Raw genomic sequence first — 72,089 nt, 5'->3', positions numbered from 1 at the left:
ATTGGTCTCCATGACTAGCTCTTCTTTCTCCTCCACATTTGACTCCCTTCTTTTCACATGGTGCTGTCCACCTTCAAACCCTACCCCCTTGCTTTCCCACTGCAATTGGTACCTCTATTCCTGTTTTCATTTCTCACTATTAGTGTTATTTATTTATTACTTATTAATCATTACTAATATTATGAATATCAAGGCCCCACTGTGGTTGGTGCTGTACAACCACAGAGGTAAACATCTTTCTCTGCTCTGAAAACTTCAGAGCCTGGCGCTTATTTTCTCTGGCAATGTAAAGGGGCTTTAGAGAGGGTGTCAATACACAGCCAGAGTGGCGTAATGGGGCCTTGGTATGTAAATGAGACTCAAGCCGCTTTGTGCCCCGATGCACCCCTGTATTCACATCCTACACACTGTTGTAAAAATCTTTGTATGAAACATGCCGTGTGAGGTATCATTTGAAAACTCCTAACTCACTGGTCAGTAATAGCATGGTGAAATGTGTGTAGCAACATTATATGTAAAGTTATGAACATAAGCTGAAATTATGATTGAAATATGTTTACCAGACAAGTCTGGGAATGGGGTAAACCTATTCCTCACAGACAAAGGACAAGCTGACGCCTCCAGCCAGGTGTCATCAAAGTTAATTGGTAATCACTGGTCAAGTGGCCATTCTTTGGCAATGGAGGGGAGCAGAAACAGATCGATCTGCATTTTAACAAACAACTACATGGAATTTCTTTCACCACAAGACATCATGTCTAATTCCTCACAGCAGGAACTTTATCTAGGGACAACCCTCAGGAAAATGCATTTGAGAGGGTGACTAGACTATGAAAGTGAAGGGCAAAAACACCCCAGGTATTTCTCTCTCACCCTCACCTAAGAAGACAAAGGAACCAGCCCTTTAGACTTTGACATCCTAACTTGAGAATTTGCTCAGCTATGTTGCTGGGAACATGTGGTAAGGATTTCACTTTGAACCAAGTCTAGATAAGTTTAGCTACTAGAAAGTATTTTCTCTTTATTTCTTTTGTAACCATTTCTGACTTTAATGCTGTACATTTGTACTAATTAAAATCTCTTTCTTTGTTGTTAAATAAACTTCTTGTATTTTTAAATCAAAAACTAATCTAGTGCTGTGGTTAAACAGAACTGTTTGGGTAACTCCAGTTAAAGTAGCGAAATGTTGCATATTGACCCCATACAGGGCTACGGACCTATGATATCTGAACTATCCAGGAGAGGGCTGGACAGTGCAGAATACATGTTTTTGGGGAAAATTCGGGACTGGGAGTGTGCTGCGGCCACCCCGCAGGTAGTAACCTAGGCTGCTGCAAGCCAGAGTGTGGCTGGTGTCTTGCTGACAGGCTGCTGGGTTCAGAGTTGCTGGACCAGGGCTCTGACTATACACAGACACACACGGTATGATCTGCATGCTGGCAGACTGATTGTGAGCGACCCATGTTGGGAGCTACGACAGTAAAGCGTTGTGAGGCACCCCAGATTGCAGAGCAGCTGGTGACGCAGCCCCTCACTAGTCTGGATGACACCCCAGAATGTGTAAAGGGGCTTTTAGGAGGGTGACAGTGTACAACCAGTGTGGTATAAAGGGGCCTTGGCATGTAAATGAGAATCAAGCTCCTTAAGATCTAAAATCACAATGAGCGAATGTAACAAACAATAGGAGGGAGAAGGAGCATGACAGGAAGAGTTTCCTGCTCTTCCATCCACTAATAATGTGCACAACAGAGCGGTGCCCAATCAGGGATATATTTCTTTAAATGATCACTTTAAAAATTCCCCTTTGAACTATTAACATTCTGTGATTTCCCCTCTCCCAACCCTCGCTTATTCTGGGGGCCCAAACTGAGATACCGTGGAGCAGCTTTTCATCGCTGCCAAACACCCCAAACTCCCCTTTGATTTCAGTTCATTACTCAGCCAATCAGGGGCTGAGCTGGGAACTGCAGCTGGGAGTCCCGACTCCCAGGCACTTGCAGTAACTGCTGCAAGATGAGGGTGGGGGTGGGGTGGGGGGTTGTTTTACTTCAGGGGAGGTGCGAGAGCTCAGCTCCTGCTGGGGAAAGTGGTGCGGGAGCTGCTTACGCTGAGCTCGGCACCCTGGTTCCGTGCCTACTACTCCCGCTAGTTCTCGCTGACGCTGAACTCGGTGCGGCTCCTTCGGAGTTCCTGCTGAGGAGCTCACCTCTGACACACTCTGAGCACTGGTTTTAGATGTGGCCACAGACCCTGTTCGTTTATCTAACACAGGAAGAGCTGGAGAAACAACATTTTTATGAGACCAGGCCCAAGCAGCCTGCCCAAGTGCCTCTATTGTGTTTCTCCCAGCAATTTAATGATTTAAGATACATGGTCACTGACCACTTTGTGTGGGGGTGGATGCGAGGGAGGGAGGAAAGATTGTGTTTGTCCCTCTCAAGACAGCTTGCTTAGGAGCTGGGTTTTGAGGCTCTTATAATTCTTCTGCAATCACCAAAAATCCCTCCTTGCCCTGGGGATCGAAGTGGAAACACCACATAAAGCTGGGAGGAGTATGAACTGTTATCCAAAGTACAGCACATATAGGCAGTAAAAGAGGCCCTTTGGTTAGCTATTAACTAATGTGTGTAGCAAACACAGGTATTTTACCAGATCCCATTATCCACACTGCTAATTGTCCTCCCACTCCCAGCCAGCCAGGCAGTGCTTGGGGATTGGCTGAATAATATGCACTGGAGGGAACATAGTTCAAGGCCTTTATAAACTGAAGCAGAGGTGATGAGAATGATGTGGGAATAGGAAGGCAGAGGAATGGGCGCAAAGCTCACTTTGCCTGTAGCTGCTTCTTTGCCTGGTTAATGAGAAGGTACCATTTGTCAGCCAATACCTAGGAACAAGAAGTCACAACCTGAACGGAGGTGTTAATAGGCCTGGCTGTAGTTGGGTAAACTGAGATCACCTTGTCCAATGTGTTTACTTCCCCAATCTTGGTTACTTTGTTTTATAGCCTCAATTTTCTATTAGTGGATTCCTCCTCCCCCTCCACCCCAGCTGCCATTAATAAACGAAGGGAAAAAAACAAACCCTAAAGGAAAAGTGATCACTTCATACCTGGATATGACACTGACAGAGGAACTTCAAAAGGTTCAGGCCATTGAGGTGAATACAGCGATGAGGAGTTGCACCAGCTGAAGACCTGGCCCTCCAAGTTCAGAGTTCCATAAACCTCCAGACGTTTTGGTGCTAATCTGCATCTCACCATCCCAAAGCCTTAAAATTACACACGGCCAGCGGGAGAAGAGTGCTGGGTTTATTTATTTATTTATTTTAACGGGAGCCGATTTTTATTCAGTGTCATTCACCCTGCTGGAAAATTGGGATTTTCAAGCTCCAGGACCATATCTGAACTTCTCACCTTTGTAGCAGTGACCTGGACATCTCAAATGGAGAGGCTTTTCAAACACTTTCATTTCCGATCCCTGGACAGAAATACCATTAGTTCAATTTCTTCTGTGGCATTTTGCCAGCCCTGGTTCTAATCCGAGTCAAAGCCCAGAACTGGGAATAGGAGTGTTCTACATAGCTGAATATTAAGAAAGGTTCAGATCTAGACAGGGTGTAAAGTAAGAGGGAGTTGATGTGGGAGAAGAATAGCTCACCCTGTTTTCCCTAAAAACAGAGGGAGAGTTCATTCTGTTCCCTGGCCTGGATAAGCAGTGCTCCCCATTAGCACCCTCTCCTTCTCCTTGGATGGTGTGGTGAGAGCTCTGCATCCTGTCTCAGTTATCATTTGCACTACAGTAGCTCCTAGATACCTCAGTTGAGATCAGGGACCATTGTACTAGGCACTGTACAAACACATAGCAAGACACACATCCTGCCTCAAAGATAGCACCATCTAAATTGATTAGACAGACAACAGGTAGGAAGGGAAATGGAGGGGAAGTGACGTGCCCCCTTACACAGCAGGTCCATGAAAGAGCTGAGAACAGAACCCAACCCCTGAGTCCCAGCCCAGCTTTCTGGAGACTGGACCATGCTGCCTTCTCCTAGTTTATTTTAACACTGGTTCTAGAAATGGATGAAGGGTAATGTGCATACTGGTTTATTTCCCATGGGGCAATGTGGGATGTAATTGAGGATTGAATTTTCCCTGACCTGTTGCTTTCTTCCCTGATCCGGTCCCATTTTGAGATCTGAACCTTCTGCTTGTTCTGTATGGGACTGGCCCAGCAACTTGGTTGTCTGCAATGCTGGGTCCCACTGATTCCCAAAGGGAACATTTCCTGAGGTGTCCCAGGGCCTGCCACCTGCATTTTTCATAAACTGGACCCTTGCACTTGACTGACTAAGATGAGAACATCAGTGGAACATGTAAGACTCTTCTTTCTCCAGACCACTGGACTGCTACCAAAGCCCATCAAATGTCAAGATCTTCTTTAACAGCTTGAATGACTGAAGCATCCCTGGTGAAATTCTCTGAATAAATCGAGTCAGCTCTGATAAGCCCTGCTAAGTGACAGAGCCAGCCCTGCCTCAAACTGAGCAGCCAACTGAGAGAAAATCCTTAGAGAAAAACTGAGGGTGGAAAGCAGATGTGTAGCTCCATGTCATTCATCCTGCTGGAGAACAATACGGGAACAGCAATGATGGGCTGAATCATATTTCCTGCAGTGAAGCCAGCCATTGGCTGTGATCTCTCTAAGGTATTTGTAGGGTGCTGGTCACTGTGGTGTATAGAGAGCGGTTACGGTAATGAGGAAGAGGTGGACACGGAGCTCCCTCTCACACCCCTAGAAGCAGAGGGGCACTTCTTCCCTCCCATCCTCTGCCTGGTTTGGATAAGCAGCACTCCTTCTTCCTTGGCTGATGTAATGAGAGCATCCCGCTCATGTTCGACGCAGTCTGAGGGTTCTGGTCTTATTCTGTGCCCAAACAGAGTTACCCGGTAATCTGAGAGAGGTGTAATCCCCTATCTGGGGTGGCCACCAAACCCCACTCCTGCTCAGGAGATAGAGTCTATGGCTTGGCGAGGTCTTTTGTGGGGCTATACAGGAAGCGATAGAATTGTCAGCCAGGAGAGGACGGACCATCAGGCTGATCAGCTAGGATGTGGGGAAGACAATCAAAAGGTTTAGCAGACCTCAGGGACTCTGCCCACCACCCCAACACACAGGTATTTTTTTTTTTCATTTGAGGAATGAACCTTCAAGGATCCAGCTCAGTCCCTCTCTCCCCCCATGGCAGATCCCTAAGGCAGCAGAGGGGACACAAGAATCCAGGAGGGTAGCCAGTGAATTTGCTCCATGGATCTTACCTCAGAATGGGCACCGCACCCATCTGTACCAGTCAGCCCAGGGCTATCCACAGCAAGTGAGGAACTATTGCATCCGTGTGCCATGAGTTTAGCCTCACAAGATCCCTCGACAGCACGGAAAGATTATTAATTGGGGTGGGGGCAGGAAAGGGGAGCTAGTGAGGAGCTAGGAGGCTCCATTCCCTTAGGATAAAATGCTGTGAAGGAGTCTAGTGCTCTAAAGGGTCATTCCTAGAGAGAAGTACTGTTATAACATCAACAACCCGGGTGTGTCTACACTGCAGCTGGAAGTCAGCCTCCCTACTTCTCCCAACCAGACATGCACTAGCTCTGCTCAAGCTAGCACGCTAAAAATAGCAGCGTGGACGTGGTGGCCTGGGCTAGCCACCCAAGTACAAGCCCATCCCATGGGTCTGTACTCAGGTGGCTAGCCCGAGCCACCACATCCACACTGCTCTTTTTAGCATGCTAGCTCAAGCAAAGCTAGTGTCAGTGTGTTTACCCCGCCTGCAAGGCTTGCTCTCAGCTGCAGTGTAGACAGACCCTAAGGGACCAAACAGACGATCAATTTAAGAAGGTGACAGTACCATGGCGGTTCCTTGCCGCTGTGGGTTAACATAACAAGCTTGCTTCTCAGACAAAACTCAAACCCAGCAGAGGTGCTTCAAAAGCTCCTCACAGAGCTGGCAATGGAAAGGCAGGGGATCCTCTGCTAGGGAAAGTAAAAAAACTTTAGAGGTGCTTTGATTAGCACCTTGAGAGATAAACTTGGACCTGATGCCTGGATCAGAAAAAAACCCTCAATCAAATGCTGCCAACATTTGGAAAAATGTGAATGCAAAACCAGTGCTAATGAGAGTTTGTACACCGCAGGAAATGTGTGCACTGACAGCATTAAGGCCCCAATCCTGCAAACACTTCCACATGCTTAACTTCACTACTGCATACTGTGTCACTGAAGTTATAAATTAGCCCTGAGATTTGTACTAGCTTCTCCGAAGGCAGGGTAGGGGTATTGTCACACCCTCCCTCCCATGTCCCCTGCCTTGGCCGGATGTGGTATGACAAAAGTTACGCTCCGATTAGAGAAAATTAGACAAAGCTAACATATGCCAGGAATTCAGTTCCCTGGGGTTCTGCTGTCTTTACCGCTTTGAATATACTATGCTAGGGAATGGCCACTGCTCCCTACCGTACATCACCACACTGTTAAATGAGGGGAATCAATAGGTGGGAGAGAATGGGGCGCTCCTGCTGTCTGGGGCTAACTCCACACTGTCACATCTCAGAATGAGTAATGCTCATGGACAGTGTGTGATGGCTGCGTTGCCATTTCAGCCTGCGGACTAGCTGCTACAGCTTGTTTTGCAATGTGTTTCGGCTCAGGCATGTTGTGTCCTTGCTGTGATGATAACTGCTGCTCTAAACTGGTAGGGAAACATATGTCTGATGCAAAATTGCTGCTGGACTTAGGTAAACATTGCCATAGAATGCAATAAACTCAAATGGTTGAGGAATAAAGTGAATGTTTTAAAAAAAAAAAAAAAAAAGCAAACTCAAAGACTTTGACCCAATTAAACTGCCATCTGTATCACAGCAGAAAGAAGAATGCCCAGTGGTCTTGAGAGAAAGCAGCTTTCCCCCCCCTAGAGTTTGGCATATACTGTGATATCTTTCAGCACATTAACACAGGATTAGATTTTCAAAAACCTTTTTGAAGTATCAAAGCCTGGAATTAAGCATCAATTACATCTCCTGTATAAATCCTGCAGAGAATTCTAAATCTGCAGTGTATTCTCAATGCAGTTACCACCGCGGGAAAATAGAGTCATCATGGAAGGCACCAATCCTGCAAGCACTTATGCACGAGTGACTTTATGTGAATGGAGTCCTAGTGAACCCAGTGGGACTATTACGTGAATAAAGTTATTCCCGTGAACATGTGTTTTAAATGTTTGCAGGAGTGAGGCCTCAGAGTGCAAATTAATATTTACACTTACACAACCCATTGCTACATCAGGTGTAGAACTAGTTCTACCGGCAGCTTTTTTATTTGCATTGCACTTTAATTAGAAACCAACCGAAATATTGTTGAGGATTCTGCACACATTCTTTGTGTGCATTTTGGAAGTGCACCTGATGACCTTGAGTGACTATAGGGTCACTCCTAAAAACCCAGACCCATGTTCATTTTCTTACTAGCAACTTTTTCTTTTTTCTTAAGTCTAACCATAAATTTTAATTTCCAAGCTATTTTTTGAGGGGGGGAGGGGAGCGGAAGAGGGGGGAGAAGGGGTTGGTTTTCTGAGAAAACTATAAATCTCTCATAAAGGTTTATTACCTTTAGTAACAAACAGACACTTATAACCTTTTCACTTGGGAACTGTTAATTAGTTAATGGGCTGGATCATCAACCTGTGTAAATCAGCATATCTGTAATTAAGTCAATGGAGTTATGCCAATTTTCACCATCTAAAGAGCTGGGTCACTATTTGTAAAGAATGCTGAAAAGTGTAGGTCACCACAGAAATATTACGGATCCTTCTTTTCCTATGTTGATATCACTCAATGTACCTCTCGCTTGCTTAATAATAAACAGCAGCAGCAGTGTAATTAATTAATTAATTACTATAAGCGTTGGATAATCATCCAGATGGTAGGAAATGAATACAAGTCTTTAGACGTTTGCCCATTGATAACTATAACTTGGATTATATAGACAGGAAACAACGGTGAAGTCATGAGCATTATCAAGCTCGCTCTCTCTGGCTTTATACTATGCTCAATACAGTGGCATCTAAACACATCCATGGCATTGCTAGCTATCTCTGTAGCCATTGTAAGTCTGGTTCCAGCTTATTTTCAGCAAGCGCTCTCAACCATAGCTTTGTCATTCTGCCCACAGCATATTGCTGCAGGAAAAATCAAGCAGGTTAAACCATGGGGCACTGCAAGAGTATGGATAGCTAATCCCCTTAAAAGGAATCCTTACTTCTGATTTTCTCTGTGTTATTTACAGATGGCAGATGAGAACAAAGCTGATGTTTCAGCCCCTCTGGGCCATTCTCAAAGGACTGAGATGTTGAGCTTTTATTCTTGCCTACCATCTGTCAATAAAACAGAGAAAATCACAAGCAAGACTTTCTGAAAGTTACTTCTTTATAAAGGGCATTAGCTCTCCTTACCAAAGCAGTGCTCTGGAGTTTATTCTGTTTGATGCATCTGCAGGTTTTTACATTTAATCTGGGATTTGTCTTAATGGCCTGGGATTTATTGGAGGGAGTGTTAATGGGTTGCTCCGACTGTTGGCTCTTTAAGCTATCGCCTTGATGAAAGGTGGCAGCATAGTGCTCTGAAATGGTCCTTGCCTCTGAAACGCTTGCTTCCCTTACTGTTGCACCAGAGCCTTAAGTTGGCTAGTTCAAGTCTTATCTGTTCACCCAGGCCTTGAACTAGCAGCAGTTTAGGATGGATGTTTATGGTAAGGAAGGGTCAGTATTTCAATTAGACCATCCATATAGATGACTTGATCATTTGTTTGTTCTTAACGTGTGAGGCACCCAGAGACAAGGGTGATGGGTACTAGAGAGATAATGAAATTAATATTTATTTAATCTTCTCCTATAAAACTGTGATTCAGGGTCAGATCCTCAGCTGGTGTAACTGGGCGACGCTCCAGTGAATTCAAGGAAGCAATTATGAAGCATTTATACCAGCTGAGGATCTGGGCCTCAGTCTCAATTGTTCTCTGTAAAATCTGCTAAAATTAGACCCTAACTCTGGCTTATGCATTCATCAAAGGGCTCCTAATGCTACAGTAGGAGGATTGCAGGTCTGGAGTGCACAGAACAACGTGTTATGGATGGAATAAAGGTCTCTTTGCCATGGCCAATGCTAGGAGACAAACTCATTTGGCGTTCCAAACAGGAGGCACACAGCCTTTCCATGGGTTGAAATCTCAGGTGTCTACACAGGCTGTTTTTCCTTTGCTGCTCTGCAAACTGTATTGCATATATGGCCACTGACATGAATTAAATCTGCTGATTTTTTTTTTAAATATCCCTTTTAATATGTGGGCCATGCCTCCTGTCTGCTGGCCTCCTCCCAACATCTCATGGATCTTGCTGTTGTTATTATCTGTTTGCATTACAGTAGCATCCAGCAGATGCAACCGAGATTAGGGCCTCACTGTGCTAGGTGCTGTGTAAACTCATAGTGAGAAACGGTCCTCAACCCAAAGAACTTACAATCTAAACAGCTCAGACAGACAAAGGGTAGGAGAAGGAAAGTACTATTTTACAGGGAGAAAACGGAGACACAGAGTGATTAAGGGCCAGATTTTCAAAGGCATTTGAGTGCCTAAAGAGGCAAATAGGCACCTGTTAGGATTTTCAAAAGGCCTATGCAGGTTAGCCATGTAAGTCCCACTAATGATACTGGGAGTTAGGCCTTTAGCCTGAAAATCCTAGTAGGCATGTATCTGCAGCTGAAGGTGCCTAAATACCTTTGACAATCTGGCACATGGTGACTTGCCCAAGGTCACACAGGAAGTCTCTGACAGAATTAGGGGTGAAATCCAGATTTCATAAGTCCCAGTCTAGCCCCCTGAACACAAACTCATTGTTCCTCTATATGATGGGTTCCCAACTTAGGGGTCACCATTTCTAGGGGTGTGTGAACAGATCCTTTGAGATCACAATCACCCTCCCTTTCTTCATCGTTAGGTAGAAGTGGGGTGCCAACATGTTTTTGCTGTTGAAACATGAGGTCACAGCATGGAAAATGTTGAAAACTGCTGCTCTATATCCTTTGTACAGCACTCAGTATGCATGATGCATAACAGACAGGTGCTGTGTGAAGAAAAGGTCCCTGGCCTGCAGATTTTACAAGCTAGAGATAAGAATTTACAAGTTGGGTAAACCTTATATGCCAAGAAGGCATGACGTGATGAATGGACCTGCTGTAATAAATGACACCTACTAGGCCTACTCCAATTGTGAGCTCATCTGTCAGAAAGTGGGCGAAAGTTCATAAAAGTTACAATCACCAATAACAATGAATGTAGATAGAAAATAGTACAAAAGAGAGACAGGGATTACTCCATATAAAAAGGTCTATTGATACCACGCAAAGACTGTGCTAAGAGCATGACAGGTAAATAAGAGGAGACTGGAACAGGAAATTATTGGACCAAATTGATGTGTTATAAATTAGGCCTAATTGGTGGACAAAATAATGAGGGGATGGGCTCTTTCCACCCACCATTGCTTTTTTTGCATCCTTAAAAAAAGGGACTTTGAGGATTAAAATGGAGTGTATGGAACTAGCTATGTAGGATTCCATGGGGAACAGTTGACAGGCCTCTGCTTTGCACCAGTGTTGATCATTGGGATATCTTGATCAGCAAACAGGTGAGGATGCTTGACCATCACTGCTAGACCAGCAAGGACCCCAGGCTGATACATGTGACACATACTGCTTTGTCTTCTCTTCCCTTGTGTGTTCCTTTCTGCCCGCCATTGTTTTCCTCCTGTCCTCTCTCTCCCTCTCTCTCTTGCTCGCTCAGTCTTGTCTTTTCACCTAGTTCTGAAACCAATTGCATGCAGCACCAGCACAATGAGATCAGAGGGCACTGCCCATCCTTAAGAAGACCAGTAAAGGAGAGGGCCTGATCAGACTAGCTAGATTGCATCTTAGACCAGGAAAGTGAGCCAGGGTCCAGAGCAACAGTTGTGGCCAACCTGGCAGCCAGAACAGCTATCCAGGACTGACCAGCCACCTTGTCTCCCAAGAACCTCCACAAAAGCTGTATTTCCACCACTGTGAGTAACTACTTCCTTCTTGTGTCTGTCTGGTCTGTCTGTCAAAAGCAGGAAAAGTAACCACCATTCACAGCAGTCAATGCAAAATTCAGCAGCAGAACTAACTCTCTCTCCCCTACTGAATTGTTTGACAGAATACGAGACTTTGATATCCTCTCTCTGAAAATGAGACTGTAAGTTTCAATTGGTTTTGCATAATCAATACATTTGAGTTTCAAAATGCCTTATGTTCTGTTTCCCTTTTCTCTTGTACAACCTAATCAATACATTTCCAAACTTTGGCATGAATTTTCTAATTTTTGCCATGGGACTATGAGGGTTGAGTCTCTGTACTCAAACACCTGAATCATGCTTAACTGTTTTGTTCTGTACTGTTTTGTGGTAGGGTCATGTTAACACCTTTGATCATCTGGGCCCAGTTATTCTATCAAAATTAACACATCAGGCCCTCTTGGCATGTATATGGTTAAATGAAGTCTGTGTCTCTCATGAACTTTGAGATCCATTGCTGTTAAGAGCATGAGTAGCCAGAGAGAACTGAATCTTCATGAAACCCACATTAGAAACCGTTCTCTCTGTTTTAGTACTACGTATGTTTGAACTGACTCTGATCTCAGTTACACTGAAGTATATCAAGAGTCAGTCTGTGATGTTACAATGGATTTACACTAGCACCAGTAACAGCAGAATTTGGTCTATTTTCTGTATCCTATTTGTCAAAACCCGGAAAGCACATTTGTGGGAAATTCCAAAATGTTTTCCTTCCAAATCAGAATCATAAGAAGAAATTTTGAAATTTCTTGTGGAACAAAATTCTGAATTGTTTTGAAATTACATATCGCTTTGACCTCGTTGAAACATTTTGTTTTGATAAAATTGAAACATGTTTTGACTTTATTGACTTGACTCTATAATATAATATAATATAATATAATATAATATAATATAATATAATATAATATAAATAAAGGTTTCAGCTATTAATGTCATGTCATTGTTATTCTGATTGGTTTGGTAATTGGAATTTGATCTGCTCAACTGGTATTCTAGTTGGTCATTTGTAAATGCTGTTCTAAGTGGTAACTGGCATTTACTTTGGTAACTGGTTTGATAATGGATACTTTCCTATAGTAATTGGTATAACATGAAATATAAAAATAAAACAGTAAAATAACAACATAAAATAAAAAAATATAAATGACATTAAAATTAAATGAAAATATCACTATAAAATAAAAAAATAAAAACAACATAAAAGTAAGGTAATATAAAATACATTTTAAAAAATAGGAAGCTATGGAGCTGGCCAGCTGGCAAGCCATCAGGTTGGCCTGACCACCTAGTATGCCACCCAGGGAGCTGCCCCTGCCCACTCAGGCAACCAAGGGAGCTGGGAACCCAGCCATCCTGGTTTTGTGTCAGTTTACTGGCAGGCGGGCAGTGAGAAGGAAGGATGGCAGGAAACCAGGCAGGCTGGCCAGATTGTTTGGTTTCCTTCAAAAGTTTCAACAGAATTGTTACGTTCCTGCAGAACATTTCATTTCTGTCAAATCTGCATTTTCAGACAGAAAACTGTTTCATGGGAAATGTTTTCAGCCAGCTCTACTTGTCAGCATAGTATGTGGGTGCCCCACAATCTAGAGGTGTTACTCAACTATGTGATTGCTTCTTCATCGTGCATGTAACAAGCTTTGAAAATAATCATGATAAAAGGTTTAGAAAACCTGACCTATGAAGAAAGGTTAAAAAAAAAACTGGGCATGTTTAGTCTTGAGAAAAGAAGACTGAGGGTGGACCTGATAACAGTTTTCAAATAAGTTAAAAGCTGTTATAAAGAGGATGGTGGTAGGACAAGAAGTAATCAACTTACTCTGCAGTAAGGGAGATTTAGGTTAGATATTAGGAAAATTTTTCTAACTATACGGGTAGTTAAACTCTGGAATAGGCTTCCAAGGGAGATTGTGGAATCACTGGCATTGGAGGGTTTTAAAAAGAGATTAGATAAAAACCTGTCAGGGATGGTTTAGGTTTACTTGGTCCTGCCTCAGGGCAGGGGGCTGGACTATATGACCTCTCAAGGTCCCTTCCATCACTATTTTTCTATGATTCTACCTTTAACTAATGAACATGCAGGCCTGTAGCCCTTTGGGCACCCTAACCAAAATAAGCAAAAATATAATTTACAATAAGTAAGTAATAAGCCCAATTAGATTTCAAAACTGGAACCAAAGCATCTGAGTCTCTTCTCATTTATGTTGGTGTCAATTCAGAGTGACTAAACTGAAGTCAATGGGCCCTGTTCATAGGGAGCAGAATCAGACCCAAAGTCCAAAAAGCTCAGTATAAAATGCAAAACCACACAATGCATAAAGGCAGCAGAAACAAGTAAGCAGCAATCAAAAAGCTGCAGTGCTTTAAAATGTGAATCTATTTGGAAAGAACGTTGTGTGAAAATGACCTGGTGGGATTGATTCCATGTTTATTGTCTCCAAGAACCAATTTGCTCAGTTTACAAATAGAAAGATTTTTTGTAAACCACCAGCCATTCAAACTTAAACTTGAACAGAAAATGACTTGTGGTGTTTGCCCAGAATTACTCTACAGAGGCAAAAAAGGAAGTAGAGTAAAAAGGTACCATTTTTACATGCTCATTTTTCTAGCCATAACAACACTTTAACCGCTATTGTAAGAATAATCTGAAAATAAAGACTGGGTTTTGCATTGCTTCAAGGAGCTATTCTGGAAAACCAGAAGCCAAAATCAGGAAAGGGTGCAAAGGAGACCGACATATCATTCATCACTTTGTCCTGGGCTAGAGAAAGGTGTTGAGGACTGTTTCAGCACTGGTGACATCAAGTGCATGTTCACAAAATAAATAAAAAGGAAACTGAGACTTCAAAACAAAACAGTGTGCCATGCTGTCTTCTTTATTTTGGTCATAATAATACTGTCTTCCTCTATAGCATCTTCCATGAGAAAATCTCACAGCACTTTATAAACATAATGTTAGCTTCACAACAGTTTTTACTATCCATATTTTATAGATAGATCTATTATTTAGGAGTCTATATATGGATTTAGGTGCCTAGTTTTAAACTGCAGCTTTTGAACTAAATTACTAGCCTCAAGGAGACACAGAAGTTAGTGGCAGAATCAGGAACGGAACTCAAGAGCTGCTGACTCCCAGCCTTGCTGTCATTCCAAGCAATCACACTGCTCCTCATGGATTTTGTACCACACAATGTTATTTTTATTACTTGTGTCACAGCAGTACCTGGCTGCCTTGACCAACATTGGAAATGAGGTGTACATTTTTAATGGTGAGAGTAATTGATGATTGGAACAATTTACCAAGGGCCATGGTGGATTCTCCATCACTGGCCATTTTAAAATCAGGATTGGATGTTTTTCTAAAAGCTCAGCTCTAGGAATTGTTTGGGGAGGTTCTATGGCCTATGTTATACAGGAGGTCAGACAAATGGTCACAATGGTCCCTTCTGGCCTTGAAATATAAGACAGATCATGTAGTCTTTCTGCTGTATTTTGGGAGGGTGCATTTGCTTTGTTGTGTACCTAGAAGTGTTCTGATCCCATACCAGTTTATGAACGTGTTGGTAAATGCTATATTATTCCTACCTAGACAGAACAAGTTCTTTCCTGGCAGTTTACCAAGTGGTGTGAGTCACAGTGTTCTCTGGTGTGAGCCAGTCTATTGTCTTAAAAACGTGGAATTTTTTCCACCTCCACACATATATATCCAATTATACATTTTCTAGCTGGGGATGGCCAGGCTTCTGTACCTTAATATTTTCTGATGTAATGATGATTAAAAACCTCCATGTATGTGAGGAGCCTGAAATGAACTTTCACATCCAGAAACAATGTTCAGGTTTTGAATGGCTAAAGGCTAATTTCAGCTTCTGGGGTTGGGAGTCGAAACTAAACCTTGACCATGCCTCTTTCCCCAGCAATACTCCAAAACGGAACACTTCTTATTTTTTTTCATACTACTCTCTTCATGCATGGATGTCCTTTCAATTTTGAAGCCCTGCAAGGTATTCACGGCTGTCATTCTTTTTGAGACCAAATATCTTAATCTAAGATAAAAAGCACCATTATATAATCTAGAAGTGGACTCGTTCTTTAAATCTGGATACTGCCAAAGTTAGAATTCAGGGATTGGATTCTTATCCAACCCCTAACAATGGTGTAGATTTGAATTAGGCTCCAAAACATGAACCAAAATGAGGGAAATCTCTTGAGAACAGCTGTTTCTTTATTCTTCCTTTTTGTTTTCTTTATTCTCCTAATTTCATTCTTTCCTCTTCTCCACTTCATTTTCTGTCTTCGTTTTCTCCTTTTGAATGGCTGTCTCATGGCTGGGCAGTTTGTATAGAAATGGCTAACAGGAAAGATCAGCTACATATGCTGATAATAATACAATGGCTTCTCAACTAAAATTGCATAATCATTCCATGAGTCTCAGTGAAAGCCATATATTGAGGAAAATTAGGTTATCACATGGACCCAGGCATAAATCTCATGGCAGTCAATGTACTTCTAAAGCTAATGTGAGATGGTGGGGCAAAATTTAACTTCATCAGAAATTGAGCATCCGAAGGCTTAATTTAGCATTTAAGATCATTCTGATCTTAGTAACACTAGCATTAAGTGAATGGATTAATTTGAGATGTGCTGATGTAGAATCAGTGTTTATTTTTACCTTAAAAAGGGTGCTTGAACTCTCTTTCTCTCTCTTAGTTTTCAGACCCCTGTGACTGATCATTGTTCTTGCCAACTTATCAGGTCCACAGTCATCTTGTCATCTGCCTGCCTAAATTATTCTGTCAAACGGGTAAATTTGGAAAATCAGCTGTGGGTGGGCACAAATTCCTCCAAGTTGTAGCTCAACTGTAATTTTTCAACACAAGAATGTAGTCATGACTGGTGTAAACTTCATCTATATAGTCTGTGGATGGGATTTTCAAAACTGCCTGTGTAATATAGGCATACAAGTCCCACTGAAAACCAATGGGATTTGTGCTGCTAAATCATTTAGGTGCCTTTAAAAAAAGAACAGGAGTACTTGTGGCACCTTAGAGACTAACAAATTTATTAGAGCATAAGCTTTCGTGGACTACAGCCCACTTCTTTAGGTGCCTTTGAAAATCTCCTCACTACCTAGAAAGATTCTGAACCAGATCCTCATCTGGTATTCATTGGTGTAGATCCATTGACTTCAGTTGAACTAAAGTATAATTCCAGTTATCCTAATTCCCTTTATCCAATAATCCTATTTATATGAATCCACAGTGTGTCCCCCGCATAGTCTGATGTTAATCATCCACTATTAATTTCCCAATCAGTCTCTTCCTGCCTGTTAGCCTTAATCTGTGACTTTGTATTTGTATAGCAGTTTTGACCCGTTACCTTAAATTACTGAGACCTAATACCATTTCAGCTGATTTTTTACTCTTTAATAAAGTACAAAGTGTTAAGCAAACATCAGCACTACTCTCTTTGTTCCCTGTATTTCTATATCAGGGACACTGCAGCTGAAAATAATACTTCCGTGTATCTGAAAGCCCAGTTATCCAAAAGTTTTGAATGTCTCTCAGGCCATTTGGATAAATGGACACGCACTGTATGTTGATTTACTCCAGCTGAGAATCTGGCAGGTATGTCAGCAAGTGATGGGTGAATGAACATTCAAAGGTTTAGAGGTTTTGAGGAGAACCTAGAAGTTTAGAAGCTCATCCGGACATTACCCAAACTGCTTCAGTGTGCAAAAACTGGGCTGCAAATCTCACAAGAGCAGCTTATCTTGTGGTTATTTAAGCATTTCCTCTTTCAATACTGGCCACAAGAAGTGCAGGGGTGCATGAAACTTGGGAGAAAAACCTCAACCTTTATGAATCCTCCCCAAAAATTAAGTTTGAATTTTGGTTGAAGATTCAGGTGATTACTTAATTTATCCAAACACGTTCACTCACCCCTAAAGTCAGCCAAATCACTAAACTTCACTGTATATGAGGAATAGGATTAAAAATTATTTTTCAATTCATTTCAAAATCATTTAATCTCCAACCATTTTGACAATGATTATGCAGTTTGTGTGTTGTGACTGTTGCTCATTATGCTGATCATAATCCCCTGACTATTGCATCCGTCTGTTGCATCCAACTGTTGTCTCTTGTTTTATATTTACTTTGTTCTTTGGGGCAGAGACTGTTTTTTGTTGTTGTATGTTCGTATAGTGCCTAGCACACTGGACCCTGGTTCCTGACTGGGGCCATTATGTACAACTACAATGCAAATAAATAAATACATAATATTTGCTAGCTAAATGTTCTCAGTAATCAGTATGCCTTTTAACAGGGAACACTGGGTTCTATTGTTTGGCCAGTATTTTTTTAATTATTTTTGTTAAGTTCAAACAGGGAAATTGGGAGTTATGTGGGCCAGTTTTCATTGTCTTTCCTTTGTTTAGGTTGGTTATTATTGGCTTTTATTTTCATAAAATGATGGATGGCAAAGTCTGGCACAGTATAGGGAAACTCTTAATTAGAGATCAGTCCAAACTAAGGACTCAAGCCAGCAAGATGCCGAGCACTCTGGTGTCCAGATCTGATCTAGGGTTGCCAACTCTGACTGAAGCTATTCCGGGAAATTATTTTCCCCCACATGATGCAATGTCATTTTCTTAAAATAGCCTATTAAAATCTCCCGGATTGCTTTCAATAGTCACCGGGAGATGGACGCCAATTCCGGGAGGCTCCAGGCCAATCGTGGTGGGTTGGCAACCCTAATCTGATCCAGTCAAGCACTTAAACTTGACTTGAACAGGTCTACTCAGAGGCTTACGTTTTGGCAAGTGTTTAAGAGCTTGTTTGCTGGATCAGGGCCAGGCTGTGCTACACCTTGTAGGGCTGAGTCCTAAATGGAGCCTATAAAACTGCACGGGTTGGCAACCCTGTTATTCTGCTGCCTTAAAACAGGGGCGGGAGCAAACACCAGAAGCCTATAGCCCGGTTTACACCAAGGCTCCATGCTTTGCCATGAGGGGTTGGGCTGAACTGATGGTGAAAGCAGCCTTACAACTGATTTGCTCTGAGTCTTGGATGAAAATCCCCCCTCTGCCCCCTTTTCCTTTGGCTCTTCCCCCTCACCCCTTCCCCTTCCCTAAGCTCCCAGCCTTCTCTGCCCTTCTCCCCTCCCTCTACCACTGAACTACAATCCCCACAACCCCCTGCGCGGCGGGGTCCTGCCCTCAGCTCGCGAGGACCCCTCCCGGCCGGCTGCGGAGTCGCCACCCAGAGCCGGATGTGGGATTGGTGGCCGGGCCAGCGCCGGGCCCCATATCCCCGTGGCAGGGCGGGGCTGTCCCGGGTTTAGGGGCAGTTTGGCCTCCGGCGTTCTCGCTGGCCGCCTGCGCGCGCGCGCGGAGCCGCCCGCCCGGGCCCCGTGTCATTGGCGAAGGAGACGATGTCTCACTGCAGCGGCGCTTCCCGCCTCCTGGGCCGCCTCCTGCTCTGTGAGTATCGGGCCGGGCCGGGGCCGGGCGGCAGCCCCGGACCCCGCGCTGACTGGGAGCCTCGCGGGCGCTAGGGCTGGCTCGGGGGGAGGCCTCGCGGCTCCCCTCCCCCAGCTGGGCAGGGCCCGGGGGGCCTTACGCCGGTCTGGCCTGGGGCTGGGAGACCCCCCCCCGGGGCGTGGCTTGGTGTCTCCGGGCCCCGCGCGGCTGGGCTGTGTCGTCCCCCCCCCCGCCCCGGCTTCGTGCGTCGCGGGGGGGCTCCCAACTGCTCCTGCTTTTGTGGGGACCGTCCGTGGGTAGCTGCCGTCTGGGGGACCAGGAGGGCGCGATTAGCTCCGCTTTGGCGGGCGGAGGCGGTGGCGGCCCGGTTGGAAGTCACGCCTGGCTCTGGCACAGGGCTCTTCAGCCGTGGCTCTCCAAGCGCCGTGCCGGTGAAGCTGGGATCGTTATCTCCCTCTGAGGGGTGCGGGGGGCTTGCACCCAGAGCAGGGAAGTGACTTTCGGTAGGCTGGTGGCACAGCCAGGAAAAGAGTCCAGGTCGTCTGTGTCCCCGTCCAATGCTCTAGTCCAGGTGGCATCCGAAGAAGTGAGGTTTTTACTCACGAAAGCTGATGCCCAAATAAATCCCTTAGTCTTTAAGGTGCCACCAGACTCCTTGTAGTTTTTGTAGATACAGACTAACACGGCTACCTCCTGATACTAGTCCAGGGTAGGCAACCTAGGGCACGTGTGCCGATGTTCAGTGGCACTCACACTGCCCGGGTCCTGCCACTGGTCCAGGGGCTCTGCATTTTAAGAAGCTTTGTTTAAAGTTAAATTAAACATTTAAAAAACCTTATTTACTTTACATACAACAATAATTTAGTTATATATTATAGACTTATAGAAAGAGACCTTCTAACAATGTTAAAATGTATGACTGGCACACGAAACCTTAAATTAAAGTGAATAAATGAAGACTCAGCGCACCACTTCTGAAAGGTTGCTGACTCCTGTAGTCATTAATTTGCTTTTCAATATCCGATTAGAGCTGCACGGTGAGTGAAAACACTATCTTTTATTGGACCAACTTCTGTTGGTGAAAGAGGCAAGCTCTTGAGCTACACAGAGCTCTTTTTCAGACCCGGAAAGGTATTTAAAGTCGTATGTCAGTTCCTTGTCAGGCAATCCTACATGAGTGGCAACCCTCAGTGGGCACTTTAGATGGTACAGGTGAGGTTGTCTTTTAGCAAAACTTTGTAGCTGTTCAAAAAAAGTTGGGTGTGATTGTTCTGCATACTTTTCTTTCTCACACTTAACACCTGTTGCTGACAGCCTGTATTTTTTAAAAAAAAGAGAGAGACAAATCTGTGAGTTATAAAGTTCAGTAAACATGTACTGGAGAAAACATTCTTTTTAGGACATAATTGTTTTATAGTACTGTAAATTGTGAGCAAAGCATGAACATGCAGCCCCAACTGTTGAGGGTGCTGGGTGGAGCTGTGCCAGCCAGCAAAATCAGAGGTGGTCATCTGTTACTCTTTCTTAAAATACCTTTAATTTTCTTTTCCTCTGTTAGCTGAGTGTGCTGTATGTCATAAGGCGAGCACTGAATGAACAGGGGAGTTTCTTGAAAGGATAAGAACAAATGGTATTTCTTTAAAGTCCAAATTCACAGTATATTTGGTCAATTTCACAGTCATAAGATTTTAAAAATCAAAACTATCATGATTTCAGCTATTTCAATCTGAAATTTCATGGTGGTGTAATTGTAGGGGTCCTGACCCAAAAAGGAGTTGAGAGGGGGTCACAAGGTTATTGTAGGGGACGTTGCAGTACTGCTACCCTTACTTCTGCGCTGCTGCAGACGATGGCGCTTCCTTTAGAGCTAGGCAACCGGAGAGCGACTGCTACTGGCCGAGATCCCAGCTTTGAAGGCAGAGGCGCCGCCAGCAGCAGTGCAGAGGTAAGGATGGCATGGTATGGTATTGCCATCCTTATTTCTGCACTGCTGCTGGTGGGGCACTGCCTTCCGAGCTGGGCGCCTGGCCAACTGCCGCTGCTCTCCGGCTGCCCAGCTCTGAAGGCAGCACAGAAGTAAGGATGGCAATACCGGACCCTCTTAAAATAACCTTGCAACACCCCTCCCCCTCTGCACCCTGCAACTCCTTTTTGGGTCAGGACCCCCAATTTGAGAAACACTGATCTCCCCTGTGAAATCTGTATAGTATAGGGTAAAAGCACACAAAAGACCAGATGTCACGGGGAAACCAGATTTCATGGTCCGTGATGTATTTTTCATGGCTGCAAATTTGGTATGGTAGGGTCCTACTAATAACTAAAAAATTATGAAGTTTATTTAAACTTAAAGATCACAATTCTGCTTGAAAACTTTTTGTGGTCATAGGTGTTACTTATAACTATTAAGATCACTGTAACCGAAAGAGATTCGCGAAAACATTCTCTTTGTCTTTACAGTTTGTTTACCTTGCAGTTGGCAGCGCTGTGTGTAGCAAATTTCACTGTATTCCTGTGTAAGAAGTTAGGCAGACACCGATCCCGCAGTGAGTGCTGACTGGACAGATTGAAGTCAGTGGAGATCTGCACAGGGATCTGCTCCTTTGGAGTCCATTGAAGAATCAGTCCCTTAGTTGTCAGGCTTCTATCCTACAACTGACAGACTGGCTAGGCCCCCTGAATTCTTTGGAACTCCATGCAAGCGCAGCAATCTGCCTGTGTGCTTTAAATTACAGAATTGGAGCCTAAGTCAGTTTCCACTCTTGCTGAAACTAACATCCCTTTCTGCTCCCTTTACAAAACTTTGACAGGGCATCAGGAAGAAAGACACTCACATAAGTTTTTTGTTTTTTAAGGGATTTTTGGGAAGATATTTAGTATGTACTGATTAACAGCTACTCTGTTAGGAACAACACTTTTTAAAATAATATTTACAAAAATAAACTGCCAGTTGACAAATTCAATCACCTAAAGTTCCAAATGGGAAGGCTTGGTGAAACTTTTGTCCCGGAGTCCAAGCATCTGTATCTGTCCACCGAACAGCATGTGTTATGTTGGTCGTCATCCAACAACCTACTCCATCATACAACTCCACTTAACACTTATTCTATAACAACATCTTCTGTCATACAATTTCACGTTAATCTTGTCCCTTTTCCACAGGGATTTTGAGGCTGAACATATTTTTTTGTATAAAAACAGTTAATAAAGCTATTCTGCACAGAGATGATTTTGATCATAAGTTGCTGATTTTGATTGTAAAACAGGTACAAACTTATTCTTGTTTGTGCTTGATGATCTTGCAACATGCCCTTGATTGTCTTAATTGTAAAGAATCAGCATTTAAATCATGGTGGTGTGAAATAATTTCTGTAAAAGGCTAATGAATGGCAAACTAACTCAAAGGTTAGAGATTATGCACCACTTATATATGGAATGTTGAGGTGTTAGAGACTGCTCACATATGTATGTAGATAAGCATACACTGTATTGTAAGTCAAGGTATTGCATGATTGAATTGAAATGAGTCAGGATGCTAGTGTGTGCGGGGGGAATCATGGGAATATTCTGTTTTTTTTGTTCGTTTTTTTTTTTTTTTTTTTTAAACACCACCTTTAAAAAAAAAAAAAATGGCTAGACATTCCTGGAATAGCTGGGTGTGGGTGGGAGATTTATAGGAAAATAAGAGAAACTTAACTTTGTAGCTGAAACAGCAACCTTATATCTTGAGTAACATAGTTATCATTTTGATATATAGATAAATATATTGAGGCTTTTGTATCTATAGGACAACTATAACAGTAGTCATTATTGGGTTTCCTTTCTCTTGGCATGAAGGGGAATGATTACACAAGATGGCTATCTGATATAGGGCTGATCAGCGCAGCCTGTCATAGCTAAAGCACCTACTATTGACGTGCTTCACTGCAGTATCCCAGGGTGGCCGTGGTGGTGGTTGTCCACCCCCCCCCCCCCCCCGCCCAAAAAAAAAAAAAAAGAGTTGGAGCAACTTCTCTTTTGGATGCCATAGTTGGTCCATTTCAATGCAACTGAATCAGCTATATGGTTCATCTGTGACCATATGGTTCATCTGCATGTTGCTGATGACCATCTAATGCTGGACTCCTTGATATAGGAGAAGATGGGGAGGTTGATAGGGACTGAGGTTTTGCTAGTCATTAGTGCAGGTGCCCATTAGTATTGGCTTCATTGGTAGAGACCTGCACGGATACAAAATTTTGATCCACATCCATCCACGATCTCCAAACATGGTCTGCGGATGTGCACGGATTATAAAGCAGATTTGCAGGACTCTATTCGTTAGGTGTGGTGAGTATAAGCACTCTCATAACAGTCAAGTTATTCCTTCCATACTGGCCTATCTAAACTCCTCAACTCTTGTCAAGTTTATCACTGGGAATTTCCATGTCTGTAGGATATTTTTAGTTAAAACTTGAGTTATCTTTGGAACCTATTCTTCAAATGAAATTAGAAGTAAATATAGAGTGAAAGCTGTATAAAGCAGCTCCTCAAAGGATTGACAATGAATTGCTTAATTGAAGTGGCCTTGTGAGGAGAGGCAAACACTTAAGACAGGCACCCAGTAAATGCTCCTCTTGGACAGGCAGGTCTTGAAAAATGTACCCAGCAAATACTAGCTTGGGAATTAAGCCCAACTACTAAACAAGATGGAAAAATAGCTGTATTGCTAGGCTCCTCCCTTGTTGCATTCTGCAATTTGAAGGAATGAAAGTTGGGTACTGTCTGGGCAGAGGGGGGTTGCTAGCTGTGGTAGGCAGTCCTCCTAGGAGAAGAGACTTGGGTTTCAAACCAAGAACATCATTTGATCAGCCGGTTTGTAGAAGCTGTGCCAATCACACGTGCCCTTTGGATTTTTGTCTTCAGGTAGTTTATCACTACAATGGTAGGTTGTCCCCTGGAAGCGATGTGCAACCACTTTGCGCGACTGCTGTGGAAAGGGCCCGAGAGTACAAGAGGTAGTAGCCCTGGGATAAAAACCATGCGGGGGAGGAGGGACAGCAGGGGAGGGGCCAGGGGTGAGTCTGCCGCCGGATGTGGCCTACAGGCTGGAGTTTGCCCACCCCTGGACTAGCTGAAGCAATCTCAGAACTGTTAGCAGTTACCTTTGAGAACTCATGGAGGACAAGTGAAGGTCCCCTGAGGATTGGAGAAGGACAACTCTAGCACCTATCCTTAAAAGGAAGAACAAAGAGGGCCTGGGGAATTATAGATGAGTCAGTCTGACTGATACCTGGAAAGATACTGGAACAAATTATTAAATCAGCTTGTAAGAAATTGGAGGATAATAGGACTGTAAAGAATATCCAGCACAGATCTGAACAAATAATGCCAAGCCAACCTAATTTTCTTTTTTTGACAGAGTTACTGGCTTACATCACATCTATAGCTTGCCCCCCTTGTATCTTGATATTAGTAAGGCTTTTAGCACAGCCCCACATAATTCTCATAAGCAAACTAGAGAAATGTGGTCTAGATGAAATTACTATAAGGGGGTGCACAACTAGTTGAAAGTCTGTACTCAGTATCAGTGGTTTCTGTCAAACTGACAGGGCATATCTAGTGGGGTCCCGCAGGGGTCAGTCCTGGGTCCGGTACTAGTTAATAATTTCATGAATGACTTGGATAATGGAGTGGAGAGTGCGTATAAAACTTGCCGATGACACCAAACCTGCAAGGGGCTGCAAATACTATGTTGGCAAATTAGAGAATTAGTCTGAAATCAACAAGATGAAATTCAATGAAGTGCAAAGTGCTTCATTTAGGAAGGCAAAATCAAATGCACAACTACAAAATGGGGAATAACTGGCTAGGCAGTACTACTGCTGAAAAAGATCTTGATTATAGTGGATCACAAATTGAGTGTGAGTCAACAATGTGATGCAGTTGCAAAAAAGGCTAATGTTCTGGGGTGTATTCACAGGAGTGTTGTATGTAAGACGTGGGAGGTAATTATCCCGCTCCATTCAACACTGGTGAGGCCTCAGCTGGAAAACTGTCTGATTCTGGACACCACACATTGGAAAGATGTGGATAAATTGGAGAGAGTCCAGAGGTGAGCAAAAAAAAAAGATAAATGGTTTAGAAAACCTGACCTATAAGGAAAGCTTAAAAAAAACCTAGTTGTGTTAAATCTTGAGAAAACTGAGGGATATCTAATAACATGTGGTGATGTTATAGGAGAGGACTGTGATCAATTGTTTTCTGTGTGCAGTGAAGGTAGGACAAGAAGTGATGGGCTTAGTCTGGAGCAAGGGAGATTTAGGTTAGATATTAGTAAAAAGCTTCAAACTATAAGGATACTTAACCACTGGACAGAAGGACAAATATCTGTCAGGGGATGGTCTGCTTTTACGTGGTCTTGCCTCAGCCAGGGTGGTTGGACTAGATGACCTCTCAAGGTCCTTTCCATCTCTACATTTCTATGATTCTGTGACATGAGGAAGGTTGGTGTCAGCCTGGAAGATGCACTTGACAAGAATGCTTGGAGACGAGGAACAAGAGCTGCTCATCTTGATTGATGAAACAAGGCAAAGGTGAAGAGGAAAAGTGGGGTACCGTATGTGCGTGTAACAACAACTTGCTATTCAATAAACTATTTAAAAAATCTTGCTACAGCCCTCTTGCTTTTATTATACTTTCTTTCCCTTCATATCGTCACTCCATTTTTTTTTTTCACATAAGAGGTCATGGTGTATCTTTTCCAAAGTTGTCTTCTGCATGTTTCCTCTTATCTTACAGTGGTTTGATTTAAATCACAAAGTGGAAAGCCTCAATTTTGAAGTCTCAATTTTAATCTACTTTTCCATTTGTACCTCAGATCTTTTCTAAGGAAAGATGAATTATCATTGGTTGATATAATCCTAGAGCCTCTCTACACTAGATCTGGTACATCTTTTTGCTACCCAGGAGGGTACGCTATAACTATATACATTTATTTTAAGCAATTGCAGAAACTCTCCTTGAAAAGAACAGGGTTGGGCACTCCAGAGGGACGCTCAGAGGACTAGATGGTTGTTGTGTGCCTATCATTAATCTACACAGAGTGAGTCAGGCCTGGAAGGCTCAGCAGCTCTACTCATGTTGCCAGAGGCTGGTGGTTTCACAGCAGGCACATACAAGGCTTCCTCACGCTAAGGGCAGGTCGTGGTGATGAGATGCCTCACAACTCTGAGTACCCCAGGAAAGTGTTACAGGGGCCTCTAGCACTACTGTAATACAAACAAGAAGTAATCAGTTAAGATTAGGATTCTTGGTACTCTTTGCCAGTATAGAGAAGGTCTTAAACAATAAATGTGGGGCCTTATTATGCCACTTTTACAGTCACTTTTTGGACATGGTTAGGATAAGTAGACCTAAGAACATAAGAATGGCCCTACTGGGTCAGACCAAAAGTCCATCTAGCCCACTTGCGTCTGATGAAGTGGGCATTCACCCACGAAAGCTAATGCTGCAATACTTCTGTCAGTCTTAAAGGTGCCACAGGCCTCTCTGTTGCTTTTTACTAAAACCATGTTGACTCTTCCTCAACAAATTATGTTCATTGATATGTCTGACAATATTGTTCTTCATTATAGTTTCAACCAGTTAGCCTGACTTCAGTACCGGGCATACAGGCCTGTAATTGCCAGGATCGCCTCTGGAGCCCTTTTTAAAAATTGGAGTCCCATTAGCTATCCTCCAGTCATCTGGTACAGAAGCTGATTTAAATGATAGGTTACAGACTACAGTTAGTAATTCTGCAATTTCACATCTGAGTTCCTTCAGAACTCTCAGGAGAATACCATCTGGTCCTGGTGACTTATTGCTGTTTAATTTATCAATTTGTTCCAAAACCTCCTCTAATGATACCTCAATCTAGGACAGTTCCTCAGATCTGTCACCTAAAACGAATGGCTCAGGTTTGGGAGTCTCCCTCACATCCTCAGCCATGAAGACAGACGCAAAGAATTCATTTAGTTTCTCTGCAATGGCCTTATCATCCTTGAGTGCTCCTTTAGCACCTCAATCGTCCAGTGGCCTCACTGGTTGTTTAGCAGGCATCCTGCTTCTGATGTACTTTTAAAAAAAAAAAAAAAAAAAAAAATTGCTATTACTTTTTGAGTCTTTGGCTAACTGTTCCTCAAATTCTTTTTTGGCCTTCCTAATTGTATTTTTACACTTTTTTTGCCAGCGTTTATGCTCCTTTCTATTTTCCTCACTAGGATTTAACTTCCACTTTTTAAAGGATGCCTTTTTGCCTCTCACTGCTTCTTTTACGTTGTTTAACCATGGTGGCTCTTTTTTGGTTCTCTTGCAATGTTTTTTTAATTTGGGGTATACATTTCAATTGAGCCTCTATTCTGGTGTCTTTAAAAAGTTCCCATGCAGCTTGCAGAGATTTCACTTTTGGCACTGTACCCTTTATTTTCTGTTTAACTAACCTCATTTTTGTGTAGTTCCCCTTTCTGAAATTAAATGCTACAGTGTTGGGCCGCTGTGGTGTTTTTCCTGCCACAGGGAAATTAAATTTAATTATATTATGGTCACTATTACCAAGCAGTCCAGCTATATTCACCTCTTCGACCAGATCCTGAGCTCCTCTTAGGACAAAATCAAGAATTGCCTCTCCTTCGGTGGGTTCCAGGACTAGCTGCTCCAAGAAGCAGTCATTTACGGTGTCAAGAAACTTTATCTACGCACCCCATCCTTAGGTGACATGTACCCAGCCAATATGGGGATAAGTGAAATCCCCATTATTATTATTATTGAATTAACTTTAATACCCTCTCTAATCTCCCTGAGCATTTCATAGTCACTATCACTATCCTGGTCAGATGGTCGGTAATATATCCCTCCTGCTATATTCTTTATGAGGAATGGAATTTCTATCCATAGAGATTCTATGGTACAGTTTGATTCATTAACGATTTTTACTTAATTTGATTCTATGCTTTCTTTCACATATAATGCCACTCCCCCACCAGCATGACCTCTTCTGTCCTTCGATATATTTTGTACCCTGATATTATTGTATCCCATTGATTATCCTCATTCCACAAAGTTTCTGTGATGCCTATTGTATCATTATCCTCATTTAATACCAGGCACTCTAGTTCACCCATTTTATTATTTAGACTTCTAGCATTGCCCATGTATTGACCTTGCCCATTTGCTGTTCGGATACAGTGCACTCACTAGACCAGTGTTTCTCAAATGTGGCCACATGCCGCATGCAATCACCAGGACAGCCTCCTGAGTGGTGGAGGGCAAAGCAGCAGCTACTCCCCTCCCTGTTGCTACTGTATACAACTGCCTTGGTGTTTGCTAATGCCGCCAGCAGGGGGTGGTGCTCTGCACTGCATCTGGAGACATGTAGGCATGCTGGCGGAACCTTGGACTCCAGATGGCCAGTGAGTTCCTGACCCACCTTCGTGGGGGTGGTGGGGCTTCAGGCTTCAAATCTGGGACCCCAGGCCCCCCCTTCCCCCAGAGCTTGCTGTATTGGGGCTTTCCCAGACTGAGTAAGCTTGCTGTGAAAGGTGATATTTGTATGTTTCGTTAATATCACTTTTTACATCAAACTTACTAATGCAGACTTCACAGCAGGCTTGCTAGCTAGGTTGGGGCTGTGAAAAGTGCTATATTAACAAACATAAAAAATTCATTTTTCACAGCCTCCTGGCCAGCTATCAAGTCTGCTGTGAAAAGTGATACTAGCTGGGAGGCAGCGAGAAGTGATATTCTGTTTAGTTCCAGTAAAGAATAGAGACAACTGTGCATTGTTTTTATTATTGAATCTGCCCCCCCCCCAAAAAAAAACAACCCTACATGAATAAATTAAAGATTTGGGTGTGTATACGTGCATATTTATTTTTCTAAAGTTAATTAAGTATTTTAGGAAGAAGTGTCAGAATGCACACTCGCAAGAGTTGGTGACCACATGATGAGGCCACCCAAAAAATTATGAGAACCCTTGCACTAGACAGTATACAGCTGAGGATAACAATCTGCTCATGCCTATATCCTCTCCCCCTCCCCCCCCCCTTCAACTACATTTTTTCCTGAATCAAATTTCTTCTGCCATGTAAAAACCATGTAACATGCTTCAGGACAAATCCATGGAAAGCTTGGCGTTTAAGCTGGTTTTGAGTTATCAGAGTGCATAAAAATTAACATTTTAAACATTGGAAGATGCATCTCTTTTCACACTTGGCCGGCTTGTGAAAGGCTCAGCAAGTGTGCGCGCTCTTTTTTTTTTTTAATTATTATTTAATTCTCCATAGGACTGAATCTGACACATCTCAGCCTCCAAAATTTTTTAATAAGCCCCCGAAAATAGATATGGAATAGTCAGTTGAACCTTAACAATGGAACTGGTGGTATGATGTTATAATATAAATTTAGTCCATCGCAGTTTTTTTAATAATGTACAGATTTAATCACTGAAAACACTTAAAATAGACTTTGTGCTGCATTATAAATATGTTCACTGAGAACATCTTTCTACTGTCTAGCTTAGAGTCCTTCTCAATATTGAAATGTTAATTGACATGGAACCTTGACCGTGGATAATTCAGCTATTCCTGTTCACCCTAGAAGGGTCAGCGTAGTAAGCCTTTTAAAAGGATCTTTTTTTATAAATGTACTTTAACTAGCCAGTGTGTAGGAGTGATTCTTTATATACAAATATATGGGAAGTCAAATTTCAAGAGTCTTTTTTTGGCTCTGGACTTGCTGTCAATGTCCGGGCACACACAGGTTCCAACATACATGGACCTGGTCTAACCACATAGTTACACTGGTTCAACAAGCTACGTTTATGTTTTGTGTGTGGGTGGTTTTTTTTTTTTTTTTTTTTAACCATTGTCCATTTTTGTGGATGCTTACCTCCATTTAAACCTCACAGCAGTTTAGTTTGCCCTTGTAATTGATGTAACCAGGTTTAAATTGAGGTAAGTGTGTTCACACTTAGCTGCACTAGTTTAAAATAACACATTTTTCCCTGACTGAAACTTCGGTCTGCTAAAGATTACCTTAAAATCACATTCAATATGTTTATTAGAGCTTCAGACCTGGACCTACTTGATCTATTGGCTTAATGGTTTCTCTTAAAACTTAAAGAAATGTATGTAACATTGTTTATTTCGAATAATATTTATTTGTTTATTGCTTCCAGCAATATTGATCAAGCAGACAAAAGCAAGTGATTAGATTGAACTATTGCAAAGGCTTTTCTGACTTCTTAACAGACTGATGACATGCATATCTAGAAGTTCTGTTATATGCTGTGAGCCTCCCTATCCATTTTCCCTTTAAACTCTAATTTTATTGACTGTTCAAAATGTTTGGTGCTATGTAGAGTCTCGTGTAACATTCTTTTCCCAATGGTTCTTCAAGAAAACAAGACTGATTACCTGATAGGTTGGAATCAGACATAGAATCACAGAATCATAGAACTGGACGGGACCTCGAGACATGATCTAGTCCAGTCCCCTGCACTCAAGGCAGGACTAAGTAATATCTAGACCATCCCTGGCAGGTGTTTGTCACTGACTTGAACGAGGCTCTGTGTGGGAGTAAGGATCTGCCCATGAAGTCTTATTTGATGTACGGCTTTTCTTAATGCTTTAAGTAGAACAGTTAGAGTTAAATTTGTTTGACAGGCATGTGCTATTATAATTCTTCACATTTTTTGGCATGACTGAAAAGTAGGGAAAAGACTACAGCGCTTGCTGGAGAAATCAGACTTGACTTAATAATGTATAAACTTCTTTTGATGTTGGTTTAGCCTTGCTTCTCATTTAGGTTGAATGGAGGTACACACACACACACAGGCTTTATCTTTAAAAAGTTCTTTGCAAAGAGAGATCTCAGTAGGATTACTGCCCCTTTAGCCTCTCCGTGGGGAAAAAAAAACTTGCAACTGCTTAGGTTTTAAATATTGTGTAAATGAAGCCTCGACTAATAAGCCTTCTATAATTGCAATTTCTATCTGGTGCCTTTATTTTAACATGTCAGTAACATGTAGTGGTAAGTAGACAAGTACGTGTATCTGGTCATAAGAGCTTGTGTTGAAGCAGAGTTGGGAGGGATAGTTCAGTGGTTTGAGCATTGGCCTCCTAAACCCAGGGTTATGAGTTCAATCCTCAAGGGGGGCATTTAGGGATCTGGGGCAAAAATCTGTCAGGGACAGTACTTGGTCCTGCTGTGAAGGCAGGGGACTGGAGTCAATGACCTCTCAAGGTCCCTTCCATTTCTATGAGATAGGTATATCTCCATATAATACGTTGTTTGTAAAATACTTGGAGAGTTATTTTTCTTTTATGTTTTTTCCAGCCAGTGAACTCTACATACTGTGGTCTTGTTTTTTAAATGATGTGGCTCCCCAGAGGCACACTTGAGCATGTGCCTGTTCAAACCGAAGACAGTCCAGATAGGATATCTTTATTTTAGCTTCCCCTTACTTTCCACTTCCTCCCTTTTTCTTAAAGTTCATCTCTTAACGTTTTTTCCTCTTAAGACTTTAGGTACCTGAACAGCACCACATCTCTTGTAACGTATACTAATATTGACTGTGCTGTGTGCTAGGAATGTACAATTTCCTGCTTAGAATAAGTGTCATAAAATACAGCCCGGTTAGGGAGGATTTCTAAACTATCCAAGGCCCATTATAGGGTTGAAATTCTCTGCTACAGCTGACCTTTTTGCAAAAGGATTTGTGAAGAATCTGTCCCTCTTTTCCGTAGCCATCTCTTATCTTACATTTCACACAAGTAAATTAAACTGTGCTTTGCCATCGAGCGGATGATGCAACAATAGAATGCCTTAACTGTTCAATGGGAAGGCAATTAGTTCCCTTTTCTGTACTCATTGGTTTTCTTTAGCTGCATATCTTTACGGCGTTAGAAGCAGTGAGAAGAGGCACATGCAAGCATCCTCTTGCTGAATTAGATGGAAAGTGGTGCTGGTGGTGTTGATGGAGGGTCTTCCTTTTCCCCATGAGTCCAAGCATGATTTTAAGCTTGTGGTTTCTAAGCCCTAGCAGCTAGGAAAGTATTGGAAAAAGCTTCTCTCACTGAATCTTCACCCTGGAGTGATCCTTCTGAGGATCACTCAACATGCTAGATTTTTCAGATTGGCTAAGAGGTAGGGTAGGGTGTGTGTGTGTGTGTGTGTATGTATACGTATATGTATGAGGTTGTGTGGCTATTGGGACCGAGGAGCTGGCTCCATTCTCAGTTCTGACAATGCCTCACTCTGTGGCCGTGGTTAAGTCTTAGGCCATGTTTTTAAAAGTGTCCTCTGTTGTTGGATGTATTTTTTTATTTGTTTTTTAAACAGTTAGTTAGGGCCTGATTCTTCATATGCTGAGCACCCACACTTAGGGTTGCCATCTGTCTAACTGCACAAACCCAAACACCCTGCCCTGCCCCTTCCCTTCCCTGAGGCCTTATCCCTGCCCCACCCCTTCTCCAAAACCCCCCTCCCTCCAGCCTCTCCCCCACCCTCACTCACTTTCACCAGACTGGGGCAAGGGGTTGGGGTGCAGGAGGGGTGTGTGTGCTCTGGGCTGGAGGGTAGGGCCGAGGGGTTCAGAGTGTGGGAGAGGGCTCCAGGCTGAGCCTGCAACAGGGGGTTGGGGTGCAGGCTCTGGGAGGGGGCTCAGGGCTGGAGGGGGCTCAGGGCTGGAGGGGGCTCAGGGCTGGAGGGGGTTGGGGTACGGGAGGGGATGAGGGGTGCAGGCTTTGGCTGGATGGTGCTTACCTCGGGCAGCCCCCTGAAGTGACTGGCATATCAGCTCCAAGGTTCAGGGGTGGCCAGGTGGTTCTGCGTGCTGCCCCTGCATGCAGGCACCAGCCCCACAGCTCCCATTGGCTGTGATTCCTGGCCAATGGACACTGCAGAGTTGGCACTCAGCATGGGGGGGCAGCACGCTGAAACCCTCTGCACCCAGGAGCCAGAGGGACATGCCAGTCACTTCCAGGAGTTGCACAGAGCCAGCGCAGGTATGCTTACCTTAGACCTGCTGCACCACCAACCGGACTTTTAGCAGTCTATTAAAATCTCCCGGACTGGTTTCAGTAGCCACTGGGAGATAGATTCTGGGAGACTCCCGGCCAGTCTGGGAGAGTTGGCAACCCTACCCACGCTCCAGACAAAGTCAATGGGAGCTACAGGTGCTCAGCACCCCTGGGAATCAGGCCTGAGGTATCTAAGGTAGGGCACCCAAAATTAAAGCTTTCTGAAAATCTGAGTCTGTCCTTCCCTTATGTAACTGTAGAATGAAGTCGTGTCTGATTCATGGGGTGTTGAAAGGCTTAGTTCAGTAACATTTGTAAGGCCATATAGAAGGGTAAAAGTAAGATTCTAGAAACACAAGCGATTATTAACCTTTTTATTTTATTATTTTTAGTGCAGCAGAATGGAGTACGTCACTGTTCCTATTCAGCCACACGGAAAAATCTTTATATCAATAAAAATACAAAGGTTATCTGTCAGGGTTTTACTGGCAAACAGGTGCGTATCTTTGGTATAGATGAAATGCTTAGTATAACCTTCTTTAAATGGAAAAAACTGAGTAGCCAAGAGATTTAACAGGTGTTCCATATTTTTGGTTTTATTTGTTGTGCATATATATGTCCTTCTAGCAAATGCAGACGTTTTAAAAGCTGGGTTATCTTATTATATCACTGTTTGCTTTATTTAGCCTTGTCGCCACATCCAATATAAGGTATTTCTTCAAAAGGTTCTGTGAGGAAAATATTTATTCTTTGTAGAAACAGCTTTCCTGTTTTCCGCTTTGAATTTTTTCTGCTGAATTATCTTCTGGATAAAGGGAAATGTTCTTCATTGATGAAGCAGTTTGCTTCAAGCATTGTGTGTTGCTACGCTGCAAAACCATATCCTGTATATAATTCTGTTACTGTTTGACACCACTGACTTTCATCCTTATTTTGTTTAGAACCAATCCTCCATGATATGTGTTAATTGAAGCTTTGTGTCCTCTGAATAAGAGGTTGCCTTGTGTAGTCACTTTATTCTTTGTATTTTCAATTTCCGACAGCAACCTGGAATCCCACTGTTTCCAATCCAGTTCATGCTCAAATTCAGCAACTGCGCTCTTTAACTTCTCTGGTTAGTGATTGTTCATTCAAATGTTATCATTGAGACAATGCCTTTTGTTTTAAATTAAGAGTTTATTTTCCACAGAGAATCAGTTTAATTCTTTGTCATCTTAATTCATTTAATCCTTCTTTCACATTCTCTCATTGTTACACATTTGAATGATGAAAAGACTGCATTAGATAGCAGAAGTGCATTGATATGAATTAGCAGCAGCTGCCAATATTGTTTTTTTGCACTTGATTATCATGTTTGTGATCTCTTAAAGCTGATTTGGAATATTAAAATGTGGGCCTCTGCTATGCTGTCTGAAAATGTATTGGCAGGGGAGAACTAACTAACTGAACTATTACCTTGTGATTTGGAGCCTAACTGCTCTGATCTAAAAGAAAAAAAGGCATGCTGTATTCTGAAGGTCATTTAAAACTTTAATGTGCACTGTAAAATAGCTATTCATTATGTCCAGATGTCCCATTATATTACTCCTGTGGGAATTCTGTGCCATTGCACGCGTGCAGAATTTGTGTCCCCCTGCAGATTTCTTTGTTTCCCTGTCATTTTCTGAGAGGAAGCAAAGGGAAGCTGTGGTGGTGGGGAGGGAACAGAACAGGGATGCTCATGCGTGTAATTTTGTGGGGGGCACAAGCAGGCAAGGTATGTAGGGACACATGGGGTCATGTGCCACTGCCACCCCATTTCTACGAGTGCAGAGCTTCCCAGTTCAAGGAGGGTACCACTTAGATGCTGCCTCCTGGGTACTAGTGCCGGTCATGTTCTTCTTCTGTGTGCTGGGAACTATCCTGTTTCTGCACAACAGTGAGTGCCAACGGGGGAAATAGGGGAGTGGGGGGCAGATGGGGCAGGAGGAGGGGGATGTAAGAGTTAGGGAAGGGGGATGGGGCAGGGGATAGTGAAGAGAGAAAGGGGGGGGATGGGGGAATCATGGGAAGGGGCAGGAGCCCAGCATGTGGTGTCCCCTGGGCAGCAGCAGCTGGGGCTCCCCCCGTTTTAAGCAGGCGTATCAAATCCCCACCTCAACAAGCCCCACCCCCTTCACCTGGACCACTCTGACAAGCCCTCCACACCCAGACCCCTATCCAATGGAGCCCCAACCACCTGCACCTGGACCCCCACCCCAGCAAGCTCTGCTCCCCCAGCACCCAGATTCCCCCTGCCAAGCCCCAACCTCCCCCCCCCACACACACACACACACTGCTCTTGCTGAGCCTCAACCACCTTCCCCTGGACCCCCCTGCATCTGGAAACACCCCCTTTCCCCCTCAATGAGCCCCTGTGCATTCAGATCCCCCCCACTGAGCCACTTGTACCCAGATTGCCCCACAGAGAACCCTCTTACCCCACACTTGGATCCCCCCACCCTAAGCCCCTCTACACTTGGATCCTGCTGGGCTAAACCTGCCTGCCCACACCTGATGTGCCTGGTGCAGAGGGGCAGGACCCTGGGGTGTTTCTGGGGGAGGCCTAGCCCTTGTGCTGGGTTAGGGTTGGGTGCAGCCTCGTGGCCAATTCCATGTTGGGGGTAGGGAGGGGCTGCAGGGTGATCTCCCACCTCCATAGATTCATATTCATAGATTCATAGATTATAGGACTGGAAGGGACCTCGAGAGGTCATCGAGTCCAGTCCCCTGCCCGCATGGCAGGACCAAATACTGTCTAGACCATCCCTGATAGACATTTATCTAACCTACTCTTAAATATCTCCAGAGACGGAGATTCCACAACCTCCCTAGGCAATTTGTTCCAGTGTTTAACCACCCTGACAGTTAGGAACTTTTTCCTAATGTCCAACCTAGACCTCCCTTGCTGCAGTTTAAACCCATTGTTTCTGGTTCTATCCTTAGAGGCTAAGGTGAACAAGTTCTCTCCCTCCTCCTTATGACACCCTTTTAGATACCTGAAAACTGCTATCATGTCCCCTCTCAGTCTTCTCTTTTCCAAACTAAACAAACCCAATTCTTTCAGCCTTCCTTCATAGGTCATGTTCTCAAGACCTTTAATCATTCTTGTTGCTCTTCTTTGGACCCTTTCCAATTTCTCCACATCTTTTTTAAAATGCGGCGCCCAGAACTGGACACAATACTCCAGCTGAGGCCTAACCAGAGCAGAGTAGAGCGGAAGAATGACTTCTCGTGTCTTGCTCACAACACACCTGTTAATGCATCCCAGAATCATGTTTGCTTTTTTTGCAACAGCATCACACTGTTGACTCATATTTAGCTTGTGGTCCACTATAACCCCTAGATCCCTTTCTGCCGTACTCCTTCCTAGACAGTCTTTTCCCATTCTGTATGTGTGAAACTGATTTTTCCTTCCTAAGTGGAGCACTTTGCATTTGTCTTTGTTAAACTTCATCCTGTTTAACTCGGACCATTTTTCCAATTTGTCCAGATCACTTTGAATTATGACCCTGTCCTCCAAAGTAGTTGCAATCCCTCCCGGTTTGGTATCATCCGCAAACTTAATAAGCGTACTTTCTATGCCAATATCTAAGTCGTTGATGAAGATATTGAACAGAGCCGGTCCCAAAACAGACCCCTGCGGAACCCCACTCGTTACGCCTTTCCAGCAGGATTGGGAACCATTAATAACAACTCTCTGAGTACGGTTATCCAGCCAGTTATGCACCCACCTTATAGTAGCCCCATCTAATTTGTATTTGCCTAGTTTATCGATAAGAATATCATGCGAGACTGTATCAAATGCCTTACTAAAGTCTAGGTATACCACATCCACCGCTTCACCCTTATCCACAAGGCTCGTTATCCTATCAAAGAAAGCTATCAGATTGGTTTGACATGATTTGTTCTTCACAAATCCATGCTGGCTATTCCCTATCACCTTACCACCTTCCAAGTGTTTGCAGATGATTTCCTTAATTACTTGCTCCATTATCTTCCCTGGCACAGAAGTTAAACTAACTGGTCTGTAGTTACCTGGGTTGTTTTTATTTCCCTTTTTATAGATGGGCACTATATTTGCCCTTTTCCAGTCTTCTGGAATCTCTCCCGTCTCCCATGACTTTCCAAAGATAATAGCTAGAGGCTCAGATACCTCCTCTATTAGCTCCTTGAGTATTCTAGGATGCATTTCATCAGGCCCGGGTGACTTGCAGGCATCTAACTTTTCTAAGTGATTTTTAACTTGTTCTTTTTTTATTTTATCCGCTAAACCTACCCCCTTCCCATTAGCATTCACTATGTTAGGCATTCCTTCAGACTTCTCGGTGAAGACCGAAACAAAGAAGTCATTAAGCATCTCTGCCATTTCCAAGTTTCCTGTTACTGTTTCTCCCTCTTCACTAAGCAGTGGGCCTACCCTGTCTTTGGTCTTCCTCTTGCTTCTAATGTATTGATAAAAAGTCTTCTTGTTTCCTTTTATTCCCGTAGCTAGTTTGAGCTCATTTTGTGCCTTTGCCTTTCTAATCTTGCCCCTGCATTCCTGTGTTGTTTGCCTATATTCATCCTTTGTAATCTGTCCTAGTTTCCATTTTTTATATGACTCCTTTTTATTTTTTAGATCGTGCAAGATCTCGTGGTTAAGCCAAGGTGGTCTTTTGCCACATTTTCTATCTTACCTAACCAGCGGAATAGCTTGCTTTTGGGCCCTTAGTAGTGTCCCTTTGAAAAACTGCCAACTCTCCTCAGTTGTTTTTCCCCTCCGTCTTGATTCCCATGGGACCTTACCTATCAGCTCTCTGAGCTTCCCAAAATCTGCCTTCCTGAAATCCATTGTCTCTATTTTGCTGTTCTCCCTTCTACCCTTCCTTAGAATTGTAAACTCTATGATTTCATGATCACTTTCACCCAGGCTGCCTTCTACTTTCACATTCTCAACGAGTTCCTCCCTATTTGTTAAAATCAAGTCTAGAACAGCTTCCCCCCTAGTAGCTTTTTCAACCTTCTGAAATAAAAAGTTGTCTCCAATGCAGTCCAAGAATTTGTTGGATAGTCTGTTCCCCGCTGTGTTATTTTCCCAACATATATCCGGATAGTTGAAGTCCCCCATCACCACCAAATCTTGGGCTTTGGATGATTTTGTTAGTTGCTTGAAAAAAGCCTCATCCACCTCTTCCACCTGGTTAGGTGGCCTGTAGTAGACTCCTAGCATGACATCTCCCTTGTTTTTTGCCCCTTTAAGCCTAACCCAGAGACTCTCAACACTTCCGTCTCCTATGTCCATCTCTACCTCAGTCCAAGTGTGTACATTTTTAATATATAAGGCAACACCTCCTCCCTTTTTCCCCTGTCTATCCTTCCTGAGCAAGCTGTACCCATCCACACCAACATTCCAATCATGTGTATTATCCCACCAAGTTTCAGTGATGCCAACAATGTCATAGTTGTATTTATTTATTAGCACTTCCAGTTCTTCCTGCTTATTCCCCATACTTCTCGCATTTGTATATAGGCATCTAAGATACTGGTTTGATCTTTCCTCCCAGTTTTGTCCTGACTCTCCTTTCTCTCTGCCAATATAGCCCACACTCCCTCTCGTTTCCGACCCATCTCCCCGGTCTCCATGTTCCCCACTTACCTGTGGGCTTTGCTCACCTGTCCCCGTCGAACCTAGTTTAAAGCCCTCCTCACTAGGTTAGCCAGTCTGTGTCCGAATAGGGTCTTTCCTCTCCTCGAAAGGTGAACGCCATCTCTGCCTAGCAGTCCTTCCTCGAATAGCATCCCGTGGTCTAGGAAGCCAAAGCCCTCCTGGCGACACCATCTTCGCAGCCAGGCATTCACCTCCATGATGCATCTGTCTCTGCCCGGGCCCCTACCTTTGACAGGAAGAATTGAGGAGAATACCACCTGCGCTCCAAACTCCTTCACCCGTACTCCCAGAGCCCTGTAGTCACTCTTGATCCGCTCAGTGTCACACCGCGCAGTATCATTTGTGCCCACATGGATGAGTAGCATGGGGTAGTAGTCAGAGGGCTGGATAATCCTCGACAATGCCTCCGTAACGTCTCGGATACGGGCCCCCGGCAGGCAGCATACCTGCTGAGATGAAATGTCAGGGCGACAGATGGGCGCCTCCGTCCCCCTCAGCAGAGAGTCTCCGACCACCACTACCCTACGTTTCCTATTCGCAGTGGTGGCAGCAGACTCTCCAGCCTTAGGGGTACGAGGCTTCTCCTCCTTTACTGTAGGGAGTGATTCCTTCTTTCCAGTGTCAAGAAGAGCATAACGGTTACCTATAACCACGGCAGGAGGGTTCGGAGCAAGGGTGGAGCACTGCCTGCTGCCAGAAGTAACCAGCTGCCAGTGTCCACCCTGAGCCATCTCCTCCTCCACCAGTGGTGTATCAGCAGTCCTGTGTACTGGGACAGCTACCTCAGCTGTCTCCACATGGACACTGTCGAGGAATTGCTCATGGATACGGATGCTCCTCAACCTAGCCACCTCCTCCTGTAGCTCTCCCACCTGCTGCCTGAGAGATTCCACCAGCAGGCACCTCTCACATTGGATGGTCCCCCCAGCCTGGATATCAGTAAGTGGAAATTGCAAGTTACAGTCTTTGCAAAACCACACCAGGATCTGGGTAGAGGCATCCATGCTTAGGCACTCTGTCTGGCTACAGGCACAGGTGGAGGAGACAGTAGCAGTGCTGGCACAGGTGTTGCGGGTCTTTCTAACCATCGTAAGCCTCCCTCTGTCAAACTCCCGTCTGCAGCCCCCTGTCAGCTGAAAGGGTTGTTTAAGCGAAAAGTTATGAATGTAGTTGCTTTATAGGTATTAAGGGGAATCAAGAGAAAACAGATGGAACTGGCAAGGGACCCTCGCCCCCTTCCTGCTCCCCTTCCAAACTCCCTTGCGAAACTCCCTGTTAGCAGCCCCTGGTCGCAAAGCTCCCTGTAGCTCCATATAGCCAGTGGCCTGGGCTCCCCACTGCCATGCTGTAGCCTCCACATTTATTTATTGACAAATAAAATTTGCAGAATTTCACTTTTTTTGGCACAGAATTTCCTCAGCAGGAACTATATATTGTGTATCTATAGTGCAAATGACCTCTAATTATAGCCTTCATTTCCATGTGAATACCCAGAATTCTTTTTTCTGTTCATAACGTAATGCATTTTGTTTGAATTCTCAGCGGAAAGGTTTGTATGCACCGTGCTTGTGCATCAGACTTTTTGTCTTCATACATTTTCGATAGAAATTTATTCCCTGAGTTGGGCCCTTACTCTCAAACCCTTTTTGTGTTAATTAAATTGATCCCTCTTTTTATTTAGATTGTCTGTGTTACAGTTAATTGTGTAACTCCTTTGTAATGAATCCCTTTATTTTAACAATACTAAACTCCAATGGGTACAGAATGCTGTGGGCAGATTACTACCTTTCTCCAGAAAGTGAGATCATATCTCCCTCATTCGCCACAGCTTTTCCACATACAACAATTTCCCTCTTGACTTTTTCAGATCTCTCCAAGAATTTACTCCACTCTTCCCCTACGTCACCCTCCTTTCCATGGACATCCTCCTCTGTCCTCATTTATTCACTTGTGCTGCCTCATTTATCTAGAAAACTTGCATCTCTTTATTTCCCTTCAAGATCGAGATCACTCCCTCTCTTCTAAATCCCATTCCAAAACTTTTCTTTTCACCTCCGTTTAGAACCGTAAAGTTGCTTTGATTCTACATAGATTATATAAACACAGGAACATGTTAAGAGTACCAACAGTTTTAATAGGAATAATTGGGTTTCCTTTTTTAAACAATATTTTGATTTAGAATATTACACTTCTTTAGAATGTTTGACAAACATGCTGCAATTTCACAAACATTGAAATGAGCCTTTTAGATGGCATACACACAACTTGTAGTTTATATTTTACTCTGAGTTTGACATGCTTCTAATTTACTTTCTCTTGTTGGCATATATTTGATCTTAATTACAGTTCCATAATATGCCTTCAGTTTTTAAATGTTTTATTTGAATGGGTATAAAAGTGTTCTTTCTGGCTTGCATCTTCTGAAGTTTCCTGTGTATCTCTTATAGGGCACCTTTCATAGCCAACAGGCATTGGAATATGGCACCAAACTAGTAGGTGGAATTTCCCCAGGGAAGGGGGGCAAAACTCATCTGGGCCTGCCAGTCTTTAACACCGTGAAAGAGGTAATCGTATAGTTATTGAATGGACCACTAGACCGTAAAGATGGGGGTGGGAAGGTTGTCAAAGTTGAACATGCTAGAACTTTCTAGCATCCAGAGTTGCAGAGGGACAGAATCTGAGAGTGGAGTCATGGTTACAGTTCTGGTTTTAAAGTATGTGAGAAATAAAACCAAGATGGTCTGTGGTCAGTGTCTGTATGATAGTGGACACAACCAATGTATCGAGTTGGAGTTCAGTTTCCATTTTAAAAGTCACTTTTTCATTTGTGCATATAAATAAAATAAGGGCCTAGAAGTCATTTGGTGTCAACTTACCTTTATTTTATATGGAGAGTGTTCGATATCCCTCATGACTTTAGCTCTTGATAAATTGATCATAAAAACTGAATGAATAAATGGACTGAAGAGTACACTTTGCTGATTGTGGTGTAAACTCCCTGGAAGGTGAACCTATTTTAGGAATCAGTTCTGCAGCTATTCCATTTATATCTCCTGTTAATCTGAATTAAATTGCTATGCACAGAACTGCTGTGACCATAGACTTTGAAACTTCTGATTTATTTTTTGTCATATCTATTTAAATAGATACATTTAAAGTGTTAGTTGCCCAATGTACTCTTAAGGTTTACTGAATGTTTCATATGCTTTTTGTTAATGCATATTTAGGCTAAAGAACAAACAGGTGCCACTGCCTCCGTTATATATGTGCCTCCTCCATTTGCTGCTGCTGCAATTAACGAAGCTGTTGATGCAGAAATCCCCTTAGTTGTGTGCATTACAGAAGGTATTCCACAGCAGGATATGGTTCGGGTTAAACATAAACTGATCCGTCAGGATAAGACTCGACTAGTGGGCCCAAATTGCCCTGGAGTCATCAATGTAAGTGTTTGAAAAACATTTCTTTTAATGTTTTGGAGACTAATCCATCTTTGGTGAATTTTCAAAATTATTTTCATCGTGATTTTTTTTTTAAGTATTTGTTATTTCTACTCTTTTAGCCTGGAGAATGCAAAATTGGTATCATGCCAGGCCACATTCACAAGAAAGGAAGAATTGGTAAGTCTTGCATATTCATGCTGAAGCTGAAATATGTTGGTTTATCATTTCATGTCATGACGTATAACTAAGCAATAGGTATACAGTGTAACAAGTTGTTAGTGAATTTAGCAATGGTCAGTGGAGCCAGATTGACAATTCTGGAGACTGAAGCCCCTTATTTTGCCACAGGCATTGCTTGAGCAGAAGTAATGCAAGCAAGGGGTTAGAAAGGATTCTTGAGGCAATGTGAGACGCTTTGTTTTCTTAAAAGGAGCTCTAAAAAACATTATCTGAGGATTTTAAAGAACCAAATTCCTAAACACTTGTCTTCTCAGCACTCGGAGGGTTTTAGGAGGGAAGGGAACTTATAAGAAAGAGGAAAATAGGCTTCTCACTGAATGTTGATTTGTCTGCACCTATATGCCATGGTGGTGAGTATGTGATAAATACCTGAATAGGGTACATATTTCAGATAGTGGGCAGGGAGGACAGACGATAGCATCACACATTGAGTCAATAACAAAACTAGGAATGGATGTCTGGAGTCTTGATTCCCACTCCCCTTCTTAAAACACTAGAAACTTTTTTTTGTTAAAGATACAATGTACGATATGCCATGTAAATTAGGCACTATTACACATAGAGCTTTTGGGCTTCTATTGTAGACAGGGTGCACTTGGTTTGACTTCAGAATTGTGCACCATCTGGTATCACTCTTCACAAGTTTTTTACATGTGAGATAATGCTTCTTGACTGCCAGTTGGGACATGCTGAGTTAGGGTTACCATATTTCAACAAGCAAAAAAGAAGAGGATGGGAGGAGACCCGACCTAGCCCCGCCCCTGTCCTGCCCTAGCCCTGCCCCCTCAGAACCCCCAACCCTCCCCCCGCTCCTTGTCCCCTGACTGCCCCCTCCTGGGACCCCTGCCCCTAACTGCCTCCCAGGACTCCACCCCCTACCTAAGCCTCCCTGCCTCTTGTCCTCTGACTGCCCCCTCCCCCCCCCATCCTAACTGGCTCCCGAGGACCCTACCCCCTACCTGTACCCTGACTGCCCCAACCCTTATCCACACCCCCACCGCCAGACAGACCCCTGGGACTCCCACGCCCCATCCAACCACGCCCCACCCCCGACAGCCCCCCCCCAGAACTCCCGACCCATCTACACCCCTCTGCTCCCTGCCCCCTGACAACCCCGCCCCCAGAACTCCCAACCCCCCCTCTGCTCCTTGTCCCCTGACTGCCCCCTCCTGGGACCCCTGCTTCTAACTGCCCTCTAGAACCCCACTCTCTACCTAAGCCTCCTTGTCCCTTGTCCACTAACTGCCCCCTCCTAAACTCCCCCCCCGACCCCCAGGACCCTACCCCCTACCTGTACCCTGACTGCCCAAAACCTTATCCACCCCCCAGAACTCCCAACCCCCCCCCCCCCGTCTCTTGACTGCCCCCTCCAGAGCCTCCCTGGCCCCCTTACCCTGCCGTTCATCCCAGCACACTGGGCAGCAGGGGAGGAGCTCCATACTGCCGGAGGCGATCTGCGAATGCAGGGAGGGAGGGAGGGAGTGATCTCAGCTGCAGGGGAGAGGAGGAGGGGCTCTCTCTGGCTGTCGGAGCCCCATGTAAGTGGCACCATCCGGCCGGTTGCCCTGTTAGCCGCGCATGCTCTACATGGGGGGGGGGGAGTCCGGACATTTACAAATTCCCCCCCGGACGCTATTTTTAGCTCAAAAAGCCGGACATGTCCGGGGGAATCCGGACGAATGGTAACCCTATGCTGAGCCAAAACTAGAAGGAGAGGAGTGTGCTAGCTAAGCTTCAAAACTCTTGCGTTTAGTGTCACTGCAGTGCAGATTCGAAGGTGAAAGCAGAAGCTGGATGCAGTAGTATTAGCATTCGGGTCACGCCTCTGGTTTCAAAAGTAGCCATAAACCTGAAATTGAAAAATCAAAGATGAATGCAGTTATACCCTTTGTAGATACATTCTTTTAATAGTCATAAAGCATTGGTTTAATGGTATCATCTCAAGTGGTCTTGTATTCCCTTCTGAATCAAATCTCTTCTAAATGTCTGCAAGAGATGTCAGATACTCATAAAATGTTTGAAAGAGAGAGAATCCAGGGCAAAGGCCCATGAAGTACTTAATCTTTTTGCATCTGCATTGTCCACCCCCAGTGGAAGCACAGCCAGCAGTGTTCTAAGAATCCCTTGAGTGCAAATGTGAGCTTTATGGCACCTTTGCACCCTTCTCCCTGACTCCTTTTGTGCTATGTGCTTCTTGGGTCTCTTTCATCCCATTTCTCCCTCCTCCTCCCCATTTCTGAAGGATTTTTGGACCCTTCATAGTAATATATTTTAGTAATACTCTAAAGAAATATAGACTACAATTAAAAAAAGTAGCCTGTTTTCTGCTGTTTAATCTCCAGCTGTTTAAAGGATATTTGATCTCAATTTAAAAAAAAATTACCTTATTCTCATGGACTGAGCGAAACTCTTCACCATCCAACAACAGAATTAGGCTTGAAAGAACTAGATTTAAATTAGTACATAGAATCATAGGACTGGAAGGGACCTCAAGAGGTCATCTAGGCCAGTCCCCTGCACTTATGGCAGGACTAAGTATTATCTAGACCATCCCTGACAGATGTTTGTCTAACCTGCCCTTAAAAAATCTGATGGAGATTCCACAACCTCCCTAGGCAACTTATTCCAGTACTTAACCACCCTGACAGTTTCAAAGTTTTTTTTTCCTAATGTCCAACCTAAACTGTCCTTGCTGCAATTTAAGCCCATTGCTTCTTGATCTGTCCTCAGAGGTTCAGAGAACACTATTTCTTCAAGCGCTTGCTCATGTCCATTCCGTATTAGGTGTGTGTGCTCCCCACGTGCATCGCTGTCAGACATTTTTCCCTCAGTGGTATCCGGGTATCCGTAGGGGACTAGCTCTGGCACCCTCTGGAGCGGCGCACATATGGCACGGTATAAGGGGCGCTGCCGGCTCCCCCCACCCTCAATTCCTTATTTCTACCAGACGCTGGAGCGTCTGCTGCTTCGGGTAGCCTTTTCACTTTGTTTAGTGTTACGAACTTTTTCTTGTAAAATAGTTGTACATAGTTAAATTATCCCTTAGTGTCTTAGTGTTAGTGTGTTTGACTTGGTTAGTCCTGAACAGGACTCGGCCTAGGGACGGGTCATGCTTTAATCCCTGCAACCACTGCAAAAAACCTATGCCCATCAGCGATCCACATAACTGTTGTTGAAGGTGTGTAGGCGAGTCGCATAAAAGCAACAAGTGCTGTAACTGCAAGTCCTTCAAGCCTTGGACCAAGAAGGAGTGAGACATTCATGTCAAAGCTCTCCTTATGGAGTCAGCTCTGGAGTAGTTGAGGTCCGACTCCGACGTTGCAGTGCTCGGGGCGATGCGGAGCGCCCCACGGGTGCCGTCGACTGACTGTCACCAATCCCCTTCCCCGGCACCGGCCAAGCGACAAAAGAAGTCCAGGAGAGGAAGATCTACATCCCGCAAGGGGAAGGAGAGGGGAGGAGGGCAGCTCGGCACCTCCCAAGTGGGAGTTGGGCCCCAGCTCTGGTCGAGCGGTCTAGCCCATCCCGATCCATGTCTGCCACGCTGGACAGTGACGCGGACCTTCGTCAGTTACAGGTCCCGTCAATGCCTGAGGCAGTGCAGGATATCCTGGCACTACCGGTGCTGCCCACACCAGCTACGGCGGTACCACAGTCTAAGGGTAAACCCGCCTCGGGTTCTTTTTATAGGTTCCCGTCTCAGCAGCACCACTCCCTATCTCTGGGGACGTCTCGCCTGCGTGGAGCCACCAGGCCTCGAAGGCAGAGAGGCAGGCTCGGTAAAGCTTTGGCCATTCTCTGGCCTCAGGGCACTGCCCGCAGGGCTTGAGACACTCCTCATCGATGACCTGGCAAAGGCCTGTAGAGGTACGCCCTTCCTGGCATCAACAGCACCAAGACCAGACCAGCGCTTCACCCATTGCTCGGCACCGGTCGCGGGCCCGAGACAGTCGATCCCAGGAGCAGAGTCACCCGTCGTCAGCTCGCCAGTACGTATCCCCGTGACATGGATCTCCTTGGTTGGGAGGAAGGTCTTCGGGGTGGCTGACCCGCTTCAGCTCCCAGTCTTGCTCTAGATCCTAGTACTGATTGAACAGCGTAAGGCGTAGATCGCCGGAACGCCATTGCCGATCTGCCAAATGCTGCCGGTCTCAGAGGACCTGCAGAAGGGACTAATCCTGAGCGGAGAGCTCCCCATCGAGGCTCAGCGATAGGCACCGCAGCGAACGGGGTCGCCAGTCCACTCGCTCGGGGTCGCCTGAGAGCAACCACTCAGGTTCGGTTTCCAGCACCGGGCAGGAGTCTTTGCTGGCGGGCCAAAACCCAGCACCGGTGGTTCCCTCGATGTCGGCGGTACCGTCAACTACTCCATGGCCCTAGGGCCAGTGGCCGGCTGCCTGGTACCTGTGGAACCCATGGGGCTTTACCCAGCCTTCACAAGGGCTCAGGTCTGTGGCGGGGGCCTCGGACAACCATCGGCTTCAGTATCCCGACCTCCCCCCAAGCCAGCTGTTCCTGAAGAGAGAACTCCTCAGGCTCATGTGGATCCCAGGGATCAGCCAGTTGGACCACCAATGGACGCGTCAGACCCAATGGCACCGGATTCTTCCTCCTCGTCTTCGCCTGGTGAGGCGATTGCGGGCCCTTCTCACCCAGTTCTTCAGGATGATACTAAGGCTCATCAGGAACTGTTGAAAAGAGTTGCCTCTAACCTGGCGCTCCAGGCTGAGAAGCTAGAGGAACCATCAGATTCCCTATTTGATATCTGCTGCTCAACGGCACCAGCCAGGGTGGCTCTCCAGATTGTCCATCTTTCCTGAAATGTTGCACCCAGAACTGGACACAGTACTCCATTTGAGGCTTATTCAGACCCAGGTACCCTATAGCCGACGGCCACGTGCTGCTGCTCCTCCAACTCCCGCCGCCTATTTCCCTGGGCCACTTTCCCACAGTCATAGAATCATAGAATATCAAGGTTGGAAGGGACCTCAGGAGGTCATCTAGCCCAACCCCCTGCTCAAAGCAGGACCAATCCCCAACTAAATCATCCCAGCCAGGGCTTTGTCAAGCCGGGCCTTAAAAACCTCCAAGGAAGGAGACTCCACCACCTCCCTAGGTAACGCATTCCAGTGTTTCACCACCCTCCTAGTGAAATAGTGTTTCCTAATATCCAACCTGGACCTCCCCCACTGCAACTTGAGACCATTGCTCCTTGTTCTGTCATCTGCCACCACTGAGAACAGCCGAGCTCCATCCTCTTTGGAACCCCCCCTTCAGGTAGTTGAAGGCTGCTATCAAATCCCCCCTCATTCTTCTCTTCTGGAGACTAAACAATCCCAGTTCCCTCAGCCTCTCCTCATAAGTCATGTGCTCCAGACCCCTAATCATTTTTGTTGCCCTCCGCTAAACTCTTTCCAATTTTTCCACATCCTTCTTGTAGACTGGGGCCCGAAACTGGACACAGTATTCCAGATGAGGCCTCACCAATGTCGAATAAAGGGGAACGATCACGTTCCTCGATCTGCTGGCAATGCCCCTACTTATACAGCCCAAAATGCCGTTAGCCTCCTTGGCAACAAGAGCGCACTGTTGACTCATATCCAGCTTCTCGTCCACTGTGACCCCTAGGTCCTTTTCTGCAGAACTGCTACCTAGCCATTCGGTCCCTAGTCTGTAGCAGTGCATGGGATTCTTCTAAGTGCAGGACTCTGCACTTGTCCTTGTTGAACCTCATCAGGTGTTTTTTTTTTTTTTGTTTTGTTTTTTGTTTTTGTTTTTTGCCCAATCCTCTAATTTGTCTAGGTCCCTCTGTATCCGATCCCTACCCTCTAGTGTATCTACCACGCCTCCTAGTTTAGTGTCATCTGCAAACTTGCTGAGAGTGCAGTCCACGCCATCCTCCAGATCATTAATAAAGATATTAAACAAAACCGGCCCCAGGACCGACCCTTGGGGCACTCCGCTTGAAACCGGCTGCCAACTAGACATGGAGCCATTGATCACTACCCGTTGAGCCCGACGATCTAGCCACCTTAGAGTCCATTCATCCAGCCCATACTTCTTTAACTTGGCGGCAAGAATACTGTGGGAGACCGTATCAAAAGCTTTGCTAAAGTCAAGGAATAACACATCCACTACTTTCCACTCATCCACAGAGCCAGTTATCTCATCATAGAAGGCAATTAGGTTAGTCAGGCACGACTTCCCCTTGGTGAATCCAGTCCTAGCACCTTCCCAGCCCTTTGTGTCAGAGGCCTCAGGCTGGAGCTCCTTATTGCTCCTCTGACCCTGCCCAGCACTGCTCTATCTAATACTCCTCTAAGGCAGCCATTCGTTCTCCTTTGCACTCCAGGGAGAGACTGCCTCTGCTCTGTTGAGCAGCCCTTCTTATATGGCCGTCCTGGCCCTGATTGGCTGCTCCAACAAACCTTCCCCTGACTGGGGAGGAGGGCTTGTAAAGAGCCAATCTCCTGAGGGCTGCTTTAACCCTCCATCTACCTGTGTGGGGCAGCTGCCCCACCACAGACACGTTTTGACAACTCAGTTTTGGGTCATGTAGTGTGGGAAGCCCTGGGAGGTTAGGTCTTGAAGTTGGGGGTTCGTGTCCTGACTCCAGGAGTAGGCTGCAGCCCACTCCACGCTCACCTCAAAGCAGCTGCTCCTGTGGCTTCAGTCCTGTGAGACTAGCCGGGATTGGCTTGGCTTCCCACCGTGATCGCAGCGGTGCTCAGGTTTGGCCCAGCTGCCCCTCTGTCATAATGACTGGATGGGACCAGCCACACGAAGTTTGAGTGACTGGCACTGCAACCTCATGCACCAAGGCGCAATACCACTCCACAAATTTGGTCCAGCTGTCCCTCCATCAAGGGGCCTGGGCCAAACTTGAATGACACTATTGCCCCAATGGTTGCAATCCCCAGAGCAGGGAACCAAGCCGAGCCAGTCTTGCTGGGCAGGAGTTGTAGGAGCTGCCACTGTGGTGTACACAATGTACTTATGTAGTACTTATTTTGTTACCCACAATATAGAATATACCAATTAAGAAACATTTAGTAAGCCAGATTTTTTGTATTAAAACTTATTTACTGGGTCATGACAGGCCATCAAAATTTACAAATGGGTCCTGAGCCTAAAAAGGTTGAGAACCACTGTCAGTTTGCTTTTGTAACTGTCTCCATGTGTAAAACTCTTCTGTGAGGAGTGCTGTTTTGGCCAATGCTACTGGTTTGTTGGACAACTTTAGATAACTCCCAACTGAGTGGCAGGAAAGCCAATCAGAAAGCAAGAGGGGAGGACAAATCTAATCTTAAATACACATGAAGATTCATACTATATAGTATTTAAGTATATCTGGGAAGTATTGAATATTCCCTGTAATCTTCTAAAGTTATATCCCTGAACATGTGTACTTATGCATATCCGGAAACCAGCTATTACGTACAATACTATCAACCTTGTCTTCTTCCTTTTAAGGTATTGTGTCAAGGTCTGGCACCCTGACGTATGAAGCTGTACATCAGACGACGCAAGTTGGATTAGGACAGTCCTTCTGTGTTGGTGGGTTTCTTCCACCAAACCTCTTCTGTTAAAGACAGACAGGCCCAGTCAGTGTGTAAGAACCACAACCCATTAGATTGTAGAAACTATTGAAAAATATTGAATGCCTTTTAATTTTGGTTAGAAATGTTACACCTTTTCAACCAACCTAACTCAGGCACTTTGCATTAATAACGATGCAGCAGAATATAACAAGCCTTTTCTGTTAACTAACTCTTATGTTCGGAGTTCATCAAAAGCCTGGCCAAAGCAGTCTTGCATGGAAAACTGCCAATATGCAGGAACCTACTGTGGTGTTATTTCTATTTTAAGGTACAACATAGAAAATGTTACACTGTTGGAGAATGTGGGCACATATTTGTTGTTTCTCACGTGTTCATGGAATAAAAATCAAGATCTGGCGCTTAGCCATAGAAACTGTTTGGAGAGAGCAGAGTTGCTTTGCGTATTTTGTTTTTAAATGATACAACCCTTAGGGTATGTCTGCCTTTGAACTTCTAGGTGCGATACCCGCACTAGGTCTGCTTGAGCTAATGCCTAAAAATAGCAGTGTGTCCATGGCGGCTCGGGCTAACTAGAATACATACGCAGGGGCTCGGATGGGTTTGTACTTGGGGTGGCTGGCCCAAGGGGCCACAGCAGCCACATTGCTATATTTAGGTGCTAGCTTGAGCAGAGAAAGCGTGGGGATCACACCTGACAGCTCAAATGTAGATATACATTTAGTTAGCCTTTAGATTGAACTATCTTTCAGTGTTTTAAAATTAGTACATTCAACAATTCCTGCCTGCTAGTGGCAGATTATCCTGGTCATCTCTGGCTTGGAAGTACAGTGTAGGAACAAAGGTGGTAAAGACAGGTTTTTTTGGGGCTGGAAATGTCAGATTGACTGCCTGAAATTCTTTGGTCCACGAACTCTGTACAGCACAGACCGGCATCCTCACACTGACAGTTTTGAGCACGTTCTTTAAGCCTGACTACGGGTGAATGTGAGTTGTCACGTCCATTACATTCTTATTTGTTTTGCAAAGACTGGCACACACAGATGCATGTTGACCTACAATTTTAAAAAGCTCTGACTTATGTGTATTGAGCTTCCAGACTTGGTGAGCTCTTCGTTTTAGGCTATGTTTTCACTGCCCCAAAAAGATGTGTTGTTTTTTTTACAGTGAGATTATTAATGCAAGTCAGTTATCTTGCCATACATTTTTTATGTTGCTTGGTGAGTTAACTATGCCCTCCGCCTTAGGCTCATCTCGCCTAGCTGCATTGAGGTAAAAATTACCTGTGCCTTGTCTCCTCTTGGATTGGACAGTGAATTAACTGGCATTAGTCATCCATCGCACTATAAAACATACCTTTCTTGACAGTGAAGACATAGCCTTATTTTAGTGTTTGAAATACTTGCCACTACATGTTTGGTTGTTGGGTTTTTTAAAACTGTACTTTGACTTGCTTGAGATTGAGAGGATCCCAGCTCTACCACAGGCATCTTGTATGACCTTGGGCAAGTCACTTAATCTGCCCATGCCTCAGTTTCCCATCTGTAAAATGGGATTAATAATCTCTTCTCCTCCCTCCCCCCCCCAACTCTGTGCACTATTCAGATTATAAGAACTTGAGGCAGTGATTGTCTTGTACTATGTATACAGTGCTTTGCAGAGAGGGGCCCAGATCTTGATTGGGGGACTCTAGGTGCCAGTGTAATACAAATAATAGACTGAAATAAAATTTGCCTTGGTTGTTCATGTTCACATTTACTCATGTTTGTGTTTTAATTCCTTTCAGGGATTGGAGGAGATCCCTTCAATGGAACTAATTTTATTGACTGTCTTGATGTCTTCCTGAAGGATCCCCAAACAGAGGGGATAATATTGATTGGTGAGATTGGAGGCAATGCTGAAGAAGATGCAGCAGCGTTCTTGAAGGAAAATAATTCCGTAAGTTTAGGAGAATGTGCCATTCATTCCAAAAGACCCCATTAAATGTGCACCTTGTTTTAAGCATTTACTGCTGTAGAGAAACTTGTCTAGTTCTCAATTAATAAAAAGCCATGACTAGAAAGTGTGGAAAATGCAGTTAAAGCCAGTTAAAGACAGGGTTTAAAGACACTCTTGAGAATAACTTTAGATCACAATTCTGCAGTGCTGTCTGCTAGAAGAAGAGCCTTTGGGTAGCTCAAAGCTTATCTCGGTCCAATAAAAGTTGTTACCTCCTACACCTTGTCTCTCGAATATCTTGGGACCAAGTTGGCTACAACAACGCAGCTTATATTTTAATTGTTTTGTGACCCATATATGGCTGCTCTGTAGAAGAACTGTTTTATATTCATGACTGCTGTTTACATACACACTTCTTCTGAGAGAAGCCATTCTAAGTATCCTAGGCCAGTGCTTTCGTATCCCTTACCTGCAGGGTTTTCCTAGTCTAGATGTCTAGTTCTTGCCTTCCCCCCTGCTACCCTCTTGAGCACTTGGCCGGAAACAGTCCATCTCTTTCATGTTAACAGTGTCTCTTCTTTCACCACAGAGTCCAAATGCCAAGCCTGTAGTGTCATTCATAGCTGGTCTGACTGCTCCTCCTGGCAGAAGAATGGGTCATGCTGGGGCAATCATTGCTGGGGGAAAAGGTGGCGCTAAAGAGAAAATTGCTGCTCTTCAAAATGCTGGCGTTGTTGTCAGTATGTCTCCTGCTCAGCTGGGTAGCACTATACACAAGGTTAGTTACATGGATGTCATAAGTGCCTTGAAATGATGGCATTTAGCCAGTGTAACCAGAACAACAGACATTTGAAAACTGCCTTTTGCTTTTATGTCAGTTTTGCTTCTTCCCAGCGAACAGTTATAATACACTGTTTCCTCATTTAAGTCTATTTAAAACTGCATCTCGGCATGTAGTTGCCCTGCTGAAAAAAAAAGCGCCATTAAATAACAGTTGCAGCTGAGTTTTTATTCACACAAGCAGCTTTATGTGTCATGTTCTCCTTTGTCAAAGCCATGTGGCAAAATTCAGAGAATTATATTTGGCTCAGCAACAGACTAACACCACTTTTATTTTATAGCAGCTAAACATCATCTGAACCTAAATTGATTCTAGATCAGAAAACACCCTTTGTTTTTTTACATTACAAATACTAGGTAACTTTGTAACAGTGCATGGACTCTTACCTTTTTCTACAGCTATCTATTGATGTCATTTTAAGAAAATTGTTTTAACTTTAAAAAAAAAAAGGGGGGGGGGCTAATTCATATCCCTGGGCACATGCATGCAATTCATAACAATCATGTACCTAATACAGAAGTTTAACTCCTTCCTGATTTCTCCTGCCTAGATCTACAAAGGGTCTTGGGCATTGCAACACTCAGCAAATTGCAATGCTGAACTTCTAAGCACCTTGTCGTCTGGTGGAATCCACACCCCTGAGTTAGAGCCTAGGTTCTCTGTACATCTCATGGGGAGAGTTAGGAGCCTACAGATGGGATCCACAAAAGCCAACACGCTCAACGTTAGAGCTGCCTAAGCTAGCCAGTTGGAAATGTTGAGAAGAGGGGCAGGGATTTCCCCTAACCACTGGACTATGGGGTATTCTGGTATTGGAGACTCATTCTCACCTGTTGAAGTTGTTCCTTTGGGTATAAATTAAATATTCATTTGTCCAGAGAGAATGAGTGATTCTATTGACTGATGGTTTGGGCACTCACCTGAGATGGGAGCCCCAAGCTGGAATGCCTTCTCCACATCGGGCAGACTGGGCAACGGAACTTAGATCTCCCAGATGAGTACTCTAACCACAAGGCTGAAAGTTACAAGGGAGCGCCCCCCCTGACTGTTTTAGGTATGCTCAGAACGCACCTATTGGTTTGGGCCTTGCAGGTGAGATAGGTGGAGCAATGCCTATTTTGATGTTCCTTCCCCCGGGGGTGTAGGTATGAAACAGGGCTCTAGACTGATGTGTCTGTGTGCATGCTCACTGGCAGAAAAGTAGGATGCCTACGGAACTTGAATGGTGGAAGTTTAGATGCTTAGGGACTTTAGGTGTCTCCAGCATTAGGTGACAGCTGAGCAGGAGTTTAGAGGATCTCTGTGCTGCCCACAGCTGCAGGTAGGCACCTAAGGCCTTTTTGTGGCTCTAGCCCTAATTTTTTCAAAGTATACACAGTCACTTAACATTTATTTTAACTATCTTTGCTTTTCTTTTGGGATAACTGCCACAGCAAGATTTAGAAAATTTGCACTTTTTCTGCAGTATTTCTGCATACTTTAAAATGGAGGTCTTAACTGAAGCTGGGTGAAACTTCTTCAGCAAATAGGAAATGCACCAAAAAATGCATTTTTTCAGGTCAGCAAAACTATTCACAAATTCAAATGGGTTTCAGCTTGGAAAAGTTTTATTTTTTCAAAAAGTTGAAACAGTTCATTTTGACCATTTTGAAATTTAGCTAAAGAGTTCAGTTTTAGTTCCAAAGAGAATTTTTTTTGGATGTTTTTGGTTCAGCCTCCTGGACTGAAAAATCAATTATTAGTCTTAACCATTTCTAGTCAATTCTTTAAAGAGCTGAAATGCAAACTGCTGTTCTTATGCAGCACCATTATAAGAATTCACTGAAAGAATGTTAGACCACAGCTGGGGACAACAGGAGAGCCCTGCAACATCCTATTTAGATGAGGCTGATGAGTTAATGTGTTACAGGTTCCTCACAGCGGAGTTTTTTGTTTGTTTGTTTTTGTTTTGTTTTCCCCTCCCTTCCTGCATCTGCCATGGGCTCTTTTTGGGGTATGAGATGGGGAGAGAGATTTTCCTCCTCCTCTCCTGTGGAATCTACTATCTCCCAATTTTAACTTGGTATTAAGACTTCCCTGTTGGTGCATCAGGCTTCTGATTGAAAATTGAGGCATGTTGTCCATCTCGCTAGCAGGTGGAGGGGAGGGTTGGCTAGGAAATCAGTTTAATGACTGTGAGAAGTGGATATATAGTTTGCTGTTACCATCTTTTCCCAAAATTTGGCAGCAAAATTCTGCCATGTCTTTAATTCCAAAAATCAGCTTCACTTGGGATAAAGGCAGGAGTGGAGATTTGTATATATATAAATAATGGCATGGGCAGATGCATTTAATAATAAAACGAAAATGTAAGACTGTCAATATTTTCACTGTGCTATATCCTGTTTAAGAACATGTCAACAAAAACCAAGTTGTAATGTGAAAATGAAGTTATGAGTGAATCTGTATATGGGAAATTTTAAACAGACCCAAATAAGGGTGATTTGGAATAGCATTTCTTCTAAGTGCTCTCATTCTGGTGTAGTTTGCCTGTGTTTTTAAAAGGATACTGAAACTGACAGCTTTTTGAAAAACTGTCTTGTCACAACTGTAATATGTCTCCTTTTTTTCTTTCTCTCTCTCTCTGAAGGAGTTTGAGAAGAGGAAACTGCTGTAAAACCCCTGGAACATTGTCACAGAAAAGTCAAGACCGCACCTTGCCTCTATATATCTGTCGTCCACTAATCTTCAGCTGCCTGAATGTGACTGATACTTGGTTTCAATTTGACTTTAAAGCCATAAACATTATTTCAATGTCTCCTGCTCAGAAATGGTCGCCTGATTGTACATCATAGCAAATTAATAAATCTACCACTAAATTTGATTTTTGAATTCCTGAAGCTCAGTGATTTTTTTTTTTTTCTCATTGCAAGACAGCATTTTTTACTTTTAGGAGGAGGAAAAAAAAAAAACCAGCACAACCCTATCTGGAAGCATTTGAGCGCATTTTTATAGCTTGAGATTTACATACTCATTGCACTCTGAGTTAACGTAGCTTGTACAAAGATGCATTGAGTGAGGTAAGTTACCCACTTGGCAAGCGCACACATTTTAAAAACCAAGCAGTCTTACTTGCTCATTACTGACTAGTAAATAGTTTATCTGAGCTTTAGGCAAAAGTTGATGCCATCCCCTGAATTACTGCTCTTGGATCCACAGGGTGTGTCCTGCTGATCCTTGCAGCTGGATATGTTGATATACGTCCAATTGTATTGTTCAGAGCTGCTGAACTATACAGAGTGTAGCCCCACATTAGTGAGGGGCTTGTTATTTTGTGTAACTTCTGGGGAAGGCTTCAGAGTGTTTGTCTTCCTTTTAATGACAAGGATTACACTTGTCCAGAGTGGAGCCAGTGCCCCATAAACGCTTTAATTGCTATTTCAGAGTTCTATTTATGTTCACAAGAGTTTAAATCATAGTTTCCCATGAAAATGCATATTCATACTGTGTGTAACTTGGAAATCAAATTCTTTCTGCTTATATTACTTTAACTTTTCGTCTTTTAACCTTAGACAGATGGTCCTTTGCTTTGAATGTTTTGAAATACTGATAATGTTAGGACTTGCTGCAGTAAAAAAAAAAAAATTCTGAAAACAAACTTGCCGGGGTATATTTCTTGTGAACGATTCACCAGTGCTACATGCGAAGGTCCTATCTTACTATAGGAATAGAGCAAATTGAGTGTCTGTAAATGAGTATTACAAGTCATAATCAGAACTGACTGCATTTAGGATGGCTTTCATTATAAACAAATAAAATCAGCTAGGGAAACCAAAATTAGCTTCTTATGTAACATTTCTTGAAGGAAAAATGCTATGTCATAACAATTCTCTTCCAAAACCTCATGTCCTTATTACTTAAAGCGGTAGTTGTGGTTTTCAGCAGCACACTCTGCAGTTTGTCTTGCTGCTCCATGGTCAGTGGTGAACAGGTTTTTTAATGCCACTGTTTCAGGTCTAGGAAACATCAGTCCTGAAGCACTGGAAACATACTCTGCCAATATCGCCCTGGTATTTACAAAGTGGGCTGTTAATTAGGTACAAGTGCAATATCCATCTCAGATTAGTTTACAAAAGTAACTTGTCCTAAGACTGTCACTGGATGGTTGAAGGTGGTATGAGTCGGATAAATAGCACGTTTGCACAAGACTTTCAGAAAGACTTTGAGGTTTCTCAAGGCTCTTAAGCAAAGTAGGCAGTCATGGGATAAGAGGGAAAGTCCTCTTATGGATCAGTCACTGGTTAGAAGACGAAACAAAGGGTAGGAATAAATGGTCAGTTTGCACAGTGGAGAGAGGTAAATAGCTGTGGGACCGGTGCTGTTCAACATATTCATAAATAATCTGGAAAAAAGAGTAAACAGTGAGGTGGCATAGTTTAGACAATACAAAATTACTCAATCGTCAAGTCCAAAGCAGACTGTGAAGAGTTACTGGGTGACTGGGCAGCAAAATGGCAGATGAATTTAAAGATTGATAAATCCAAAGTAATTTACATTGGAATACACAATCCCGACTATCCATATAAAATGATGGGATCTAAATTGACTGACTGTTACCACTCAAAGATCTCAGAGTCATGGTGGATAGTTCTCTGAAACCATGTGTTCCAGGTGCAGCGGCAGACAAAAATTAACAATATTAGTAACCATTAGGAAAGAGAGATAAGACAGACAGTATCATAATGCCACTCTCTAAGTCCATGAAATGACCACACCTTCAATACCACATGCAGTTCTGGTCTCCCCCATCTCAACAACACCAAAAAAAAAAAGGGGGGGGGAGGGAAGAAGTACAGAGAAGGGCAACAAAAATGAGGAGAGATAAAAAGACTGGGTCTGTTCAGCTTAAGAAAGAGATGAGTAAGGCGGATATAATAGAAGTCTATAAAATCTTGAATAGTGTAAAGAAAGTGAATAAGGAAGTGTTATTTACCCCATCATGTAACACAAGAACCAGGGATCACCCAATGAAAATAGCAGGTATAATAACCAATGTAATAAAGTTCTTCTTCACACAACAAACAGTTAACCCGTGGAGCTTGTTGCCATGAGATGTGAAAGTCCAAGGTATAGCTAGGTTTAAAAAAAGAACTGGATAATTTCACAGAGGATCTGTTCATCAATGGCTCTTAGCTAAGATAGTCAGGGACACAACCCCATGCTCTGGGTGTTCCTAAACCTCTGTCTGCCAGCAGCTGGGACTGAACAACAGACAAATTGTCCTGTTCGGTTCATTCCCTCTGACACAGCTGGCACTGGCCACGTCAGAAGACAGGATACTAGGCTAGATGGACAATTGAACTGATCCAGTAGGGCTGTTCTTATGTTAGACTTTAGAATATTAATTTCTTAATTATTCTTGCTAATATGCTGAGTTTGCAACCTATGCATGGTTTAATCTGGAACATTTGCTGAATAGGAGAGAAATTACAGCTATAAAGTTTCATTTGAGAATGTAGGCCTGCCCCTTAACCCATAAGCTGAGATGGCTTTGAGACCACTGTACCAGTGACCCCCTATTAATAGTTGAGTTGCCTTCAGTGGTGTGCTGGTGCTTCCCGAGGGGCAATTCTCAGCAGGCAACTACTGCCCATCTTGCATGAACTTCCACGCCATTAGAAATATGACATGCAACGTCCCAGCCCACCTTCGATGTAATAAGCTGTCTATTGGAGACTGATTCACTAAAGCCTTTTCAGGGGCACAGGCTCCCATAAAACTAATGGCAGTTATCCCGTGACGGAATGCCACCTCTACTTCTGAAAAGTGGTGTTTTGTTTTTAGATTGCATGTGATCCTGCTTTAACCATTACAGCACTTCACCACCTGATACTCACTAGCCAGCCAGGGCCGACTCCAGGCACCAGCTAAAGAAGCAGGTTCTTGGAGCAGCAGTGCATCCACTATTGGGGTGGCACGGCCGGGTCTTCAGCAGGAGTTCGGCAGCGGGGCCCCTAGTCCCTCTCTTCCTCTTTGAGCTGCCGCCGAAGAGGAAGAGAGGGAGTGAAGGACCTGCCGCCGAAGAATGGCGCGGCACCCTTGAGCTGCTGCCGAAGTGCTGCCAATTGGCTTTTTTTATTATTATTATTTTATTTTATTTTTGTCGCTTGGGGTGGATGAAAACCTGGAGCTGGCCCTGCAGCCAGCTAGCTGTTCTCCTAAATAGGACAGCCTCTGCTAGCCCAGAACTCTGCAACACTTACAGACGTGGGTGAAGTGTATCCTTACCTTGATATAGAGCTTAATTTGTGCAACTGCCTCTGAAGTGAGAGTATAACTCTGTTAACAAATGTAAGTTGTCAGCTCCTGCTGCTGTTACATTGCCTATGAAAATGTATTTCTTTTTAAATTGCTTCAAGACCGTGGTGTGTTAATGTTTCATGTGCTTGTGAATAAATACTTTAAAAGGCTGCAATGGGAACATTAGTCCTTCCCTATCCCCCCGCCCCTCCCCACAAAAAAAAAAAAAAAAAAGGCAAATACCTTCTACCATTAAGTCTTATTACAGTTTTGGTTCACTGATCTTCTGTTTCCCTGTAACTTAATTCTTGCTGATGGAAAAAGAAAGAGTGCCTGTGTGTAATGACAAGCTAACTCTCAAGATTGACTAAATGTAATCGTTTTCCAAGAGGCCAATCCTCCTAAATTTTAAGGGCCTGATTTTAGTTGTCTACTGCTTTTGTTCAGGCTGTATAAGAGACTCATGCCTCCTAAGGAGGAGCAATAGCAGATGCTTCATTTAGGTTAATGTAAAAAAGTTTAGCATAGAACAACTTTTGCTATATATTTAAAAAATGGCCATTCTACGTTCCCTTTCACTGATCGCTGGGTCTGCCCTTGGACACTATGAGCCTGTCTTCTCACTAACACAGGTGTATGTCCATTGACTTCAATTGAGTTATTCCTGATTTATACTGTTGTGAGGAGAGTACTGGGCCCAGTGAGTGAATACTATGTATATACAAATCGGTATATTGATTGGCCTGGCAGTCTACAAAATAATTCTAAAAATCCTCTTTTTTAGTGTGTATTCTATGTGATTTCTAAGGGTCAGCCATTTGCTTCCTTATGGAATGTTAGGGATATGACCATTTTTGCCTAGTCTCCCTACCTGGAAACTTAGGCCTGGTCCCCACTAACCCCCCACTTCGGACTAAGGTACGCAAATTCAGCTACATTAATAACGTAGCTGAATTCGAAGTACCTTAGTCCGAACTTACCGCAGGTCCAGACGCGGCAGGGAGGCTCCCCCGTCGATGCTGCGTACTCCTCTCGCCGAGCTGGAGTACCGGCGTCGACGGCGAGCACTTCCGGGATCGATCCCAGAACATCGATTGCCTGCTGCCGGACCCTCCGGTAAGTGTAGACGTACCCTTAGCTTCTGTATTTAAAAGATGTTATGAATTAAAGACTCTATTAAGTCCAATAAAATGAATTTACAGGAATGTGGGCTAATAACCACTAATGCCATCAACCTCCATAAAATGGGTTCATTTGAAAGTGGAATTTAATGACAGAGCATTTAAAACATAAATCTATAGGACTTTTAAAACACATTTTCCACCTGGAATTCAGGTCATATACATTTACTGTACTGGTGTTGAAAAAGCCTTGGTGGATCTTTGACTAAGAAGGTCACTTGCTTCTGCTATAATGTCTGCAAGATATCGGTCCACACCTGATGGCCGCATCAGAAGCGAAAAACCTCAAAACTTCTAAGCAGTTTGGAATCATGAAGTTGTGTGTGTAGCTACTGAATATAACCATGTGCTCTTCTTACTTTTAACCTTGTCCTCCCCTGCCATTCCCGCCTATTGTTCATTAATTGTCATGCCTTGTATTAAACTCAAATGTAAGTTCTTCATGACAGGTCTGTGTCTTCCTATGCTTTTGTACAGCACCTATCACAGTGGGGCCCCAATCCTGACTGGTGACTTTAGATGCTCCTCTCATATCAATAAATAACACAGGCATGATGACTCCTCACACCAGCTAGTTTGCAGTTGCCCAAAGGAACAGTGTGATGATGCTCACAATTCAGTTTAACATCTTACAAAATGAAAAGTCCTGTCACTTTTGGTTTACTCTCTATCTATTTTGGCCACTGCCCTTCCAGCCCGCTTATAAAGATGGGAGCCCAAAGTCATGGCTGCCCAGAGGATTCAGAGGGCCTGGGGCAAAGCAATTTCAGGGGCCCTTTCCATAAAAAAAAGTTGGAATACTATAGAATACTATATTCTCATGGGGCCCCTGTGGGGCCCGGGGCAAATTCCCCCCCCCCCAGGTGACCCTGCCCAAACTGTGTTTTAATGCCCATGCTGCCAAATATCAAACAACATAACCAGACAAATGAACAGATATTTATTTTCTGAATGGCTCATGACATTGCAGCTGGGCTGCAGTCTGTACATTTACTGCAGTTTCACTGTAACGAGATGTTTTAAAAGACCCTTAATTATGTAGCTGCAGAGGACAGAGGTCATCGTGAGAGACTCTGGCAGTTCTCAGCAAGAATGGGTGATACATTTGGTTCAGCAATGCCATAGGGTGTAGGGAGTATTCTTTCCGTCTTGTTAATTTGGATATTTTGGGGGGGGGGGGGGAATTCTATAAACAGGCTTATTTCCTTTGCCCTTTCTAATCACACAACTAGTGCATGAGCACAGGCCAGTGTTTTCAAAAGTGGCTTCTGATTTTGGGTTCTTCGCTTACAACATTTTATAGATTTCAAAGCCAGAAAGGACCATTGTGATAACCTATTCTAATCTGTATAAATCAGCCTAGAGAACTTCTCCAAAATAATTCCTAGAGCAGATTTTTTTTTAGAAAAAACAGCCGATCTTGATTTAAAAATTGCCAGTGATGGAGCATCCACCACTGTTCCTGGGAAATTGTTAATGGTTAATTATTCTCACTGTTAAAAATTTGCACCTTATTCCCAGCTTTATCTTGGGCTGAGTATCCCATTGTTGCTGTTGATTTCATTAGAAGCTACAGGTGCGCAGCACCTCTGAAAGACAGGCCAAAGGTTTTGCAAGTTCCAGACCAAAACTGAGGGCACCCAAAAGCAGAGCACTTTTGAGAATTTTGGTCTGTCTTTCTACCATGAGACCTTCAAGGGTCAGCTTCACAGATGACCTGATTCAACGGGTGCCATGCCACGTATTTCAGTGGGCTTTTGGTCAGGCCTACAAGCCTCCTTGGACTCCGCCTTTACCCTTCCATGAAACCTCAACTTTTGGATGTGTGTTGCCTCCTGTAAATTAGCCATCACTAGAGCTAACTGACAAGTTGCATCAAAACTTTTTAATAGAAAACTGGGTTTTTAACCAAACACATTTTCACAGAAAGTGTCTGTTTTCTGTGGGAAATGTTTGATGGTTGTAAAAAAAACAGGAATGCATGAAATTGAAATATTTCAATCTGAAAAGGCTACTGTAGTGTCTCATGGGACTTGTAGTTTGGTTGCCTCAGAACCTCATTCACCTCTATGGTCCTGTTTCCCCCGTCAAACTACATTTCCATGCCTGCATCACGGCTAGGTACTCCTATGCTGCTCTGCACACGTCATGAGTTGTCTGTTTCTGTCTGACTTCCCGTGTGACGCGCTTCTGAGAGGCATGCCCATGCCTGCTTTACAAGTGACAAGGTGCTCGAACTTGACAGGTACCCAGGATGTTCAGGGAAGTTCGGTGGTGGTGGGCGGGGGGCGTATCTTGTTTTTTATTTTCTACTTCCAAAACAATCCTTGTCAAGTTCACTGCTATAGACGTGTGTGAGGCAGTGAGCCACTGGGTATTAGTAAATGCAGCCTAGTCCTGTCACATGGTATTCATTAGTACTGAAGACAAGGCCACAGTTCATGTATTGCCTAGCACTGGTTGAAAAAAAAAAAAATTTTTTTTTTCAATGTGGAAAATTTCAATGAAAACAACAATTGCAAAAAAAAATATCATCGTCATCATTTTTTCCTGTGGAAAAACTTCAGCTTTTCTGTGAAAATTCAAATACCAAAAATTATCAGCTGAAAATCTACAAACTTGGTCTGAAATCCCAAATATTTTGATGTGGAAATGTAGCTGTGCTGCCTCATGCTGCCAATATCCTCTATCTGTGGCATGAAAATAGCTCCCAGGATGCTGCGCAGTCCACAGAGAGGCATCAGGGCCACGGCTCAGAGAAGCACCTTCCTCACTTTGAAATTGGATGAGTTTTAAATTTAATTTCTATAGGCGCCGAGATCCTCTGATACCTTCTTTGTGTTTGCTCTTCTGTCCACTAACAGAATGGAGCAGGGGTGGCCAACCTGTGGCTCTGAAGCCACATTGGGCTCTTCAGAAGTTAATATGCGGCTCCTTGTATAGGCACCGACTCCGGGGCTGGAGCTACAGGCGCCAACTGTCCAATATGCCAGGGGGGGTGCTCACTGCTCAACCCCTGGCTCTGGCACAGGCCCTGCCCCCACTCCACCCCTTCCTGTCCCTTTCCCACTTGCCAGCACACACACATACAGGAAGACTCACAGGTAAAACACACCCATCTGCAGACAATTGTCCTGGTTAATGGGAGTCATCAAGATTCCAAACCACCATTAATGGCCCACACTTTGCATAATTACAATAGGCCCTCAGAGTTATAGTTCATATTTCTAGTTTCAGATACAAGAGTGATACATTTATACAAATAGGATGATCACACTCAGTAGATAAGCTTTGTAATGATACCTTACAAAAGACCTTTTGCATGAAGCATATTCCAATTACATTATATTCACTCATTAGCATATTTTTTTTAAAAATTATAGAGACTGCAACATCACAATCATATTAAAACAAAAGACTTCTGCAAGATTCCAGCCATTGGTTGCTCCTCTGAGATACGGATGGAGAAAATTAAACTGTGAAGAAAAGATTTGTCTCAATTACTTAGCTATATGAGCATGAGGCATTGTGCCGTAGAGCAGGTGAACCATGACAGCATTGCCACTTAGACATGATTGAGGTGTCGCGGCAAGCAAGCCTAAGGGTGGACATGATGCGCCCTCTCGGGCCTGTTTCTGAAATTGTTCCGCACACTTAACTCCCGTTGACTTCCAGCAACCAACAACCATGCTGCTGGGTGTTCAAATTTTGCACACAGGGCCCTCAATCACTCACAAAGGAGTCCAGGGCTTTGTGCCCTATGAGCAATGTTTGAGACTATCTGTCATATTTGAAGCAAGGCGACAACAACAACAACAACAAAAATTGCTCCTCCAAAGTAGTTTTGTCACATCTAAATTGTGCTGTGCCCCTGGGCCTGGCTTCTGGAGGGTTTGTGCCATAGACACAAGCGCGTGCCTGGCGCAGCAAGCCGCTGGGGGTGCCCTGGCGGTCCCTGTGAGGGTGGCAGTCAGGCTGCCTTCGGCGGCTTGCCTGCAAAAGGTCCGCCGGTCCTGCGGCGGCAATTCGGTGGCAGGGACGCCGAAGTCGCGGGACCAGCGGACCTTCTGCAGGCATGCTGCCGAATTCACGGGACCAGGGACCTCCCGCAGGCAAGCCGCCAAAGGCAGCCTGACTGCCGTGCTTGGGGCGGCAAAAAAGCTAGAGCCACCCCTGGCCATAGACAGGAAATGCAGAAGACTCAGGCATGTACGCCGAACCTCTGTCTACCCCTCATCCCGTTCCTCTTGGACTAGAACAGTCAGGCTATTGGGGATCATGAAACTCTGGGAGGAGAGGTGGGTGGAAGGCACAGCCCTCTTTCCCCAAGGGGGCCTCTAACCATGCTGTGTCCTGGGGTCTCCTGCACCTGCAAGCCTATCAGTGTGCAATGATTGTGATGCTATGGTGCCACTGGCTTGCACCCTCTCTCCCACCATGCCAGTGAATCATGATTAACTTCACCAGGAGTTACACTGCTGTGCGATTAGGATCGGGGCCTGCAAATCAAGGTGCGGATTCAGCAAAGCACTTATGCACTTGGATAGTTCGGGGCGGGGCCCAGATTCAGCCCTGTTAGCTCAATGGAATTGCACCAGAGATGAGTTTTAAACCACTGAGCCAGAATCTCAGCTCGTGTGGCTGTATTGCCTTCCATGGGCCTGTTTACACCAGTTGGGAACCTGACCCCCTCTGTATTTAAGTGTATGTCTATCCTGCAGTCAGAGGTGTGATTGCAGCTCATGTAGGCTTACTCATGCCACCAGCACAAGGGGCTTCGTCAGCAGGCTCCCAGCTTGGATAACTAGCACAGCCCTTCTTCCCCGCCCCAGTAGAGAGGCTGTTGGGGACATGCTCAGGACATTTGGATATCCTTGCTGTTCTGCAGTGACCCCCAGCAGCTGTGGCTATAGTGGAGCAAGTTAGTGCAACAGTCAAGGTTTTGCAGCCCCAGGTGAAGGGATTTGCTGCGTCTCCCCCTTGGACCCTGCGCTTGGCTCTGTAGTAGTGCAGGGATGGATTCAGGCTTGACTACCTATAAGTCAGCAAAGGCGCAGCACAGTTCCTGGCTTGATGAGATTACAGTCTAAATAGACAAGCCTGCAAGGAAACATTATTATCCTCATTTCACGTGTGGGGAACCGAGGCACAGAAGGAGTAAATGACTTGCCCAAGGTCACAAAAGAAATCAACCACAGCTCTCGGGAATCCCAGGCCAGCACTTCAACTATGCCCCAGCCCCTCCTATCTGCTTATAGTGTAGATAAATAATAATAGACAATGAACTATCTTTATGTTATTTCATGTGTATGCGAGGGACGCAATAACCCACTATTTTTCACTTGATCCTGTTTACTCGATGGCCTGTTTCTGTTGCAAAACCTCTACTAACGATTTAATACATCTTTTATAAATGATCCTGCAACACTGGGATCCGCGTCTGTAACAAAGAAAGCCAAACCACACACCATTAATCCACGCTTTTTTGCAGCAATGGGAAACAATATCACGAGAAACCATTCTTTCAGGCTGCAAGTAATCGGATTGTAAATTTTATGGCAGCGGCTTGCAAAAAAATAAGCAAGAATTAGTGAACTCAAGAAACGTGCTCTGCTAATTTCCAGTTGGGCTTTGTTTTATGCTGTCCATCCTGACAAATAGTAGCTTTTAACTGGCTGGCCTGTCTTGCTGATATCAGTCACCTCATGTGGGGTGAGGGGAGCTCGGCCAGCTACCCTGCTGCTTCCTCCGTCCCGCACTGCACAGACACATGGTGAGTGCCATCACTGGGGGGAGCTGCTGCCACCTCGCTTCTGGGCTTACCCTCCAGAGGCATCTGGAGAAATGGGGGCATGTCACATCCGATGCCCCACCACACATTGCCTCTGCCCCCGCGATCCACTGAAAGGCTTCTGGCAGTCTAGAGTGGGACCACAGTCCACCTATTGACGACCCCTTACTGGCTTAGGGTTTTACACAGCCAATCCATTACCTGCTTGAACAGGCCACACAGCCTGATCCCGTACTGAGGCCCTCCTCAGGTCGAAAAGCACCTTCAGGCTCTGAGAGTACTGCCACCTCTCATTTCGGGGCAGGCGTTGCTCTGAAGAGACAGAGGAGATGTTCTCCATTGTCGGCATTGAGGAAGAGGTCTCATAAGACCAATCGGGACTGCTCCAGGTCGTGGGGCGACTCCTATGCCTACCCCAGGAAAAGTGTGGACCGGCATGGGACTGGATCTGGTGTGTGGGATGGCATGGATACCGCTGACCTTTCCCTGGTAACCAGCGGGAAGGGCAGAAGCCCCGTACAGTTGACTCTGCTTCCGGCCTCTAGCCGTCTGTTGAGTCTGGTACTGATGAGGGCAATGCCAGCACTGACTGTGACCGCTGCATCAGCCCAGCCTATGGCGGACCTACTCTGTCTTTCCGTTCTCTTCTCACTGTTGGCCGAGGACTTTCTGAGGCTTGAGCTTTCGGCAACTGCCTCCAATGGAGTCTTTGTACCTCTTGGCACTACATGCGCAGACATTCCCCTCCTCATGGTGGGCATGGACCTGGTACTGGAATCAGTGCAGGAGACCTTGGCACTAGGCCCTTTTTGCACTCCCCTTCCTCCCTCCCCATTCAACTCAGCAAGTGGTCCCGTCCATCCACATCGACGCATTCGCGCTGCTCTTTGCATTACGACCTTTGTGTTCAGTACCAACGATAATGCCTTCATTGGGGGCACCGATTCCCACTTTATTCTGGGCAATGGTTGAAATGGATTGCCTATTGGATCCCTCAAGCATCACTCTGCCCATGTTGCTGAGATCTCAGGGCTCTGATTCCAAGCTGGAGTCATCATCCTTCTGCTCTGCATCAACCGATTAGCTCCGGGGATTGTCAATGGACCAGTATGGCTCCCAGGGTTGGTCTGTATCCTATGGCCAGGACTGAGGCTGTCCTGCCCCCCTACAGGCCCTACCTATATCAGTGGCTGTGGACTCAGTGGGATGCTCCTCGTTCACAGAGACTCTGTTCTTCATCCTGTTTGAAGCCAACGTCACCTGACAGGTCAATGGTGGCAGCTTTGGATTTGCCCTAGGCCCAGGCATCAGTGGTTTTCCTCGCCTCAGAGCCATGTCTTCCTGGAGTGAGAGCCAGTTTTGGCTCAGCCAAGACCTTAGTCCTCATCGCTGGATGATGCTGTGCTTCTGGGTTTGTCCCCCCCACTTCTATCCCAGAGGACTTTAAGGCATACCAGGACAGTTTATGCCACCAGCCGGCAAGAGCCCTATAGAGTACATCAGCCTCGGTAACACCAGTGGCTAAGTGCATGGAAAAGTGCTATTTTGTTCCCATGCAGGAATTTGAGGGGTGTATTCCCACCCGGCCCCAAGTTCCCTGGTTGTATTGGTGTAATGATGTATTGGTGTAATGGTTGTAATGATGGGGCCTGGCAGGGTAAGTTCAAGTTTACCCCCTAAGGACAGAGACTCCAAGCAGTTGGATCTTCTGGGCAAGAAGAACTACACCTCATCATCCCTACAGATGAGGATCACAAATCAACAGGCATTGCTGACCAAGTATGATTTCCTTAACTGGTTAGCTAGAGCTAAATTCCAGGACCAATTGCCCAAGGCCTAGAGTGAAGAGTTCCAGGTGTTCATTGCAGAAAGCTACTTGGTGGCCGAAACATCCCTACAGTCCTCCCTTGATGTTGCAGACACTTCAGTCAGGGTGGTAACTGTGAGGAGGGGTCCTGGTTGCAAAACCCTGCGATCACTCTGGACGTCCAGCAATCTATTGAGGACTTGCCTTTGATGCCCGAGTCTTTTTCTTGGGCAAGACTGATGACACTTTGCACTCCTTCAAGGATTCCAGGGCTACCTTGAGGTCCTTGGGATTGTGCATATGCCGTATGCGCAAAGATGCCACTATGGCGTGCAGCAGCAACAACGATATCACCCTCAGCATTCCTCTGCACAACCTTTTCCCTGCAAACAGCAGGACTACGCTAGGAAAAGAAATAGATCTCACAAGAGCCAGCGGTTGGGCTCAGGCTTTGGGCAGCCCACACACCCTCGGCACAGGTTAAGCCTCTATTTTGACTCCCTAGTCCAGAACACTGGTCCAGTAGTTACCCTGCCATCTCCATTCCCCCATCCCTTTGGGGACAGGCTGGCCTGCTTTTACAAGGCTGGGGACTCGATTGCGGTGGTCAGGAGGAGGAGAATCCACATCTTCCTATACCTCAATGACTGGATGCTGAAGGGCGATGGCAGAGAGGAGGTTCTCACCTACATCAACACCATGTTGCATTTGCTGGACCATCTCAGACTCATTTTAAAAATCGCATAGTCAATTCTGGCTCCCACTCAAAAAAAATATCAAGTTTATTGGGGCCATGTTAGATTCCACGATGTTGAGGGTGTTCCTGCCAACTGACCGCTTCCAGGCACCACAAGAGCTCTGCATCAGTCCGCAGTCTTAGCCTGCCACAAGAGTCTGCATGTGTCTGAGCCTGTTGGGCCACATGTTCACTTGCACACAGGTGGGCCAGTTGTCCAGGCTGCACCTCTGACCTCTTTAGGTGTGGCTTAGGATGGTCGCCCACACTGCCCTGCATTCTCTGGACAGGTTGGTTCGCTTTCCTCCACTGTCCTAGATTCCTTGCACTGCTGGAAGTCCCCACACAATGTGTGCCAAGGACCTTTGTTTGGCCCTCTCTGACCAAGTCAGTGGTCACCGATGCTTTCCTTCTGGGTTGGGGGGGGGGCACCCGTGGACTCGTGAAGAGTGCAGGACCCGTGGTCGGAACAGGAAACTTTGCTCCATATCAATACGTTGGACCTTCTGGCCTCTGCAATGCATGTCATGCCTTCTGCGACCGCATCAGACACTCAGTGGTTCACATACTCACTGACAATACCACCATGATGGACTATGTGAACAAGGAAGGGAAGGACATGTTCCAGATTACCAGAGTGATGTCCTATGATGACATCACTCTGGTAGCCGTCCATTTACTGGGGTGCAAAATCATCATGATTCATCTCAGCAGGGTTTTCTCCCTGAGCCATGAGTGGTCCCTGAAGGAGTGAGTACTCCAGGTTGTCTTTGCAATGTGAGGTATCCCTGTGATCGACCTGTTTGCGATGGAATACAGATAGACCATCCCCTGCACAGCTGGCCTGAGGGTGAATGTTCAGGTCCCCTGTGGTATTACATTGCTAATTAACTTAGCAAGTCGTCCACTGGACTCTTGCTTGCTACAGTGGAAACTGAGGTGTAGTAAACACAGAACTATTCTATGCAGGGTTTATGACCTTTAGTTTATGGTTAATATAAAACTGGTAACAACACAACCTCTGTAAAATCCTTGTATTCATAAATTTGAAATCCACATAAAATGTTTTTTTTCCCCGTGTACCTTTCCAATGCCTTTTGCTAGACCATTGTCTGACACTTGCTCTGGAAAGTCCTCTATTGGCAGCTTTATGTACGATGGTTGAAAAATGAACTGTGGCCCCTTGCAATTGTGGGGGGTGGGGGTAGGGGGGTGGGTTTTTTTTAGATTACAGCAAAGAAATCCAGCATCATGGTCTTCAAATGGCAACTTTATTAAACCTAATGAGATATTTAGAATGGCTTATAATCATAAATTGTCATTATGGAAGTAGAACCTGACCTGATAATAAGATGCTTGATAATTACAACTAGTTTTATACAATTAAAAATACTCCCTCTTGTAAACCAAATTTTAATAACTTTCTAATTCATTAGCACCCTGCCTAGGTAAAACACTGAAAAGCCAGAATCGCATCATCTTAGAGCTCTGCACTGTCACCCTAATGATGCATCTATACGATTCAGATGGAGGTTGTTAAAAAGTGGAATTGTTTTATCATGATAAAAAGAAAAATGGAAACTGCTCAAGTGAAAAGGTTACTTTGTCAGTTCTGATTTAATATCTGAGTAATATTAGCAATAGCATTATAGACAATGTGTTCTCTTGGACATATTGTTTTTTACATTGCTACATGCTGGGCCTTCTGATTTATGGCTTGAAACTTTTTTAAGTGGACGATTCCATTATAAACTCATTTTCTTTTAAATACCAGTATCACTCAGACACTGGTCAAGTGTCACATACTTTGTGCGAAAGAAATTTGCTAACGATTGCTTGTGAGTCTTTCTTACTGAAGCCAGCATTGTTAAAACCTACAATTTCCTCATGAGTCGTGTGATACGGAGTTTGTCATTTAAAGCCCCAGCTTCTGGACTCAAGTGATTTCATAAGACCCACCAGTTTTTGTTGATTTGTTTGTTTTTGTTACTTTCTAGCCCTAGTTATAAAGAAAAGTTTGAGCATTTGACCTGAGTGTACCCAAAGAAGATAGAAGGCAAATAGAAAGAACCTCAAATTTATTGTAGTTTTAAAATCTCATGATTTTTAAGCCAGCCATGATTTTTCCTTTGATATTTGAATGCTTGGTGTTAACAATGCTGCACAAGCTTCAGATTCAACGCTGGCCCCTCTGTGCAACACAAGCTGTGTTGGAAATTGATTCAGGCAGCTTGAAATGACATGAATGTGGAATATGCTATTGTAACCTGTTCAAGTGTGGGTTCCAGGTCCCCCGCTGCGCCTAGTGCACGGGGGATGAGAGCCTCTTACAGTCCCACTCAGAGAACGTTAGCTTAAGCTGTAGCAGCTTGTAAATGTAGCTTTGGAGAGCCTCACTTCAATCCCTGGTGTGCTGGCCAAGATGGTGGCTGTTACACTACCACAAACCAGCCAGTCCTTGACTGGGCCGCCCAGGGAGGAGGAAGGCTCAAGGAATTCTCCTCACCCCCAAAATTTGCGCCTCTGTTCAAGAGCTGGCCAGAACCCCTTTGGAAAGTGTAATCTTTGCTCCTTCCTAGATGCACTTCAAGTGCCTGACAGGGGTTGAGGGAAGGGGAAGAGCCATGATTTGTTCTCCCTCTCCTGCCCTGGCCAGCACTGCTCACAGGGTGTATGCCTGGTCAAGGCTGGTGTAGCTGCCATGACATTATGGACTGCCTGGAAATGGGACCCCTCAGAGGAATTCTGCCCAAGTCAGCTAGATTTGCTCCTGGGAACTCTGGCTGCCTCACGGCCTCTCTACTACCACCCTTACTGTGATTGGTGGTGCCCAAGGTAAGATTTAGGCCTTGTTAATTATGAAGAATAACCACATGAGGAAGCTCAGCTGGCACTCTCAGCACAGAAGGCAAGGCCTGGCTCGGTGAACAAGCTGTCACCCTCAGAGATGGGGTATATGAGTAGAGCAGCACAGGGAAGCCTGCACCCTTTACTGTATCTCTTCTGAGGATATATACCAGTGTAGCTGGGTGAGACGAACTGGAAAAGAGTTAGATTTCAGGAGGGACCTGGTTTGGTGTGACAAGGGGTTTAGGAATGCAAGGCAAGGTTGGGCTGCTACCATACAATCTAGCCTCTGCATGGCCTTTCAGCATCCTCAATAAAGATCTCTTCCCCTTAGCTCTGTCCCCCGGTGTATCACTTACTGCTAAAGAAACAAGCACAGGTCTCAGCCAAGTGCTAAACTCCCTACCTTGAAGTCAATGGCGCTACACTGATTTCACCAGCTGAGGATCTGGCCAAATCCTCTCAGAACATTTCCCTTTGTCACAAGAATAAATGAGGGGACAATTGTGATAGGTTAATTACTGGGAAACTCTGAGGCTCATTCTTTCTTATGCTGATTTTTCAAATCTTCAGTGGTCACCGTGTGAAAACTTGACAATGGTTTTCAAAGAGGATCTAAAACCAGAAGGGAAAGTAAGTGTTTGCCTGATCAAATCCTTTCAATCAATAGGAGTTAGAACTGAGAAAAGGGTCAGAAGTTAAGCCTAATAGAAAAAGCCTATTTCGAAGTGTCCAGTTTGAAGGGGCTTAAGAGAGACACAGCTGTATTTCTATCCTTCCATAAAGCCTGCATTGCAGTGAGGCAAACTGAATAACCCAGCAACAGCCTTGCATACAAAGCTATGTTTAGATTAGAAGCTGCAATAGCTTCTCTCCTCCTTTTATATTGATAAGAAGCAAGGTCTCAGTGCATAAATGGGGCTGGTCAGGAAATGTTCATTGAAACATTTTTTCCTCAGCAAATGGCATTTTCATTAAACCAAAATTTGTCACGAAATTGTATCGATTCATGACATTTTGTTAATAAAACATTTTGAAAGTGTCAAAACA

At 44.4% G+C, this 72,089-nt stretch overlaps 1 protein-coding gene across 3 annotated transcripts; it reads left to right on the top strand.

Annotated features, from left to right (window-relative positions):
• Positions 1-18,454: 18,454 nt before the first annotated feature.
• SUCLG1 (succinate-CoA ligase GDP/ADP-forming subunit alpha) lies at positions 18,455-58,848 on the top strand. 3 transcript variants are annotated; one of them, XM_054030792.1, is made up of 9 exons: positions 18,455-18,673; positions 33,105-33,208; positions 40,828-40,944; positions 41,608-41,820; positions 41,940-41,997; positions 49,534-49,617; positions 51,406-51,557; positions 52,147-52,335; positions 55,028-58,848. In XM_054030792.1, exons 1-9 carry the CDS (start codon positions 18,625-18,627, stop codon positions 55,052-55,054), a joined length of 993 nt encoding a protein of 330 aa, XP_053886767.1. In that variant the 5' UTR covers positions 18,455-18,624; the 3' UTR covers positions 55,055-58,848. The 3 variants fall into 3 exon arrangements, with proteins under 3 accessions (XP_053886767.1, XP_053886768.1, XP_053886769.1); XM_054030793.1 differs by lacking the exon at positions 18,455-18,673 and adding an exon at positions 24,689-24,764; XM_054030794.1 differs by lacking the exons at positions 18,455-18,673; positions 33,105-33,208 and adding an exon at positions 33,751-33,826.
• Positions 58,849-72,089: the final 13,241 nt, after the last annotated feature.

This window comes from Malaclemys terrapin, chromosome 5 (genome assembly GCF_027887155.1).
Source record: "Malaclemys terrapin pileata isolate rMalTer1 chromosome 5, rMalTer1.hap1, whole genome shotgun sequence".
Lineage (NCBI taxonomy): Eukaryota > Metazoa > Chordata > Testudines > Emydidae > Malaclemys > Malaclemys terrapin.
The sequence above is the reverse complement of the archived record's forward strand: the minus strand, read 5'-3'. Positions and strand labels throughout refer to the sequence as shown.

Coding starts and splice junctions, on each gene's coding strand:
- SUCLG1 (XM_054030792.1), top strand. CDS start 18,625: ATGTCTCACTGCAGCGGCGCTTCCCGCCTCCTGGGCCGCCTCCTGCTC. Junction 33,209..40,827: donor AGGGTTTTACTGGCAAACAG/GTGCGTATCTTT, acceptor TATCTCTTATAG/GGCACCTTTCATAGCCAACA. Junction 52,336..55,027: donor TGGGTAGCACTATACACAAG/GTTAGTTACATG, acceptor CTCTCTCTGAAG/GAGTTTGAGAAGAGGAAACT.